This window comes from Lactuca saligna, chromosome 3 (genome assembly GCF_052625555.1).
Source record: "Lactuca saligna cultivar CGN05327 chromosome 3, ASM5262555v1, whole genome shotgun sequence".
In the NCBI taxonomy this organism is placed as follows: Eukaryota; Viridiplantae; Streptophyta; class Magnoliopsida; order Asterales; family Asteraceae; genus Lactuca; species Lactuca saligna.
Window position 1 is genome coordinate 190,499,974 of NC_136419.1, and position 72,089 is coordinate 190,572,062.

Sequence of the window (72,089 nt, forward strand, 5' to 3'; positions counted from 1 at the left end):
ATCGATCCTTCAATCAAGCCACTCGTTCAAGGTGAGTTCACACCCCTACGTTTTTCCGAGTTGTCATGTTTTAAGAGGGTAATACAAGAAAAAGTACAAGGAAACTTGTGCTCAAAAATATATTATTTTGTTTAAGTTAATAATATTTTCAATATGCTTTTAACATGGAAAACAGTTTTCAGCAAACAATTAAGAAACCAACTCGTAGAAACAGTTTTCAAAACTAGGGTAACGCACTTGTGAATCATGTAGTAAAATGTATTATTTTATAAAGGATTCATGCAAATCATAAATAGGATTTCCAGTATTATTACTTGTAACTTTGTTAGTCTAAGTTGGAGACACATCCTTGGTAACACTCCCACAAAATCAGAGTGTAGTACTAGCACTTCTAACCAGAATCTCTTGTAGGGAGAGTGTGACTGTTGTGTATAGATCTATACGAGACTAACTATCCCGCACCTCGCTGCTACCTACAGCGGGACCGATAGGTCTACGGGTGAGAAATTCATAAAGGATACTGGCCTCGATACGTCCCATATCAAGTTAATGTATGGTTATAAAGCTTGCAACCCAGATAACAGAGATTTACTCTTGTAATAATGAATCAAGTGAACTAACCTCAAAGTAATAACCGATTTGATTACTAGAGGGTATTAATAATACCTTCAGGAGTTAGTTCACCAAGTATTTTAAGTTTTATTTATGTAATAAGGCTAATATACTTCACTGGGAGTAACCAGGGTTTTTCAAGGAAACTACGTTTAACGATATAAGTATGGTAGATACTTGTACACTTCATTTTAGAACGGATAACCAACAACCTACTCTTAGTGAAAATATAGGATTTTCCCGGGATAACTCGGCATTTCATAATCGGATGGTTTAACAAGTAACTAACGAATGTTCATATTCATTCCATGACACCTTGGATTGTACATATCTTGTATGAATCTGGAAGTCATGGAAGGAATGAGTTCTCAAATACACTTTTCATAAGAAAATATAGGATTTTCTTGATGAACACTTTTCAAAAGGATCAAAGAAAACAATTTTCCACCAAAACTAAATGCTTATGAACTCACCGACTTTATGCTGATATTCTTTCAAACTACTTGTATTCTCAGGAAATCAGTAGACAAGTACTTCTTGGATTTAGAGGAGTCGGAGTAATAAGAGTCATGTTTTTATATTCTACATACTTTTAGTGTATTTAAAACAAGTTCCAAATTATTGTAAACACTTTTCATATATATATATATATATATATATATATATATATATATATATATATATATATATATATATATATATATATATATATATATATATTCATTGTAATGGTTGTGTTACTATGATTGCTATTGTACAATGGTAGTGATGCTAAACATGACGTCCTCTACCCCGGAACGATTCCACCGTTCCGGTTTTGGGGTGTGACATTGGCAGAATGAGAGAAGCACGTGGCGACAGGCGAAGCCAGGCAGGTGGCAGGTGCGAGGGCGAGACACGCGGTGGACAGCTGGCTTCGGATGCTACACGCATCAAACTTTCGATGCACACTTCAGAATTCTGTTGGATTGTGCATAGAATGAGTCACCTACTCGGACACGGGGCAAGCTGCTGGCGAGGGTGACGTGGTCGGACCCTGGCCATGCGAAATTTCTCGGTTCTCGTGATTTCTTGGGTTTTGTGTCCCGAACTTCAAAAATCCTTAACTTATGCATATGAGCTCCATTTTTGACGTTCTTTATATGCACGCGTAGGTGAAATTATGCTCTACAACTTTTGTTTAGACTCCGTTGGCTAATTTTGAATTTATTTTTATTATTATATTTTGAACATACCAGGAAATGAAAAGTCCGTTAAAAATTCATAACTTCTTCATTCGATGTCCATTTTCATCTGTCTTTTTACCGTTGTACTACTATTTACGAGACCTTCGATTCTCGTTCAGGTTACATCGGCTAAAAATCACTCGATCTTTATTTCGAGTTTTTAGCTGTCTACTACTATTCCAAAATTCAGCAAAATCATGACTTCCACATACGAAGTCAGATTTGGATATTCTTTTAATGAAAATTCTCGGTTTAACGAGGACTATGACTTTCATTTAGATCACTAAGGCTAAAAAGTAGTTTATCGAAAACTTAATTTTTACGCTAGTAGTGTTTGCCAGTTTTGTCACGGATCATTGATTGATCATAACTTCTTCGTTATAACTCAGATTTCGATGAGGTTTTCACCTAAATGTTTCTAGCAAGATTCTTTATAACTTAAAATAATAAAATTTGACTTATTTCAAATTTTATATTTTCGTTAAATTTCAATATTTGACATTTGATTAGAATCTCAAAAGACTATAAATATTTTCCGAGTGATTCTAAACATAGTTTTACTTCATTTCCAGTAAAAACCATTTGTTAGAACTCAACGCTCAACATCATATAATATTTCATACTATTATTTATTTTTAAACTACAAACATGATAACTGAATGTGTATGTTACAATATCTCAAAATTATAAGTTAAAATACAAATTAATTGAAATACATCACAACATTAAAGATATATATGTAGTAATAATCAAATATGTGTGTGTTAAATAAAAAATCATTAAGTATATTATGCATATTAATCACCGATTTGACCGAGTTTTACAACACCGCTTAGTTCAGTAAGGGGTTGATCGGAGAGTAATCGAGATTATTCAACTCGCCTCGGTAAGTGGACGAGTTGCGAGTACTCGGAGGAGTAATTGGACAACTCGGCGAGTTTTACAACACTGGCCCATATAACAAAAAAATTGTAATTTTAAGCCTATTGTTGTCAAAATTGGGTTGTGGGCTTGTGGCCCCTCCTGATTTCTCTAATAATCCTATTGTGGACCTTCTTGATTTCTCCAATAGTCCGATTTCTAAGCCAAAAAGTCAAGATAGAAGTCAAAATCCATTGTATCTAAACCTTCCGCCCTTATTGTCGCTACTCGCTAGCCCGCTCATTGTTGTTGCTGGACGCCTGCATCTTGCATCTTACCTGGACACCTGGTCTCACCATTCACCACCACAAAAGCTGTCTGCAGAAGACAATCCACCCTAGAAGACATCAAAGCGGGTGGATTTTATTTGGTTCATTTTACGGGTGACGGAAGACAATAAAGATGTTTGTGACCTTGTCTTGTTGTTTGGCAGAAAAATGCTATCGAAATAAGCTTGATTAAAGAGGTCGGGGTTGTCAAAAGAGAGAATGAGGTGTCGAAGGTTAAATAAGGAGTTCAATGACGTATAAAGAAGGTGATTAAACACTACTGTGAACGAATGGTATGACCAAACCGATTAAGGGGGTGATTGTTGGGTTAATCGACTTTTAGCAATAGGAAAGTTTCCTTTTTTATTACTCTTTTAAGTTTATTCCGACACGTTTTAGAGTCTAATTAGGTTTCAAATTTCAAATTATTAGTATAACTAGTCTTTTAAACTATAGTATAAAAGGCACATATGTTAGGAATTTCCCCTTCTCTTATTAATAAAGCTTGAACATCCAGCAAAGTAAATATCCGTTTTTTTTTTCTCTTCTCTTCCCTTGTTTTTATGTGTTGATTACATTTAATTATTCTTACAAAATACTCTTCTAGCCTACTTGAACTTGCTAATCCATTGAAGTGTTCAATATTTAAGCTTGCATTTGTAAATTGTCTGCCCATTACAAATAATATAACAACACCATAGTTTTGCAAAATCTCACAAAAAAACAAAGAAAATATCTTTGAGATAGATTACATTACATGACATAAGAGGAATAGGAAAATAAAAGATTCATCATGTAGTGCTAAATCAACAATCGATGTTTAATTGATCTAGATCTTGAAATGCAAAAGAGCAGAAGTACCATCAATTCCTTTTGCTCTATAGTAATCCACGTATTCTTTCGCTGTTGTGCCTCTATACTTGGCCGGATTATCTTTCGAAAGCAACTCCTTGATTGGTTCAATAACTTGCAAGGTCTCACTCATAAAGAATGATGCCACTGATACTCTTGGACCAACCTTGTTTGCCACCACCTTGTGTCGTGAACTCACAAACTTGTCATTTGTAACTAGCTAAATTATTCCATTGATTGCAAACAGTGCCGAATTAAAAAAAAAAGTAGGGTATGCAAGTAGTGGATGAGAATATATGTAATATTATTATAACTTTTTAGAGTCGCCAACTCACACATACTCTACACCTTTCATCCAGAACCCTCATCTTTGGTTGATGAGATCTTTCTGTTAATTCCTAATACGATAGGGCCAGAAGTTCTTTGGTATGAAATATTAATATTTAATGATAAATTTTTTCATAAAAAGATCAACACTTCATATAAAAAAGATTAATTTATGTAGTTGCATACCAATATTGCGACGATATTAAGCTTGAGATAGAGAGAAATGCATGCCTGTAAAAGATCTCCAACATTCACTACAAGAGCTCCTTGTGTAGGATGAACATCAGTCCATTGGTTTTGATATAAGATCTTAAAGCCACCAACATGATCTTGTAAAAGAATCGTGATGAAATCGTTGTCAGTGTGGTCCGGGTGCCTATGGTTAACTCTGGTTGTGGGCAAGGAGGATAGTAATGACCGAGGATAGCAAGCCCATCGCCACATCCCATGTCTAAAAGATGATTTGGGTTTAGCCCTAGAGCATCTGACATCAATGTCAATAGACAACTTGCGAGTCTAATCACTTGTCTTGAGTACTCCAATAAAATATCTCTACAGATAAATCCCAAGGTAACAAAAATATGGAATAGTTGGAACTTATAATCTGAATTTGAATTATCTGTAACCCTTTCAGTATCGGTTTACGTATTATCATGCTATGTTAAAATAATTATTTGTATAATATTAGGACAATCTTTTCCGAAATTAACAATTAAACTACAAATATTTCAGAATATTAGATTATCCATATATATTTGATGGTTAATATATTAGTTAACAAACAATGAAATAAAATCCAATACATTCGATTTTTTATGTTTTTAGGGGTGTTTGAAATACTTATTTAAAAGGATTACTATTTTTTTTTAACTTAGTTTATTAGCTAATACTAAGATGAAGTTTTTAAAAAGGTATTTATAAATTTTTGTTAGTTACTACGTTATAACTTAGCAAGAGCTTTTAATAAGTTGGTGATGACTAAACCAAAAAGATTTCACAATCAAAAATCATGCTCCCTTATCCAAATGTTGATTGCGAATTTGTGATCCATTACCCACCACTCATTAGTTTCACGAAACCATCTTTTTCACTGAAATAGATTGAAAAGCATACCTGCAAGGCGATGGCAACTCGTGGGTTGAGGAATATCAGGAGTTATGGTGCAAAAGAAAGAGTCTCGCCAGTTAGTCACCACTGCAGTGTACAAGTCAAAGTTGCTGTGGTGCACAAACTTATGTTTCCCGTTGCGATCCCTAGCGTACCACTGTTTCTTCACCTCACTATCCTGCTCAAAAAACCCTAAAACACCTTTTTTCATCTCCTCCAACATGCTATCAGGAATTCCATGATTCACAATCTGGAAGAAACCCAAGTCTCGAATGCATCCTTGACTTTCTCGATCACCTCTTTTCTCCGGATAGGATCTTCGTTGATTCCTTCCAGATCGATGGTCGGAAGACTAAGCTTGGAGTGTGAGGGTTGATTGGAGTTTAGGTTTTCAGGTGAGGGTAGATGGAACATCTGAGGGACCTCCGTTATTCCGGCGTCTACATGTCCTTTGACACTAGTTTTGGTTTCGTCAAAAGCTGTGAGCCAAGTTTTCCGGTCATACTCAGGTCAGGGCCGGTCCTGACGATAAGCAACTCGGGCGACCGCCTAGGGCCCACGTCTCTAGGGGCCCAAAAATTCTAAGCTATGTAGTGTGTGTGTGTGTGTATATATATATATATATATATATATAACTTATTGGCTAAATGATTTTTAGATCATAAAGTTTGTTCAAACTCGAACGAGCTCAAAAGATAAATCAATTTTGTTTGCTTGTTATCATTAATTGAACATGTTTATAATGAATAATAAATGATATTTTTTCGAATCTTTATTATATTCGTGTTTAAGGGGCTCTTTTTTTTTCGCCCCGGGCCCCATATACGTTTGGACCGGCCCTGACTCAGGTGTGCATGGAGACGTACCAACGAGGACTATCTTCTCAGTCTTGTATGGCTTCTACACTATCCCACTGGATATTATCTTCAATGTAAGATATTATTCACTTCACTGATAATCATGAGTATCATTATTTATGTCGTTTTATGTATATTGTTTTCATGATTGATCCTATATTATCGGTTGGCATTGTTATCTTTTGATATTATGTAAATTGAAAACTTATTGATATTTTTCCCAACATAAAATTTAATACAAATATTCTTATAAAAATTAATACAAATAATTCCTTTTGTCTAAAAGCTTTGATAATCATATGAAATCTCAAACATCCTATAAAGATCGATCAAAATATATGTAATCTGTATTTTGTGCAAACCAATATATATATATATATATATATATATATATATATATATATATATATATATATATATATTGGTTATTAGATTACAAACACACTCTTAATATTTTAGGATACGTTTTTGTAACATCATTTTTTGAAAAGTTTCTTATTTTCAGGATTGTGGACAATGAATGGATTAAGTAAAGGTATTGGGCTTCAATGGAATTAGGGTTTGACCTTATTATACGATGACAATGTTGGATAAGTGATTAAAACCTTGGTTTGTGTCTTGGAGTCAAAGGGTAAAATGAGAAAAATGATGTTTTAAACTTCTTTCATGAATTATGGTTTTTAGTTCAACATGTGTTAAGCCAAAATTAACTAGTTAAAAATTAGGGCTCATTACCTTTCCGTGGATATAAAGATCGTCAAAAACAGAGTTGAAACGAAGAAGTTATGACTGTTTGAAGTTAGAGTGAAATTGGATGAAAACTCATTCTCATGAGGAGAGAAGTAATTCTCATGATGTGAGAAGTGCTCACAAAGTGAGAATATATTCTCACTACATGAGAATTGTGCACCCAAAGCCCATGAAATTTTTAGGGTTTTCAAGGTATTTAAAGGTTAAGATTCATGTTTTAGGGTATTTTCTTAGCATCCATCATGCCTAGAACCTATTGGGAGAAATCCTAGCTTCCATTTTCAAGATTTGACCCTTCTCTCTCCTCTCTCTCATCTAATTTCTAGAGATTTTTGGTGGTTTTGAAGTAATGTTTTCATGAAAGATTGATCCTTAAAGCTTGTCAATTGGAGATCAAAACGTTCATCTACCTTTTAGACCTTTGTAAGTTATAAAGTTGTTAGATTTATTGCATTTCATTTTTGGATCTAAGTGTATTTGGTGTTTTGGTCCATTTTAATGAGTTTTGAGTGAGAGTTGGGAATAAAGTTTGCAACTTTATTACTCACGAAGGTCCCAAGAACATTGAATGTTTCAGATCTGGACTCCAACACCTTTGATCAAGTTTAGAATGTTTTCTTGGACCTCATGAACTAGGAAAGCTTTGATCTTTTGGCTTCCTTTTCAGGCATGCAAGTTATTTTTTCATTTAGGCCATTTTGGTGTATTAAAATTTAGATCTTGAAAGCTTGAGACATTATTATGGATAAAGTTGGAAATTTATTCATTTAAACATTATGTTAATTTAGATCTGAAGGTTCGAGACTTGGACTTAATGGATTTAGCAGAGAAAGATGCACCATTGGTCCTTTTAAGACTTACAGACAAGATATTGGTTTTTTGCACCATCCTAATGGATAAAGTTTGGAAGTTTATCAATTACGAAGCTATTTAGGAACTAGATTTGAGGTTATGGGCCTTGGTCTGTAGAGATTAAGCACTTAATGTAGATTTTGGCCTTCTGACCAGAAGTCACGACGTGACATATGACGTGTCACGACGTGATGATGTCCAGAATCACGATTGTTTGTATGCGTTCTCATGAAGTGACCAAGGAATGGCCATGGCGTGATGTTGACTTTGTCTAAGCTGACCATTAACCTTGTTGACTTTGAGCTTTGAATACGGTTTTAACCAAGTTTGACAATAGAGTAATTTTGGATGTTTTGAACAATAGTTTGAGACAAGGTCACTATTAGTTGTACAAGTGTAACATCTGGTTTTGAAGTACTTCCATTGTTGATTCTTATATTGAGATGTACAACGTTGTGGTCCCTATGTTCAAGAAAGTATGCAAAAGGAGCTCTAGTGGCATTTTGTAATAATAGGTCTTCTAAGTACACTATGTGTACGTGGTGTACGTTGGGCGTACATCACTGTATGTCGGGCGTACTTGCTTAATGAGGAAACCCTATTTTTTAGAGTTTGACTGGTATTTAAGCACTCTTATGGCCTTATTTCACCCATTTTAGCTACCTCCATCCCTCTATTTCATTTGTGCAACCCTAGAACCACCTTGAGGAGTCTTTTCAAGATCAGAAGTATGTTTTTGGTGCCTTAGAAGAATAAGGAAGGAAGCCATGCTCATCTTGAAGGAGTGGAACACTTGGATTTGGGATTTCTATTTCATTTGCAACCGTTATAAGATAAAAAGCTTTCAACTTTACCCCTATCTCATGGATATAGTCTTGGTTGTTTTATGGAGCTTTTTTGGTCTTAAAATATTAGATCTTTAATATGGCATGTTCTTGACCTTTGAGTTGTCCTTTTTGACCTTAGGAGGGGTCTTAAGTGATAAAAATGGGTTCCCAGTGGTTGGTTTTGCTTCATGCGTCTTGTAAAATGTCTTAATGTAAAATCTTATGTTAAGCACTTATTGGACATGTTAGGTTATAAAGTGATGGGTTTTGAGCAAAATATACAATCTTATGTGTGAATGCAACCCTAATTGAAGATCAACATTTTCTTTAATTGAACATACAATAATGTATAACGAAGTATAAACCCTAAATCTATGGATAATAATCAAAAATCAAATAAGAAGGGTTATGATTCATACCTTTAAGATTGTTATCATAAACAATCTTGAATCCTTGCTTGATAGACCTTTGGTAGTTAGCGCCAAAAGTGTCGTGCCTCTAATGGTTCACAAACACACGAAGCAAGAGGATGATTATGAGAGGAGGAGACAGGAGGTAAATTTCTATTTTTTGTTCTAGGGAATGATTGGCCAGAAATCCAAGTGTAGGGGTCTCTTTATATAGTGCACCGAGGATACTATGGATAACCCAAATCTGAATAAAATATCATTATTTCAAATATGGTAATTTTCTAGCTCCTTTGATTATCCACATATGATAAGAAATTCTAGATTATCTTATATATATATTTTAATAATTTCGTCCAACCTTCCCCTAGGAAGGTTCTATACCCTTTTTCTCAACTATTAAACAATTACACTTTTACTCACACTTTCAATTACTTCTTTTAATCCCAAAATTAATTCCAACTTAATTTTCGATTAAATACAAACCAATAATATAATTTATAATTAATTTATAATTTCCAAAATATATTAATAAATCATTTATTTCAACTTATTAATCAAATTAATAAATTCTTCCTCTTTCTCAATTAATCATCATGTCAAGTTGCTAGTATGAAGGCAACCCAAAAAGACTTTGCTACTATCAATTCAAGTACATACCAATTATAGTTATGGGCTTAGACACCTAATACAACAGTGTCCCACTTGGATAAGTCTAATAACTATATTATCAAGTGAAACTTCAGAAATTGACTAGCAAATTATAGCTACCAAAAGCTGTTGTCAATAATGTATCCTTAGATAAGTGATCAAATATTCATCCGTTCTTCAAGATATCGTATAGAAATGAGACACGAATTATAATCAATCTCTCTGTGCAATATATGTTTCCTGATTTTTGATATACGACGACTGATTCAAAGCATTAATTGAACACATCAATTCATTGCAGGCTTGGCCAATCGCTTTAAATGTCATCATCAAATCATCAAACAATTCAAAATCTTGAATCCCAAATTAAATACAATCCTTCAGTCACAAGCTGACTCTGGTGTGAAGCATTCGCTTTTTGGTATGGAGGTTGATGCGATGATCAAAGCAGCTGAAAGAAGATTGCTTGAGAAGATTGACTGCAATAATAAAAACAATGAGCTTCGGCTTAAAGCTCAAGGGAAAAAATTTTGATGGTGCCTTACAAGAACTGAAAAATGTTGCAATAGAACGACATGTTCTCTTTGTCCAAGATGTCAAGAAAGTAAGGGACGATGTAAACTTGAATGTCGAAGAATTGAAGCAAGAGATGACAAAAGAGCTTCAGCATCTAACTTCGCAAAATTTGATAGTGCAAGAGCGTGTTGATATTGTGGCAGAAGCACTTACAAAGATTGTTAAAGACTTTCAAGCAACTGCGATAACTATCGAAGCTAAGAGCAAACATGACAAGGAGTAGTTCGCTAAGCTCATTGAGTTGTTAGCTGAACTTAAAGCTATTGTGTCCAAGCCAACTTCACAAACAATTTTAACTCCTAAATTTCTTACATTGAAAGTCATTTCATTGGAGCAGGCAATTCAAAAGGCTTTGGCACCCATAACGAGTTTTACTTCGCTTTTGCCAAAGAATGCCCCACCTGCTTTCACAGGGGTGCAAGGGGGAGAAGTAAAAGGAAGTAAAGGGGAGGATGCCAAAGTTGTTGGGAAAGTGTATTCAACTCAACTGAAAACGACATTACCTGTGAATACCAGCTCAATTCCTTCAACATTGGTAACATCAAAACCAATTACAAAAGAAATTCCTAAAGGAATTAAAATTGGTTCGACAGATAAAGGAAGCTCTAGTGCGAAGACTGATACTTCAAATGTTGGGAAAGGAAAGGGTATTGCTTATGAAAAGTCGAAGGAGGAGAAGAAAGCTGAAATTGAAGCTGAAATAGAGAAACAGAGACATATTCAAAGCATACTGAGGCTAAGAGACAATGATCCACCAACAATGAACAAAGGAGATCGTGCAAAGTTATACTCTTTTGAATCAATTGAATCTAGAGTGTTGGGGAATCATATGTCTGCTTTTGAGAAAAAGCCAAGGAAAAGCTATGCAACTTCGAACTCTGACATGTGCCAACTAGACTTCCCAATCAATGAAATGATGTTTATTACTGCTCAGTACAAGGTCAGTGAAAGATTCAAAGATCCTGATGAGTACACATACTTAAAAATTAGATTTCATGCTGTGCTTGGGAAAGATCAAGATGAAGTGTGGTCTTTGGTAAAGATAAAAGGGTAACTGCTATCAAGAAAGATGTCATGTTCTAGAATCTACTTCAGAACTTTCGTTATTTTGTAGTTCGAGCAGACAACAAACCTTTTGATTTCTCAATTGCTGATTTTACCTTGATGAATCTCAATGATCTCATTCAAGTGGCCCTGATTCTGAAGGATATGGAAGAAAACCAACTATAGGAAACTGATTTGGATGTGTTCAGACTTGGTTTAGGGCATCTCAAGATATTCATAGATAATTACTATGATTGCTTGGCCTTAACTGATGAAGAAGTTGCGTCAGGAGTTGGAAGAAAGGTTAATGTTGCTATGGAACCTACGAAGCCACAACAGGAGTTGATGAAATATGTCGATGGTGATATTTTTCTCAAACCATTAGGCATGGTGTTCGCAGGGAAAGATACAAGGGGAAAAGCAAAGAGATTCTTCTTTCAAGTTGCAAAGATTGAAAGATATACAACTTTGCAATATACGAACTTTATTGTTCGTATGAATAACTGTACCAAGAATAATGATGGAGACAGGAAGGAGTCGAAGAAGATAATCTCTTGGTACTCAGAGATACGAAGGACAATGCACTCTGTTGCTCAAGTTCTCACAAATTGAGTGACTTCAACTGTTTACAAAGGGGGAGAATGTTGAGTCTTTTTGTTGTAAAAGTCGAAACTTTATCTTGTCTATTCCGCATGTTTATTTACTAAGTCATCTAATGTCGAAGCTTAAATGTCTAGACTTAGTATTTTTTGTACACTCATGTTTCCTATAAATAGGGACTGGGGATATAAGTAGAGATAGAGGTCATTTAGCTTATTGTAATCAGTATTGTATTCGAATTCTCTGTTCAATACAAAATTTGCTGATTAATATTTACATCTGGTGTTCATTTCATTCATTACTCATTCATCTAAATCATGAATGCTTTCTAAATCTCGATTACAATTCTCTTCACTTATGGCTCCTCCAAATTTCTCCGATAATCCCATTGTGGAACCAACTGATTTCTCCAATAGTCCGATTTTTGAACCACAAAGTCAAGATAGAAGTCAAAATCCACTGTATCTAAACCTTCCTCCCCCATTGTCGTTATTTGCTAGCCCGCTCATCGTTGTTGCTGGACGCCTGCATCTTACCTGGCACCACAACAACTGTCTGCAAACGATAGTCCACCCGTCGGTTACCGTAACTCAAAAAATCAGGAATGGAATGCTCTTGTTCTTTCTTTCAGTTCTTATCTTGTTATCCAGTTCTCTCGGTTTCATCTCTTCTTTGATTTCTAATTTTGATTTTATTGAATTGTTCCTGAGTGACTGAGTTAGGAATTAGCAAATTAGGAATGCCCATGTTCTTTGCTTCTTGTTGTGAATTGTAGGTTGAGTTAGGAATCAACTAATTTCAATTTCAGTTTCACTTTTCACAGTCTATTAAATGCATTGATGATTGTTAGTTTCTTAGTTGTTACAGATTTTAGTTCATTATGAAAGTTGATTCTGAGGCTTCAAGGGAAGTTGGAATGGCTTAAAAATGGGTTTAGGAGTGAAAAGTATGAAATTTGGTAACCTTAGCCGGTAGGATTCACACCCTCCTATTTATAGGTGCGAACCGAGGGTCTTTGGCCGAATGAGAGTAGCACGTGGCAGCAGCCGAAGCGACGCAGGTGGCGGGTGCGAGGGCGAGACACGCGGCGGAGAGCTGGCTTTGGACACTACACGCATCGGACTAGCGAGGCAGGCATTGGAATTCGGTTGGACCGCGCATCGGATGAGTTGCATACTTGGACACGGGGCAAGCTGCCAGTGAGGGTGACGTGACCGAACCTTGGCCATGCGAATTTTTTGTCGGTTCTTGTGATTTCTTGGATTTTGTGTCCCGAACTTCAAAAATCCATAACTTTCACATACAAGCTCCATTTTTTATGTTCCTTATGTGCACGCGTAGGTGAAATTATGCTCTACAACTTTTGTTTAGACTCTGTTGGCTAATTTTGAATTTATTTTTATTATTATATTTTTAACAGACCAGGACATGAAAAGTCGGTTAAAAATTCATAACTTCTTCATCCGATGTCCATTTTCGTCTTTCTTTTTACCGTTGTACTACTATTGACGAGGCCTTCGATTCTCGTTTAGGTTGCATCGGCTAAAAATCACTCGATCTTTATTTCGAGTTTTTAGTTGTCTACTGTTATTCCAAAATTTAGAAAAATCATAACTTCCTCGTACGAAGTCAGATTTGGATGTTCTTTTTATGAAAATTCTCGGTTTAACGAGGACTATGACTTTCATTTAGATCACTAAGGATAAAAAGTAGTTTATTGAAAACTCACTTTTTACGCTAATAGTGTTTGCCGGTTTTTTCGGGGATCTTTGATTGGTCATAATTTCTTCGTTATAACTCGGATTTCTATGAGGTTTTTGTCTAAATGTTTCTAACGAGATTCTTTACAACTTTCAATAATAAAATTTTATTTATTTCAAAATTTATATTTCGTTAAATTTCAATACTTGATATTTGATTGGAATCTCATAAGATTTTCAATATTTTCCGAGTGATTCTAAACATAGTTTTTCTTCATTTCTAGTAAAAACCATCAGTTAGAACTTAACACTCAATATCATATAATATTTGATAGTATTATTTATTTTTAAACTACAAACACGATAACTGAACGTGTATGTTATAATATGAAAATCATAAGTTAAAATACAAAGTAATTCAAATATAGAACAACATTAGATACATGTGAATACACAAATACAAAAAGCGTATAATGATCTCACTTTGTAAATAATTATTGAAAATTTAAGATATATATGTAGTAATAATCAGATATGTGTATGTTAAATAATAAATCATTAAGTATATTATACATATTAATCACCGATTTGACTGAGGTTTACAACACCGCTTAATTGAGTAAGGGGCCGATCGGAGAGCACTCGAGATTCTTCAACTCGCCTCGGTAAGGGGACGAGTAGCGAGTACTCGAAGGAGTAATCGGACAACCCAGGGAGTTTTACAACATTGGCACATATAACTCTAAAAATTGTAATTTTAATCCAACTATTGTGAAAATTGGGTTGTGGGCTGGTGTCCCCTTCTGATTTTTCCCATAATCTAATTGTGGACCTTCTTTCTTTCTCTAATAGTCCGGTTTTTTTAAACCACAAAGTCAAGATAGAAGTCAAAATCCATAGTATCTAAACCGCCTGCCCTTATTGTCGCTACTCGCTAGCCCGCTCGTCGTTGTTGTTAGACGTCTGCATCTTGCATCTTACTTGGACACCTGGTCTCACCATTCACCACCACAACAATTGTCTGCAGACGATAATCCACCCTCGAAGATGTCAAAGCGGGTGGCTTTTATTTAGTTCGTTTTACGGGTGACGGAAGACGATAAAGATGGTTGTGACCTTGTCTTCTTGTTTGGCGGAAAAGTGCTATCGGAATAAGCTTGATTAAATAGGTCGGGGTTGTTAAAAGAGAGAACAAGGTGTAGATGGTTAAAGAAGGAGTTCAATGACGTATCAAGAAGGTGATTAAACACTACTGTGAACGAATGGTATGACCAAACCGATTAAGGGGTGATTGTTGGGTTAATCAACTTTTAGCAATAGGAAAGTTTCCTTTTTATTACTCTTTTAAGTTTATTCTTGCATATATTTTGAGTCCAATTAGGTTTCAAATTTCAAATTATTAGTATAACGAGTCTTTTAAACTATAGTATAAATAGACACATATGTTAGGAATTTCCCCTTCTGTTATTAATAAAGCTTGAACATCCAACAAAGTTTGAAATATCCGGGTTTTTTTTTCTCTTCTCTTCGCTTGTTTTTACGTGTTGATTACATTTAGTTATTGTTACAAAATACTCTTCTAGCATACTTGAACTTGCTAATCCGTTGAAGTGTTCAATATTTAAGCTTGCATTTGTAAATTGTCTGCCCATTACAAATAATATAACAACACCACAGTTTTGCGAAACATCACACAAAAACAAAGAAAATATATTTGAGATAGATTACATTACATGACATAAGACGAACAAGAAAATAAAAGATTCATCATGTATTGCTAAATGAACAATTGATGTTTAATTGATCTAGATCTTAAAATGCAAAAGAGCAGAAGTGCCATCAATTCCTTTTGCTCTGTAGTAATCCACATATTCTTTCGCTGTTGTGCCTCTATACTTGGCTGGATTATCTTTCGAAAGCAACTCCCTGATTGGTTCAATAACTTGCAAGGTCTCACTCATAAAGAATGATGCCACTGATACTCTTGGACCAACCTTGTTTGCCACCACCTTGTGTCGTGAACTCACAAACTTGTCATTTGTAACTAGCTAAATTATTCCATTGATTGTAATCAGTGATGGATTAAAAAAAAAAGTAGGGTATGCAAGTAGCGGATGAGCATATATGTAATACTATTATAATTGAATAGAGTCGCCAACTCACACATACTCTACACCTTTCATCCGGACCCTCAATCTTTGGTTGATGGGATCTTTCTATTAATTCCTAATACGGTAGGGCCATAAGTGCTTTGGTATGAAATATTAATATTAAAGGAGAATTTTTTTTTTTTTCATAAAAAGACCGACACTTCATACAAAAAAGATTAATTGATGCAGTTGCATACGAATATCGCAACGATATTAAGCTTGAGATAGAGAGAAATGCATGCCTGTAAAAGATCTCCAGCATTCACTACAAGAGCTCCTTGTATAGGATGAACATTGGTCCATTGGTTTTGATACAAGATCTTAAAGCCACCGACATGATCTTGTAGAAGAATCGTGATGAAATCGTTGTCAGTGTGGTCCGGGGTGCCTATGGTTAACTCTGGTTGTGGGCAAGGAGGATAGTAATGGCCAAGGACAGCAAGCCCATCGCCACATCCTATGTCTAAAAGATGATTTTTGTTGAGCCCTAGAGCCTCTGACATCAATGTCAATAGACAACTTCCGAGTCTAATCACTTCTCTTGAGTACTCCAATAAAATATCTCTACAAATATATCCCAAGGTAACAAAAATATGGAATAGTTAGAACTTAGAATCTTAAATTGAATTATCTGTAACCTTTTCAGCATTGGTTTACGTGATTACACGCCATGTTAAAATAGTTAAGTGTATAATACTAGTACAAGCTTTGCCGAAATTAACAATTAGACTACAAATATTTCAGAATATTAGAATATCCATATTTGATGGTTAATATATTAGTTAGCAAACAATTAAATAAAATCCAGTACTGTCGAATTTTGATGTTAATTTGCAAGATTGTGTTGAAAACTAATGTGCCGCTTATAATTAAAATCCATTAGTAGTTTATTTTAAAAATGGAACGGTATATCATAATGTACAATCGCAAGCAATCGGCATGATTCTACTTCGTCTTTAATCTTGAAACTGTATTATGGAAGGAGATTAGGAAAGTTTCTTGTGGTTGGTGCGTTTTTTTTTTGTTGTGTGAATAGAAAGGTAGACGAGTGCAAAGAGTGTAGTGGATGTAATGAATGGGTTGGAGAAGGCATCTTCCACGTTCTATATTAAAAAAAAAAATCAAAATTTTTTTATCGAGTCTCGAGATTCGGTAGAACAAGGAGAAAATGTGTGCTAAGCAAAGGAAGATTATATAGTGGACGTTTATGATATTTTTGCACAGGTCAATCGTTTTAATCGCAATGAAAAGGCAATACCATCTACAGGTGAGGGTTTTAAGTTTTAACCCTTATGTGAATGTTGTGATGGGGTGAATCACAAACTTGTTCCACATGGAGGATAAAAAGAAAAATTAATATTGTTCATATTATCTCTTTTTGTATAAGATTCTTCTTGTGTGGCACTTGGTAACATTTGTGAAGTTCTTTCAGTTGAAAACTTGTATCAATTATGAAATAATGAAGGCTTCATTGATTTGGAGATTATAAATTACTTAGCTTCCACATATATAATGATATGATACCATATAAATACTTACAAATCCTTTAAAATGCATAATGCATGTATAACGTACTTTGTTATTTAATAGAAGTAGAACTAACGATTCGAAATGTTTCAAAGTTCAATTTTCGGTTCTTGGAGACGACGAGTTGATAACGATGAGTTGATGACTGTTTACTGTTTGTCGCCTCTAGTTTCTAAGTGTATCTTTTATTTTTATTTTAATTAAACCTATTATGTACCTTCGCCTACGTACACAACTTAACTAAAAGGGTGTTTTAGTGAGGTATAAGTTTGTATGTTTAGATATGAAATGAGTTTTCTATTTATTTAATTTCTAACCTTAAGATTGTACTCATTAGGCTCCAATATAGCCTAACCCAACAAATTAATACATTTTTACATGCTAAATAATAAGTTATTACTCTCTCCATCCCAAATTGATAGTCCATTTTTGATTTTTGAAGTTTTTTTTCTTCAACTTTGATCTTAAATATTTGTATTTGTGTTATATATTACTTGTAAAAACTTATAACAATGAAAAAACATTTAAAATACAATCCATTCATATATTTTGCATTAAGTATTATCTATCAAACACAAAAATATTTAAGATCAAAGTTTAAGAAAAAAGACTTCAAAAATTAAAAATAGATTATCAATTTGGAAACGGAGGTAATATTAAATTGAGAAAAGTAAGAATTTTTACAAGACTTTACTTTTTGTAATGATGATATTCTTTCATTTAGAATCATTCTTTTGATAACTATTGTTACACTCTAACTTTACACAATTGAAATATAAAACTTATTTTGAAAATGTTTTGTGAAAGGTATTTAAAATGGCATTGGGTTGTTCCACAATGTGAACAACATATCATAAGCGACATTAAGATGTTGAAGATGTCAGCTGACAATCTCGACAGTGAGGATCTAGTGAAAAAAGAAATTTGTGACAATATAAGCGAAATATATAATTTTTATTTTCATAAATTAATTAAAGAAACTTTTCTTTGGGTTTTTAATCATACCTTATATTTTTTATTTTCAATTATTATTAAAATTAAAATAAAAATTATATTTTATGGTTTTAGGGGTGTTTGAAAGTATTTAATTAAAATGATAACTATTTTTTAACTTATTACTTTATTAGCTAATACTAAGATGAAGTTTTTAAAAACATATTTAGAAATTTTTGTAAGTTACTAAGTTGTAACTTAGCAAGAGCTTTTAATAAGTTGGTGATGACTAAACCAAAAAGATTTGACAATCAAAAAACATGCTCCCTTATCCAAATGTTGATTGTGATCCATTACCCACCACTCATTAGTTTCACGACACCATCTTTTTCACTGAAATAGATTGAAAAGCATACCTGCAAGGCGATGGCAACTCGTCTGGTTGAGGAGTATCAGGAGCCATTGTGCAAAAGAAAGAGTCTCGCCAGTTAGTCACCGCTGCAGTGTACAAGTCAAAGTTGCTGTGGTGCACGAACTTACGCTTCCCGCTACGATCCCTAGTGTACCACTGTTTCTTCACCTCACTATCCTGCTCAAAAAACCCTAAAACACCTTTTTTCATCTCCTCCAACATGCTATCAGGAATTCCATGATTCACAATCTGGAAGAAACCCCAAGTCTCGAATGCATCCTTCACTTTCTCGATCACCTCCTTTCTCCGGATAGGATCTTCGTTGATTCCTTCCAGATCGATGGTCGGAAGACTAAGCTCTGAGTGTGAGGGTTGATTGGAGTTTAGGTTTTCAGGTGAGGGTAGATGGAACATCCGAGGGACCTCCGTTATTCCGGCATCTACAAGTCCTTTGACACCAGTTTTGGTTTGGTCAAAAGCTGTGAGCTCAGCTTTCCGGTCATACTCAGGTGTGCATGGAGACATACTAACGAGGGCCATCTTCTCAGTACTCTTGTGTGGCTTCTACACTATCCCACTGGATATTCAATATAAGATATTATTCACTGCATTGATAATCATTAGTATCATTTTTTATGTCGTTTTATGTATACTGTTTTCAGGATTTATCATCTATTGTCGGTTGGCATTGTTATTTTGGTATTCATAAAACTATTTTTTTTCCACTATAAATCGATAATTTCTTGGCTAAAAGTCATTTTGATGATAAAATGAAATCTCAAACATCCTTTAAAGGTTGATCAAAATATATGTAATCTGTATTTTGTGACAACTAATTTTTTTTTTTTTTTTTTTTTTTTTTTTTTTTTTTTTTTTTTTTAAATTGGTCACTAGATTACCAAGGAATTCTTAATATTTCAGAATACTTTTTTGTAACATTATTTTTCAAGAAGTTTTTTATTTTCGAGATTGTGGACAATGAATGAATTAAGTAAAGGTATTGGCTTCAAGGGAATGAGATTTAGACCTTATTGGATGATAACAATATTGGATAAGTGATTAAAGCTTTGGTTTTTTACCTGGAGTGGGAAAAATGATGTTTTAGACTTCTTTCATGACTTATGGTTTTTAGTTCAACATGTGTTAAGCCAAAATTAACTAGATAGAAATATGGGGCTCGTCAATACATTTCTATGGATATAAAGATAGCCGAAAACGGAGTTGAAATGAAGAAGTTATGAATATTTTAAGTTAGAGTGAAATTCGATGACAACTCGTTCTCACGAGGTGAGAAGTAATTCTCACGACGTGAGAAGTGCTCATAAAGTGAGAATATATCCTCATGACATGATAACTGTGCATCTCAAAGCCCATGAAAATTTACGGTTTTTAAGGTATTTAAAGGTAATTATTCATGTTTTAGGGTATTTTCTTAGTCTCCATCATATCTAGAACCTCTTGAAAGTTGATCCTTAAAGCATGGCAATTGGAGATCCAAACTTTCATCTACCTTTTAGACTTTTGTAAGTTATAAAGTTCTAAGATTTATTGCATTTCATTTGCGGATCTAAGTGTATTTGTTGTTTTGGTCCATGTTAATGAGTTTTGAGTGAGAGTTAGGAATAAAGTTTGCAACTTTATTACTCTCCAAGGTCCCAACATAATTGTATGTTTCTGATCTGGACTTCAACACCTTTTGATCATGTTTAGAATGTTTTCTTGGACCTCATGGACTAGGAAAGTTTTGATCTTTTGCCTTCCTTTTCAATCATGCAAGTTATTTTGGTCATTTAGGCCATTTTGGTGTATTAAAGTTTGGATCTTGAAAGCTTGAGACATTATTTTGGATAAAGTTAAAAACTTTATCCATCAAAACATTATGTTGATTCAGATTTGAAGGTTAGAGACTTTGACTTAATGGACTTAGCAAAGAAAGATGCACTCTTGGTCCTTTTGAGACTTGCAGACTAGATCTTGATTGTTTAGACCATCCTAATGGATAAATTTGGAAACTTTATCCATTATGAAGCTATTTAGGAAATAGATTTCAGGTTATGGGCCTTGGTTCAAAGAGATTAAGCACTTAATGTAGATTTTGGCCTTCTGACCAGAAGTCACGACGTGACATAGGATGTTTTATGACGTGACGGTGTCCAAAATCACGATTTCTTGTATGCGTTTTGACAAAGTAACCAAGGAATGGTCACGACATAACGCTGATTTTGTCTAAGCTGATCGTTGACCTTGTTGACTTTGACCTTTGAACATGGTTTTAACCAAGTTTGACCAAAGGGTATTTTGGATATTTTGAACAATAGTTTGAGAAAAGGTGAATGTTTTTTGTACAAGTGTAACATCTGGTTTTGAAGTACTTCCATTGTTGATTCTTATATTGAGGTGTATTGCGTTATGGTCCCTAAGTTCAAGAAAGTATGCAAAAGCAGCTCTAGTGGCATTGTTGTAATAATGGATCTTCTGAGTACACCATGCGTACGTGATGTACGATGAGTGTACTAGGGTGCTCCCTAGGGTTTGGCTGGTATTTAAGTACTCTTATGGCCTCATTTTACCCATTTTAGTTATCTTACCCTTTATTTTGTTTGTGAAACCATAGAACCACCTTGAGGAGCCTTTTCAAGCTTACAAGTATATTTTTGGTGCCTTAGAAGAAGAAGGAAGGAAGCCAAGCTCATCTTGAAGGAGTTGAACACTTGGATCTAGGATTTCTACTTCATTTGCAACCATTATAAGGTAAAAAGTTTGCAACTTTACCCCTATCTCATGGATTTGGTTTAGGTTGTTTTATGGAGATCTTTATGCCCCAAAATGTTAGATCTTGAATATGACATGTTCTTGACCTTTGAGTTGTCCTTTCAGACTCGACTATCTATAGGATTCAACATTATATATGATTAGCATGCACGAGCGGCTGTAGGGTTGGTGGAAGTTACATTATTCAATGCAGTTTATAACATGTCAGTGTGAGGAATGATTAGCCTCTCTTGAGAAAGTGAGTATAGGATGTATGCGTATCCTAGATGTTCGGGCCTAGTGGTCAGGAATTACTAATAATTTTATTAGTATGAATGTAATGTTTATGTATTTGTATGTATTTATCAGTTTGTTTGTGATGTGTATGTATCATTATGTAGGTGATGTGTGTATTATGTACAAGTTTTTTCTTGCTAATAGTTTTATATGTATGTGTGTATGTAATGTATATGTGTTGTAAAAAATGGGTCGATGTGACCGATTAATCGGTAATAATACTTTACTTGTTGTTGCGGTTAGTTACAGTTTGCACCCTTTTAGATTAAGTATACATGGCAATCTACTTTCGCTTTGTGAAGATAAATATGTAAAAAGAGCAAAATTTTGCATATTTGTAAAAACGAATTAATCTATAAAAGAAAAAAAAATCTTAAAATAAAAAAAATAAAAAAACGTTACATAAAAATGAAAACACACAAAGATTGAAAAAATAATTCTGGAAAGAAAAAAAAAAACTAATCTAGCTGTATATAAAACCATTAAGATTCAATAAAAAAAATTATTTGAAACTAACTTCTAGAGAAAATGGGAAAAAAGTTATCAAAGAAACCGTGATAGATTGTGAAAAGAGTCCTGCACAATATCCACAAAAGAATTCAAAATGCGATTCAAATTTGTAATAAAAAAATGGATGTAGCGAAGGATAAAAAAGGGAAAATCTTGGTCAAAAATGTAAAAAGAATATGCAAGGATAAAAAAAGAAAATGGATGTTGCAAAGGATAAAAAAGGGAAAATCTTGGTCAAAAATGTAAAAAGAAAATGCAGGGATAAAAAATTAGACCGAATGCCTCTTCTATAACTATGCATTTACAAATAACGTTGTAAAATACTTTCGACGCTAGCTAGTCGGTGTATTGAGTTAAATAAATTAATCGGTTAGACGATGATTAATCGGGGGCCCAAAATTGATAATTCGCTGAATTTTAAAGAATTAAATACGATTAATATCATTACAAAGTTCGTATATATTGCTAATATCATAACAAAATAGGTTAATATGATTAATACACTACAAGACACGTGAGCATTAGCGGCGACAATTGTCGCCGCTAACAGCTATGTATGTTTCCACTAAAGCCATTTGCGACGATCTGTCGCCGTTAAAAAGTTTTCATTGTAGCCTAACTACAAATGGTTTATATGTCGCCGCAAAAGATGTTGCCACATGATTAAAGGTGGTGGAAATAGACAGAATATAGAAAGCGATGGACGAAGGGGGTACATCTGCGTTAAGCTTTAGCGGCGACACTAGGGTTTTAGTTGCGATATCGTCTGCAGGAAAAAAGTATCACAATTTTTTAGCATTAGCGGCAACGTTGTCGCCACCATTGACGTCGCCGCTAATCGTTTTAGCGATCTTCGTTGCCGGCCGTTTGATTAGGTTCAGAATGATGGATAGTGTTATGCAATCTCTTTTAACATCGATCGTGGTTTTCGAAATTTACATGTCACCGCTAAAAGCATGCGGCGTAGCTATTGCGTTGATATCTTGTAGTGATACAATACTAATTATTACTTAAAAATTTTCTGCTAAGATAAAACTTCTTCAAAATGTTAATATTTCATAGTTTGCTATTAATTCCCTATATGTGTTGGGCAGAGATTAATCGCTAGGTGAATTCTATTCAATTGGGTAGCACTTAAGAACTAATTGAAGATTAATCGAAACCTAGTCTGAATTTTTAGTACAGATATGCCAAGAATACTTATATGATTAAAAACGGAAAACATTGTTTACGATGTAAGAAACGAGGTAAGATAATGTCGCCAATTGTTTATATTTATAATTTTTTGAGGAAATTATAAAAAACCTCTTAACATTTTTTATATTATAAAATAAACGGGCTAGTACTTTCAATCTATATTTTATTGATCATTTTTTCTCTCTTGTATAAGTTCAAGTTTTCGTCAAAGATGGTAAATATGTTGAGTAATCTGCTTTTAGCAGTTGGAAAGTTTCCTTTTTTATTAGTCTTAAATTTTACTCCTACATCTTTTAGAGTCCAATTTGGTTTTAAATTTTTAGTATAAGGAGTCTTTTAAACTATAGTAAATAGGCACATATGTTACAAATTTCCCCTTCGGTTTTTAATAAAGCTTGAACATCAAGCAAAGTTACAGATATCCGTTTTTTGCTTTTTCTTCCCTTGTTTTTACCTTGATTACACTTAGCTATTCTTACACTTGGTATCAGAGCGATTGTGTAACGCCCGAGTTTTCAGGGCTAAGCATTTTTGTCAATGTAATAGTCTAGGTCAACTATTGTAACTCTTTTTGAAGTAATAAATATACAATATTTGAGTATTATGTGAATTATGTGTGTTTATGTGTTTATTATTTAATTATAAATGTATAATTAATAAAGAATAAAAATGAGCGTCAAAATTAAAGTGTGAGATAATCCCGATATCTCTACATAAAGTTGTAGAATACGTCTCAAGGTTTCCGTACATATAAAGAATGCCGAAATCCGAGCTATAACGAAGAAGTTATGGCCCGCCGAAGTTTTACGGCAAAACCGGCACGGCACCGGGAGACATAAATAGTGAATTTACGATAGAAGACTTTTTAGCCTTATCAATCTAAACAAAAGTCGTAGAATATGTTAAACTAAGAACATCGATAAAAAGAACGCCCAAATCTGACTTCGTATGAAGAAGTTATGATTTTTCTAAGATTCGGCTTAGCAGTGCACGGCCTGAAACTCGAATTTTAGTTCGAGCGGTTTTTGGCTTACGCAACGTAAATGAGAGTTGAAGATCTCATTAATAGGAAATCAACGGTAAAAATACAGACAAAAACAGAGTCCGTATGTAGAAGTTATTAATTTTACGCAGACGTTTAACAGTATAATCTCCTTGTACTGTTAAATTTAAGATCGGTCGAGAATTAGCTGACGGTGTCAAAATGAAAGTTGTAGATCTTATTATTACCTACGCGTGATTATAAAGAACGTCAAAAACGGAGGTCGTATGTGAAAGTTACGGATTTTAGAAGTCGGAAGTGTGCTGTGCGAAAATGGGTGATGTGACACAATCTTGGCCATTGCTTTCTCCCCAAGGCTTGCCACCAGATGGTGACATGTGGCACCAAGTTCAGCCACATTTCACCCTATAAATACCACCTCTCCCACCCTCATTTTCTTCACACCTTTCCCATTCTTTCTTCTCTTTACTCTCTCTCTCTCTCTCTCTCTCTAGAACCTCTCTCTAGCCCCGAAATCCCCCGAAAAGCCTAGGGAACCTCCCTAGCACGAGGCGGAAGCCCCGGAGTGCTCGAAGGCTCCGAGAAGAAGAGCTTTTCGGCTCAGGAACGCTGCTCCAAGCAAATCCCGGTTTTCTATAAAACCCGCTGTAAGTGAGCTACGCCTATGCTATTTTTAATATAGCTTTTATTTAATTATAGTAACATTATTAGGAACTTATAATAAATACTTGGGCTATTATTATGGGTTATATAAGTATTTTTTGACGCTTATATAATAATAATAATAATAGCTAGACTATTAATTAGTCTCGACGAATAATAAACTAAACTCTAGTGGTAATAATACTAGGTTTCGTCGAAGAAAATTCTTTTTAAGAAGCGAAGCGCTGTCTGAGTTCGGAATCACCACCTTTTCAGGTGAGTGTATATTTACTTTCAACTTACACATAGATATGAAGTATTTAATATAAATTACGTGCTATTTGTGCATATTATCTGAATACTTGCTATCTATGCTGGATGAACGTTTTATACATGTTTTCAAAGATTTAAACTGTATATGTATTTTATATCTACAAAATGTGTTGGGTAAAACATGGGTAGATGTAATAGTTGCTGTGTGACAAAATAAAATAATGAGAGGCCTCGTTATAGATGTTATTGATGATCCAGTCATCTAGCGGAGTATAGATGACGACCACGGACTATTCTAGACAGTCCAGTGGAACACTAGCAGGCTCGCAACCTGTAGGTGTTTATTTGAACTGTGTGTTTATTTGAACTGTGTGCTCACCAGATGTACTCCATCCCCCACATGGTTGCCTATTAGGACATTTATTGCTGAGGAATCCCCTTAGTAGCAGTGTCCGTCCCGATGATGATCCTTAGGCTAGGTCCTTTATGATAGGTGTTTAGGGACGTAAAGTGAGGATAACGGGAACGGGTAATCGGGTTATTGTTGATTGATGAAATTAATAAACTATTTATTGTGGGTTGAAAACCCTATGTGCTCATCAGGCTCCCAAGCCTGACCCACTCAGTTTTATGTATTACAGGTAGTGGCGCTTGAGCATATATATGATGTTTGGACGAGGGATTACGGATATAGGCCTGTAGATATGAAATAATGTAGTAAGGCTTGTATTGTACTGTTTATGCTTTTGATCTGTACGAACATGACATCCCGAGTCTTTTAATGAAATACATTTCTATGGAAATGCTTTTGATAAATCTTTATCATATTATTGTTTTGGGACAAATTCCGCAACACTTTTATTTAAAATGTTACTCTGATTTTTAAACAAAGCATAAACAAACCGGTCTTTTCTGGCCGTGATTTTGGGGATGTCACAGTTGGTATCAGAGCATTAGTTTAAGCGAACTAGGAATTTGTAGGATTTCTAGACTTAAACTTAGAATGCTAAGCGATGATTGTGAGGTGTGAGCACTAGTTTATTTTAGGAATTATGCCTAAAATGCTTTTATGTGCTAAATGCTGTATGCATGATATGCTGTTATTTTGTTCGGATCTATGGTCTGTTGCCGACCGGATCTGGAAACCTTATGTGTTTAGGATTCTAAACGTACGTGTAACATCCCGAAATATCAAGAGTAGAGTTGAAGGGCTAAAAGAGTAAATTGGGAAAGAGCGACTCGGCGAGTCCATGTGTGGACTCGGCGAGTAGAGTCGCGACTTGGTCGCGTGTTAAGTGGCCGACTCGGCGAGTCAGTGTATTGGACTCGGCGAGTAGGCGCTGAGTGGAGAAAACCCTAATTCTCGGGGTTGAGCCTTATATAATGATCATTATGTCTTCCTCCCAGCCTCTTTATCACCCCTTGAGCCCCAGAAAACCCTAAATCGCAGAGAAGCATCATTTTTGAGTAGATTGGAGCTTGGAGAAGTAATGGTTGAAGGAATTTTGGGAAGATTGAAGGCTTGGAGCAAGGGGCTTTGCTTGGATTCGAATTGCATTGCAGTTGGGGCATCACTTAGAGGTAGTATCTCGTTTTTGACCTGTTGATTATGTTGTTTCTTCATTTTGGGGTTTGTGAGAAATTGTCTATGGATGAAATGGGAAGTCTAGAGGTTAGATCTGAGGTTGCTACCTCAGATCTGGAAGGGAGAAGAATCAGAGAGCACGAAAGTCCCTGTGTTGGAGTGTTTAGTGAAGCTTGCATGTCCCAAACCCTAGCCCCAATGTGCAAACGGCTTAGATCTCTTTGGATTCACGTAAAGTTTGCCACTTTACGTGATGGATGAGTGGTAGGAGGCTAGATCTATGTCTTGGAGCAGTTGCATGGCTTGGAATGCTTCGGAATGTATTCAGACCGGCGGTACTCGGCGAGTCACATGGGTGGACTCGACGAGTTGGATGAAGATGGCCTGGAACTCGGCGAGTTGTATGAACAACTCGGCGAGTAGGTTGAAGATAGCCGTAGACTCGGCGAGTCTGTTCTTGGACTCGACGAGTCTTGACGAAGAGTCCCAAATATTTCCTGGTTGAGTCGAGAATCGGTGAGTCAAGGGATGACTCGGTGAGTTGGGTGTGAGTGGACTCAGAGTTGTGGGACTCGGCGAGTCTCGTGGTGACTCGACGAGTTGAGTCGCGATATGGGGAAGTTCTGATTATGGGAACTCGACGAGTCACAGGGTTGACTCGGCGAGTAGAGTCAGTCAAGGGTTGACCTAGACTGAGGACTTTGATTTCCACCAAGGGTTGGCCGTTGAGTTTTAGGGTTTGGACAGCGATGTGGCCTTTGGGCCAAGAGAGAGGTAAAATAGTCTTTTACCCATAAGAGGGTGTTATGAGAGGATTTATTCTAGCCTCGAGAGTTATATTCATGAGAGTATTTGCCTTACGTGTTAGGCGGTGGCGAGTTCGAGATTCAAGTGTGGGGATATCTGCTTTCTGCTTGCCAGGTGAGTCTTCTCACTATACTTTACCTTGAGTAGGTAACTAGAGTTATGTGATTAGAGTATTTGTATGCTATATGTACGTGATGTGTTGTACTGCATTATTTCTATGTGATTTATGTTGTGCATGTTTATAGAGTTGGAACCGGAAGGTTCCCAGAGTTAGAACCTGAGGGTTCACAGAGTTTGGGTGCACGGACCCACAGAGTTATAGCCTCGAGTGGCTAATATGTGTTATGTGTGGTATTTTGGGGAACTCACTAAGCTTCGTGCTTACAGTGTTTTGTTTGATGTTTTACAGGTTTCTTTCAGTATCACGGGACGGCACCGGCTTGATTGTACACACCAGAGAAAGAGTCATATTTTGGAGGATCTTGGTTTTCTATGCAAGTGAAAATGGAGTTATGTTTTGTAAATCGACTATGAATAAGATTTTAAACAAGTGTTTCTAAGAGTAAAATGATTATTTTAAATGAAAAATTTGTCTTGAAAATTACGGTGTTACAAGTTGGTATCAGAGCCTTGGTTTGAGGGATTCGGATGCGCCTTCGGGTAAATCTGGACTCAAACTGAGGAAGTACGAAAAGTTTTTAAAGAAATAATTTTCTAAAAGTGAATAAGAGTTCAAAGAGAAAGCAAGAAGGACCAGTGTGTACAATCAGCCAGAGCCCGAACGGTGATTTCCCAAAATACCCTTATTTTTGTGTTATGAGATATGTATGATGCACTTTATGAGATATTATTGCATGCTAGAGACAGGCAAGGTATTTCATATGTTAGGACTAGAGTGGCCTGATTTGTGATGCCTTAGCCTAGGACTCATTGTTATATGTGTTATGTTTTAAGTATGTGATGAGTGAGAGTATCCAGTTAGAACCCATGAGGGGTAGAGTTACAGAGTTCGGTGGTACTTTCGAGGATGAGCTGAGAAGGTGGAGTTATCACAGAGAGGGAGTCCTATGTATCCTTCGATGCTCGAATGCTGCTTGCTTTGTGCTTTGTGGAACTCTCGATGATGGGAGTCAGCTACCAAGTGAATATGACGATATTCAGGAGGTAGATGGCTGGCATCATTAGGAGCTCTTCAGCAGCTGATAGCAAAGAAGTGGGAGGACGACGGAAGAGCCTAGGGAATAACCCTATCCAGATGAGTGCGCTTGTAGAATAGAGAGTTTCGCTGGGGAGCGAGCACGCGCGATGGGATTGGTGAAAGAGCAGGTCGAGCAGTTATTTAGAAGCTCTGGGATGGTCCGTGTGGAAAGTATGGGTAGATGTGGCAGGTAGTATGGGCCCGTACTACTGAAAGCAGAGGACCCATACTTGATACAGGGAGTATTCTGAAGGTTCTAAAGAGCAGATGGAGGAGTGATGTTATGGTTTGAGTACCATACATCGGAGCGGATCGAGGAGTGATGTTATGGTTCGGGTACCATACATCAGGGCAGGTTGAGGAGTGATGTTATGGTTCGGGTACCATACATCAGAGCAGATTGAGGAGCGATGTTATGGTTTGCGTACCATACATCGGAGCGGATCAAGGAGTGATGTTATGGTTTGGGTAACATACATCAGGGCAGATTGAGGAGTGATGTTATGGTTCGGGTACCATACATCAGAGCAGATTGAGGAGCGATGTCATGGTTTGCGTACCATACATCAGAGCGGATCGAGGAGTGATGTTATGGTTCGGGTACCATACATCAGGGCGGATCGAGGAGTGATGTTATGGTTTGGGTACCATACATCAGGGCAGATTGAGGAGTGATGTTATGGTTCGGGTACCATACATCAGAGCAGATTGAGGAGTGATGTTATGGTCCGGGTAGCATACCTCGGAGCGAATTGGGGAGTGATGTCATGGTTAGGGTACCATACATCGGGGCATATTGAGAAGAGATGTCGTGGAAGGAGTACCATGGTTCGTAGTGAATGATGTTTGTGGTTCTCCGGTTATTCGGTCACGAGTAAGTTCGAAGAGGCGTCCCTTGAGAGGGAGATCGAGAGTCCCTCAGAGTATTCTAGTAAGGAGTCAGTGGAAGGGAGAATTTCGATCTGAGTTGAGTGATCAGTCGATAAAGGAGATGTCACCTCCTATGATCGGGGAGGTACTAATTATGTAAGTGTGAGAATATGAGAAGCATGATGTTTTGGTTTTGGGTTTAGGGGTAAACCCTGCAGGTCATCATTGATGATGATTTCCCCCAGAGTATCAGGTAACATGTGTACCGCGAGGTAGTGATCTATCATGAGCAGATAGTCAGTTGGGACTAAGATAGTCGAGGGCCACGCTATACCTAATTGAGTATAGTCGGGTGTATGGTAGTGGTATCAGTGGGGAGTTCAGTCGAGTTTAGCGGTGCAGAGAGTTTTCTATCCATGGGGTGTTGAATATGGGAGTGGGTCCTTGTTCGTGGGGTGATCCCGGTGTTGGAGCGTTGGTTGATGAGTTGAGGTGAGGGGTACGGTGATTTTATGGTTCAGTCTATGAGCCAGGGATGTTATTGAGCAGTTGATTTGTTGGTACTAGATTGGTAAGATATTTGGAACGACTAGAGGCAGACGTGACGAGAAGTTCTTGAGGAGTTCATCAGAGGTTCAGAGTATATGAAGTCGATTCATTTCCGTAAGGGGGATTATCGGGCGTTGTGTAGCACTTTCCGGGGGCAGGTGCGATTTTGCTGGAGAATATAATTATGGAATAGTTGTGTGCTATTTGGTGACGGTTTGAACCCTAAGTGGGGGAGAACCGAGTGCCGTATGTAAGAAAGCAGAGATTTGTCAGGTGCAGTTATAAGTGGAGTATAGAGATATGCAGTAAGAAATCATGAGACCAGAGATGTCGGTGATCGAGGAAAGGGGTCGGAGTGAGTTAATGCGGGAAGTACTTCTTTGAGAAGGATGAATGTCTCCACGACAGGTGGTTATTAGTCAGGAATCTGGTATTGGTTAGTGTTGGGGCAAGTAGATAAAGAATGATTGGGCAGCCAACTCCCGGGTCGGTATGCGTATCCTTGTTTGGGTTTTGAGTGGCGGGAAAAAGGGTTTCGGAGAATTATCAGCATATTTCGTAGTGTTAGCGTTTCTTCGTATTGCAGTTGGGAAATTGAATACACCGAAGTTGCAACTTGGGAAAAATGAAGATCTAGTTATGGGGTTCAGCGGGAATGTATTATTGCATCTATATGGTGCTTGGGGCAGGAAACCTGTGGTTGTGGCAGGATCTTGTGATGATCGGTGGGGGTGTTCCGAGGTATCCGGGTATTGATATCTTTATTTCGAAGTTATTCGTGAATCTTGAGTTGAGACGACTTGTGGTATATCAGGTATCTATGGAACTAGTGATAGCCCTTCGAGTATGGGCATCCAGGGAGATTACTTGGGAGAGTGGATCTTCGCAAGGGTGGGCATCTGTTATGACGATTGCCTCCAGAGTCTGTGATGAATATTCGAGACGAGTATGGGTAGCCGCCTATGATAGTCTGTGGAGCACGAGCTAGTGGAGTCAGAGGGTGTTGTGATACTGCGGGGAGCCGTAGTACTCACTAGTCAGAGGGTGTTGTGATACTGCGGAGAGCCGTAGTACTCACTAGTCAGAGGGTGTTGTGATACTGTGGAGAGCCGTAGTACTCACTAGTCAGAGGGTGTTGTGATACCGCGGGGAGTCGTAGTGCTCACTAGATGGCAAGAGAGTGTGATGATGGAATGTTCTCCGATCAGTGTATCATGTGGAAGAGTTTTGGGCTTGAGTAGCCCTAGTATTGAGTTTTTGGAGCCTGGATGTTGGACCGGGGGCGAGACTGGGGTCCCCGTCTCTGTCGGGGAATGTGGTGAGATGGCAAGGGATATGCGCAGCAGAAACCAGAGATCAGAGTGGAGACGATCCTCGGTTGGATTGTACTTTCTTGCATAAGGAAAAGAGAATTTCGTGACTTGCGTGTCACGGGGCTGGGATAGTGGTCACGGGGAGGAAGTTAGTGGGATATTTGGATCATGATTTGGGTGACCTTTGGAGGCTCAGCTGTGGAGTCAAAAGCTGACCTGGTGCTCAGTCTCGAAGAGGGATATGTGATGAGCTAGAGCTTATCCTGATGATATCGGAGGACACCTCAAAGGGAGTGAACGATTCAAACGCTCAAAGACATGCTTCGGGCATGTGTATTAGATTTCGGAGGGTGTTGCGGCACGTATTTATCCTTGGTTGAGTTATCCTATTTCAACAGCCATCATTAGTGCATTGGTATGCCACCCTTTGTGCTGTTGTATGGGAGGAAGTGTTGGATCCTCATTTACTGGGGAAAGTGTTGATTCGCGGAAGTGAAAGTTGTAGTGAGAATGGATGATTTGGAGTATGGTGGTCGAACACTGTGTCTGTGACAGTGGTATGGAATGACATCATGATGGGATGTCTGCTGAGGACGCGGAAGGATTCCGCGGGTGTAGAGCCAAGAGTCTCAGGATGGATGTAGGGATGGAGTCTGGGACTCCCAACTTGATTCTGATCGAGGGCTGTGTGCGTAGTGGTGGTTTCTCCTGGGGATGTTAGAGACGTCATCATTGTGACGGGTTTTCCTAACCCGAGAGTGCGAAGGTTGGTGCGGCATGGGTGTGTGATTGCAAGAAGAGGACTCATGGGAGTTGCTCTGGGATTTAAGAGTGGGTCTTTCCGTCGTCACGGATTGGATAGAGAGGGATTCGAATCGGGGATCCGATGGTTCATGTCTTCTAACCCTTATGGGTCGAGTGATTGTTGAGATTTGGGGCAGTGATACTTCATGGGTAATTCTCGGATCGATGTGTGTGGTTATCAGAGGGTGCATCCGGTGCCCGGTTCGAGACAATGGTCAGGACACCGTAAGGAAAGGGAAAGTGTGTTCGAGTTTCGATGGGTATGCCTTGTGAGATCTGGTCCGATTAAGGCCAGGTGGCACGTTGTGGGAGTAATTCTGGAGTTGAGTTACTGTAGGCTTCGAGGTCGAAGCCTACTTTAAGTGGGGGAGAATTGTAACATCCCGAAATATCAAGAGTAGAGTTGAAGGGCTAAAAGAGTAAATTGGGAAAGAGCGACTCGGCGAGTCCATGTGTGGACTCGGCGAGTAGAGTCGCGACTTGGTCGCGTGTTAAGTGCCCGACTCGGCGAGTCAGTGTATTGGACTCGGCGAGTAGGCGCTGAGTGGAGAAAACCCTAATTCTCGGGGTTGAGCCTTATATAATGATCATTATGTCTTCCTCCCAGCCTCTTTATCACCCCTTGAGCCCCAGAAAACCCTAAATCGTGGAGAAGCACCATTTTTGAGTAGATTGGAGCTTGGAGAAGTAATGGTTGAAGGAATTTTGGGAAGATTGAAGGCTTGGAGCAAGGGGCTTTGCTTGGATTCGAATTGCATTGCAGTTGGGGCATCACTTAGAGGTAGTATCTCGTTTTTGACCTGTTGATTATGTTGTTTCTTCATTTTGGGGTTTGTGAGAAATTGTCTATGGATGAAATGGGAAGTCTAGAGGTTAGATCTGAGGTTGCTACCTCAGATCTGGAAGGGAGAAGAAGCAGAGAGCACGAAAGTCCCTGTGTTGGAGTGTTTAGTGAAGCTTGCATGTCCCAAACCCTAGCCCCAATGTGCAAACGGCTTAGATCTCTTTGGATTCACGTAAAGTTTGCCACTTTACGTGATGGATGAGTGGTAGGAGGCAAGATCTATGTCTTGGAGCAGTTGCATGGCCTGGAATGCTTCAGAATGTATTCAGACCGGCGGTACTCGGCGAGTCACATGGGTGGACTCGACGAGTTGGATGAAGATGGCCTGGAACTCGGCGAGTTGTATGAACAACTCGGCGAGTAGGTTGAAGATAGCCGTAGACTCGGCAAGTCTGTTCTTGGACTCGACGAGTCTTGACGAAGAGTCCCAAATATTTCCTGGTTGAGTCGAGAATCGGTGAGTCAAGGGATGACTCGGTGAGTTGGGTGTGAGTGGACTCAGAGTTGTGGGACTCGGCGAGTCTCGTGGTGACTCGACGAGTTGAGTCGCGATATGGGGAAGTTCTGATTATGGGAACTCGACGAGTCACAGGGTTGACTCGGCGAGTAGAGTCAGTCAAGGGTTAACCTAGACTGAGGACTTTGATTTCGACCAAGGGTTGGCCGTTGAGTTTTAGGGTTTGGACAGCGATGTGGCCTTTGGGCCAAGAGAGAGGTAAAATAGTCTTTTACCCATAAGAGGGTGTTATGAGAGGATTTATTCTAGCCTCGAGAGTTATATTCATGAGAGTATTTGCCTTACGTGTTAGGCGGTGGCGAGTTCGAGATTCAAGTGTGGGGATATCTGCTTTCTGCTTGCCAGGTGAGTCTTCTCACTATACTTTACCTTGAGTAGGTAACCAGAGTTATGTGATTAGAGTATTTGTATGTTATATGTACGTGATGTGTTGTACTGCATTATTTCTATGTGATTTATGTTGTGCATGTTTATAGAGTTGGAACCGGAAGGTTCCCAGAGTTAGAACCTGAGGGTTCACAGAGTTTGGGTGCACGGACCCACAGAGTTATAGCCTCGAGTGGCTAATATGTGTTATGTGTGGTATTTTGGGGAACTCACTAAGTTTCGTGCTTACAGTGTTTTGTTTGATGTTTTACAGGTTTCTTTCAGTATCACGGGACGGCACCGGCTTGATTGTACACACCAGAGAAAGAGTCATATTTTGGAGGATCTTGGTTTTCTATGCAAGTGAAAATGGAGTTATGTTTTGTAAATCGACTATGAATAAGATTTTAAACAAGTGTTTCTAAGAGTAAAATGATTATTTTAAATGAAAAATTTGTCTTGAAAGTTACGGTGTTACAGTACGACTACGCTATTAGAACTAGCATGTAAACGTTTCGGAGTGATAAGGACGATTTAAAACGACACTCCTAAATAAAGATCTGAATTCGCCTTATTCGGTGTATAGATCAAGATGGTAAGGACCCGTAGCGGAAACGTGAATGCAAATGGGAACCGAAACCAATCCCCCGTGATCGAGCAAATACCAGTTTTGGAAGCCGCTGCCGGACCAATAACGATGGCCGGAGTGCAAGCGATGATCCAGGCAATGTTGGATCGTCAAATGGAGGAAACTAGGCGTTTGCTCCAGCAAAATCGAGAGGAAGCAACTATTCAAATCGAACAGCCCGAGTTGAACGAAGGGAAGACTGAGGAAGGAGACTACAGTGGAACCGTTGGTCAAGCCAACCCACCAATAGTTCAACAAAACAACCAAGGTGACGAAGTCGAGAGGAATGGATGCAAGTACAAGGATTTTTTGACTTGCAAGCCATCAACTTTCACGGGAAAAGAGGATCCAATCGGGGTCATGGATTGGATCTCGGAGATGGAGTTAGCTTTCATGACGTGCGGTTGCAGAGGAAAGCTACAAACCACATTTGCAGTACGTCAGTTTCGAGGAGGCGCTGTACGTTGGTGGAATACCTTGGGGAAGACTTTAAGCCCCAACAAGCCCCTGCAACTGACATGGGCAGAATTTCTGGTGCAATTCAAAAGAAAATACTGCTCGGCTCAAAACCTGCTAGAGTTAGAGAACCAGTGTCTAACCCTGAAGAAGGGAAGCATGTCAATCGATGAATACACGAACAACTTCACAGAAAAGATGGAGTTTGCCTTGCGTCTTGTTCCGGATGAGCTGACGAAAATTGATAAGTACGCAAAGGGAATTCCATGGGAATACGCGGTGCCAGTACGTCAGGCACCTACTTTGGAGGCAGCTATCTGGGCTGCCAAGTCTGTGGAGGACATGATTAAGGGAAGAGCTGCCAGCAAAATCGAGGTTGGCGAGAAGAGGAAATTTGAAGGGTCTGCTAAACCCAACAAAAAGAAGAGCAAGTTCGGTTCAAAAAAATTCGGGGGAGGAAACGAATTTAAATGGTGCGAGAAGTGCAAGAAGAAGCACTCGGGAAAATGTGGCGATGAAGTAACCTGCTACAAGTGTGGGAAAACAGGGCACTATGCCAATGAGTGCACCACCAACAAGAAGGTGTGCTACGAGTGTCGTGAAGAAGGGCATATTGCTAAGGATTGCCCAAGGAAGAAAGATGCGGGAAGGCCCAACATACCACCAAAGCCAAAGGCGAGAGCCTTTCAGATGACGCTCGAGGCTGCGAAGGAGGCAGCAAACGTCGCTTCAGGTACCTTTCTTGTAAATGGTTTGCCTGCAAATATACTATTTGATTCCGGAGCCAATTACTCCTTTGTGTCGCATAAATTTAGTGCGAAATTAGCATTACCTGTAGAAAAACTAGATAATGCCCTGATTGTAGAAGTTGCCAGTGGCAAATTCGTACCTGTTAGTAATCGTATTAGGAACATCGTCATTGACCTAAACGGAAACGAATTCCATGAGGAACTATTACCCATAGAGTTAAACGGTTTCGACATCGTTTTGGGTATGGATTGGCTTAGCGCCAACGATGTCGAGATATTATGCCGAAAGAAGATAGTTAGGATAAACCCACCCGGAAAGGAATCATTTATGGTGTACGGGGACAAACGCAGAGTAAATTCTGGAATCATCTCCCTGATGAAAGCCAGGAAATGTTTGTCCAAAGGATGTGCATCATACTTGGCATTCGTAATCGATGCTAAGAAGGAAAAGAAAGAGGTGCAGAATATACCGGTTGTGTGCGATTATCCGGAAGTCTTTCCCGAAGATCTTCCCGGATTACCACCTGATAGGCAAGTAGAATTTCGTATAGACTTATTACCAGGAACAACACCGATAGCAAAGGCACCTTACCGATTAGCACCGACGGAGATGAAGGAGCTCATGACGCAACTTCAGGAGCTGTTGGACAACGGTTTCATTCGACCTAGTTCATCACCCTGGGGAGCTCCGGTGTTATTCGTGAAGAAAAAGGACGGAAGCATGAGGATGTGCATAGACTACCGAGAGCTGAATAAGGCAACGGTGAAGAACAAGTATCCATTGCCAAGGATTGATGATCTATTCGATCAACTGCAAGGTTCGAGCTACTTCTCAAAGATCGATCTTAGGTCAGGATATTATCAGCTGAAGGTGAGAGAGCAGGATATTGAGAAGACTGCATTCAGAACAAGATATGGACACTATGAGTTCTTGGTTATGTCATTCGGACTAACCAATGCTCCCGCAGCATTCATGGATTTGATGAATAGGGTTTGTAAACCATTCCTCGATAAATCTGTGATAGTGTTCATCGACGACATTCTCATTTACTCGAAAAGCCAGGAGGAGCATGGCAAGCATCTACGAGAAGTGTTGGAGGTGTTAAAGAAGGAGAAGCTTTTTGCAAAGTTCTCCAAATGCGACTTTTGGATACGGGAAGTCCAATTCTTGGGTCATGTTGTTAACCAGGAAGGAATAATGGTTGACCCCGCCAAGATCGAGGCTGTAATGAAGTGGGAACGTCTGAAGAATCCCACGGAGATTCGAAGCTTTCTAGGATTAGCCGGATATTACCGACGATTTATCCAAGGCTTTTCTTCGATAGCTGCTCCATTAACAGCTTTGACCCATAAAGGAGCTACGTATACATGGTGTGAGAAACACGATGAGGCGTTCGAGAAGCTAAAGAAGAAGTTATGTGAAGCACCGATACTTTCTCTACCCGATGGAGTCGAAGATTTCGCAGTTTATAGTGATGCATCTGGAGTCGGGTTAGGTTGTGTTCTGACCCAAAGAGAAAAGGTGATAGCATACGCATCTCGACAATTGAAAGAGCACGAAAAGAACTACCCCACTCATGATCTGGAGTTGGCAGCGGTAGTATTCGCCTTAAAGATATGGAGGCATTACCTCTACGGCACGAAGTGCAAGCTCTTCACTGATCATAAGAGTCTCCAGTATCTCTTTAATCAGAAGGAGTTGAACATGAGGCAACGACGCTGGCTAGAACTTCTCAAGGACTACGACTGTGAGATACTTTACCACCCAGGTAAAGCAAATATTGTTGCTGATGCTCTCAGTCGGAAAGTCAATCTTGAAAGAAAAAGGCCAAGAGCGTTAAGAATTGAAGTCGTCTCGACGATTGTGGAAAGTATCAGGAAAGCTCAAGAAGAAGCCTTAGAAAAGAATGACCGAAAGGAAGAACGTTTGGGAAAAACGTTAGTGTTCGGTACGAACAGTCGAGGACTTAAGGTATTCCAAGATCGAATTTGGGTACCTAAGACGGGAGGAATAAGAGATCTTCTAATGGAAGAAGCACACAAGACCATGTACTCGATTCATCCCGGTAGCACTAAAATGTATAGGGACCTAAAGCCCTACTACTGGTGGCCGACGATGAAGCTCGATGTTGCAAAGTATGTGGCTGAGTGTGTAACATGCGCGAGGGTTAAGGCACAACATCAGAAACCGTATGGGAGTTTAGAACCTTTACCTGTACCCATGGGTAAATGGGAAGACATCACCATGGATTTTGTGACTAAACTGCCCAGAACGAAGAACGGACACGACATGATTTGGGTAGTCGTGGATCGTTTCACCAAGAGTGCACACTTCATAGCAGCCAACGAGAAGTGGTCTATGGATAAGCTCGCAAATGCTTACATGAAGGAAATTGTAAGACTTCACGGTGTCCCTCTTACGATTGTATCAGATCGTGATAGTCGTTTCACGTCGAGGTTTTGGAGGAGTCTACAAGAGGAGTTGGGTACAAAGTTGTGTTTGAGTACTGCTTACCATCCGCAAACTGATGGTCAGAGCGAAAGAACGATTCAGACGTTGGAAGATATGCTGAGAGCATGTACCCTCGAATTCCAAGGGAATTGGGACGAACACTTACCTCTAGTAGAATTTTCCTACAACAATAGTTTTCACTCGAGCATCAAGATGGCACCTTATCAAGCCTTGTATGGACAGAAGTGTCGTACGCCGTCTTGTTGGCTTGAAGCCGGAGAGAAGCAGTTTATGGGCCCCGAGATAGTCCATGAGACTGCTGAGAAATTGAAGGTGATTCGGGAAAGAATGTTAGCAGCTCAGGATCGTCAGAAGAGCTATGCTGACAAGAAAAGACGACCGATAACCTTCGAAGTTGGGGATTCCGTTTTACTTAAAGTCTCACCGTGGAAGAGACTTATACGATTTGGGAAACGAGGAAAGTTGAGTCCAAGGTTTATTGGACCGTTCAAAGTTCTTCAGAAGATTGGGAACCAAGCTTACAAGCTGGAATTGCCCGAAGAACTCAATGGTATTCATAACACCTTCCATGTGTGTTATTTGAGGAAATTCATGGGAGATGTTCCCGACATAATTCCAATCTCGGAATTAAGGATGGATGAGAATAAAAGGCTGATCGAAGAGCCTGAGGCAATTATTGACCGTAAGACTAAGAAGTTACGACGCAAGATGGTCAACTTGGTGCTAGTCCGATGGAAACATTCGAATGGGCCGAATCTCACTTGGGAAACAGAGGATGACATGATGAGTCGCTATCCGCATCTGTTTGCTGATGCATGATTCCGGGACGGAATCATCCTAAGGGGGAGAGAATTGTAACGCCCGGGTTTTCAGGGCTAAGCATTTTTGTCAATGTAATAGTCTAGGTCAACTATTGTAACTCTTTTTGAAGTAATAAATATAAAATATTTGAGTATTATGTGAATTATGTGTGTTTATGTGTTTATTATTTAATTATAAATGTATAATTAATAAAGAATAAAAATGAGCGTCAAAATTAAAGTGTGAGATAATCCCGATATCTCTACATAAAGTTGTAGAATACGTCTCAAGGTTTCCGTACATATAAAGAATGCCGAAATCCGAGCTATAACGAAGAAGTTATGGCCCGCCGAAGTTTTACGGCAAAACCGGCACGGCACCGGGAGACGTAAATAGTGAATTTACGATAGAAGACTTTTTAGCCTTATCAATCTAAACAAAAGTCGTAGAATATGTTAAACTAAGAACATCGATAAAAAGAACGCCCAAATCTGACTTCGTATGAAGAAGTTATGATTTTTCTAAGATTCGGCTTAGCAGTGCACGGCCTGAAACTCGAATTTTAGTTCGAGCGGTTTTTGGCTTACGCAACGTAAATGAGAGTTGAAGATCTCATTAATAGGAAATCAACGGTAAAAATACAGACAAAAACAGAGTCCGTATGTAGAAGTTATTAATTTTACGCAGACGTTTAACAGTATAATCTCCTTGTACTGTTAAATTTAAGATCGGTCGAGAATTAGCTGACGGTGTCAAAATGAAAGTTGTAGATCTTATTATTACCTACGCGTGAATATAAAGAACGTCAAAAACGGAGGTCGTATGTGAAAGTTACGGATTTTAGAAGTCGGAAGTGTGCTGTGCGAAAATGGGTGATGTGGCACAATCTTGGCCATTGCTTTCTCCCCAAGGCTTGCCACCAGATGGTGACATGTGGCACCAAGTTCAGCCACATTTCACCCTATAAATACCACCTCTCCCACCCTCATTTTCTTCACACCTTTCCCATTCTTTCTTCTCTTTACTCTCTCTCTCTCTCTCTAGAACCTCTCTCTAGCCCCGAAATCCCCCGAAAAGCCTAGGGAACCTCCCTAGCACGAGGCGGAAGCCCCGGAGTGCTCGAAGGCTCCGAGAAGAAGAGCTTTTCGGCTCGGGAACGCTGCTCCAAGCAAAGCCCGGTTTTCTATAAAACCCGCTGTAAGTGAGCTACGCCTACACTATTTTTAATATAGCTTTTATTTAATTATAGTAACGTTATTAGGAACTTATAATAAATACTTGGGCTATTATTATGGGTTATATAAGTATTTTTTGACGCTTATATAATAATAATAATAATAGCTAGACTATTAATTAGTCTCGACGAATAATAAACTAAACTCTAGTGGTAATAATACTAGGTTTCGTCGAAGAAAATTCTTTTTAAGAAGCGAGGCGCTGTCTGAGTTCGGAATGACCACCTTTTCAGGTGAGTGCATATTTACTTTCAACTTACACATAGATATGAAGTATTTAATATAAATTACGTGCTATTTGTGCATATTATCTGAATACTTGCTATCTATGCTGGATGAACGTTTTATACATGTTTTCAAAGATTTAAACTGTATATGTATTTTATATCTACAAAATGTGTTGGGTAAAACATGGGTAGATGTAATAGTTGCTGTGTGATAAAATAAAATAATGAGAGGCCTCGTTATAGATGTTATTGATGATCCAGTCATCTAGCGGAGTATAGATGACGACCACGGACTATTCTAGACAGTCCAGTGGAACACTAGCAGGCTCGCAACCTGTAGGTGTTTATTTGAACTGTGTGTTTATTTGAACTGTGTGCTCACCAGATGTACTCCATCCCCCACATGGTTGCCTATTAGGACATTTATTGCTGAGGAATCCCCTTAGTAGCAGTGTCCGTCCCGATGATGATCCTTAGGCTAGGTCCCTTATGATAGGTGTTTAGGGACGTAAAGTGAGGATAACGGGAACGGGTGATCGGGTTATTGTTGATTGATGAAATTAATAATCTATTTATTGTGGGTTGAAAACCCTATGTGCTCATCAGGCTCCCAAGCCTGACCCACTCAGTTTTATGTATTACAGGTAGTGACGCTTGAGCATATATATGATGTTTGGACGAGGGATTACGGATATAGGCCTGTAGATATGAAATAATGTAGTAAGGCTTGTATTGTACTGTTTATGCTTTTGATCTGTACGAACATGACATCCCGAGTCTTTTAATGAAATACATTTCTATGGAAATGCTTTTGATAAAGCTTTATCATATTATTGTTTTGGGACAAATTCCGCAACACTTTTATTTAAAATGTTACTCTGATTTTTAAACAAAGCATAAACAAACCGGTCTTTTCTGGCCGTGATTTTGGGGATGTCACAGATTGAAGATGTCCGGTTTAAGAGTCGGTTTCAAGAAAAGTATAGCCTTTTTACCAAAAGCCAGACGCAATGGGAATTGGGTTATGTTGAAGGGGTGTGTTTCGGTTTTGAACGCAAGCAGCCCCGATTTCTGTTGATTGTGCGTGTTCTAAGGTAGCGAGAGACTAACCGAAGGCGCTAGATAGACGTTAGGGGTGCATCTTGTATAGGGCTAGGAGGGGCTGTTCCCCCTCCCTCTCCTTAAATTTTGGTTAGAGATAGCCCATATATCTAATTTTAAGCCTGCTACTCTTAAAACTTGGTTGTGGGCTTATGGCCCTTCCTAATTTCTCCGATAATCCGCTTGTGGAACCTACTGTTTTCTCCAATAGTCCGATTTTTTAACCACAAAGTCAAGATAGAAGTCAAAATCCACTATATCTAAACCTTCCTCCCCCGTTGTAGTTATTTGCTAGCCCGCTCATCGTTTTTGTTGGATGCTTGCATCTTACCTGGCACCACAGCAACTGTCTGCAAATGACAGTCCACCCGCCGGTTACCGCAACACAAAAATCAGGTATGGAATGCTCCTGTTCTTTCTTTCCGTTCTTCTCTTGTTATCCTGTTCTCTCGGTTTCATCTCTTCTTTGATTTCTAATTTTGTATTTATTGAATTGTTCCTGAGTGTCTGAGTTAGGAATTAGCCAATTAGGAATGCTCATGTTCTTTGCTTCTTGTTGTGAATTGTAGGTTGAGTTAGGAATAAACTAATTTCAATTTTAGTTTCACTTTTCACAATCTATTAAATGCATTGATGATTGTTAGTTTCTTAGTTGTTACACATTTTAGTTCATTATGAAAATTGATCTCGAGGCTTTGGGGAAATTGGAATGGCTTAAAAATGGGTTTATGAGTGAAAAATATGAAATTTGGTAACGTTAGCCAGTAGGATTTGCACCCTCGTATTTATAGGTGTGAACCCAGGGTCTTCAGCTATGACAACTCGGAACTTACTCATTGTACATTTAGTCAATTAAATTAATGTTAAACTTGTTTTGTTAACTTCCAGCGCTATTTAAGGGTTCATTTAAGTGTTCTAAGCTTGGGTACAGTCAAGGTTGAGGTTAGGAATGAGTCAGCAAGGCGTATAGTAGAATAATCGGGATATACACTCCTTTGGGAGGAGTGTACGACCGTACACATGGGTGTGCGGCCGTACACCCACCTCCTGGCATCACACCGACTCTTATATAAAGGGTAAACCCCTTTCCTTTCATTCCTTTCACTTCTTGGCCGCACACTACATCATTCTCTCAAGCTTCTTCAACCGTGAACCCTCCAAAACTTCAAGAACGTGAGTAATTCATCCTCTAACTTGATATCCATGAAATACCACTCTATCTAAGCCTTAAGTGTGCAATACCCATCATGTTCTTCGTGTTTGGAAGTGAGTTCGGTTGTGCACACCCTTTAAGGTGGCCGCACACTCTTAAAACACCCTCCAAAGTGAGAGTTTGACTTCCATACTCGAGATAGAGATGACCCTAGCCTTAATGCACCTTGGAATTGACATTTTGGACAACTTCATGTGGGGTGTACGACCGCACACACCTTGGTACAGCAGCACACACCCTTGTGCGGCAACACACTCCTTGTGTGCGGCAACACAATCCAGTATGCAACCACACACACACACCCTGGGACCACATACCCACTTCTAGGACCCTTAACTTGCACTACAATAGAGTATAGACCTAGAACACTTCATGGATGCAAGTATGTACCTTGAAAACACCACAAAGGCACCTATCATCATGAGTGTACATCCACACACCCCTTGGTCCGCAAACCCATGGCCACACACACCTTTCAGGTGGGCATACACCTCCCTCATGCAATCCTCTAAGGTCCTAACACTTAGTGCAAGTAGTTCCAAGTCCCTAGAGTGGTTCTCCATCACATCTAATAGTGAAATACCCTCATTTGACTCATTTATGTGTCATTACGTGTTATTTAGGATCAAATTGTGTTCAATGCTTCACTTGAACATCCAGCTTTTTGTATCGATCCTTCAATCAAACCACTCGCTCAATGTGAGTTCTTCCCCTACGATTTTCTGAGTTTTCATGTTTTCAGAGGGGGGGGGGGGGGGATACAAGCAAAAGTACAAGGAAACTTGTGCTCAAAATATATTATTTTGTTTAAGTTAATAATATTTTCAGTATGCTTTTAACATGGAAAACAGTTTTTACCAAACGATTAAGAAATCAACTCGTAGAAACAGTTTTCAAAACTAGGGTAACGAACGTATGAATCATGTAGTAAAATGTATTATTTTATAAAGGATTCATGCAAATCATAAATAGGATTTCCAGTATTATTACTTGTAAATTTCTTAGTCTAAGTTGGAGACATGTCCTTGGTAACACTCCCACAGAATCAGAGTGTAGGACTAGCACTTGTAACTAGAATCTCTTGTAGGGAGAGCGTGACTGTTTTGTATAGATCTATACGAGACTAACTATCCCGCACCTCGCTGCTAGCTATAGTGGGACCGGCAGGTCTACGAGTGAAAAACTAATAAAGGATACTGGCCCCGATATGTCCCATATCAAGTTAATGTATGGTTATAAAAGTCGCAACCCAGATAGCAGAGATTTACTCTTGTAATAATGAATCAAGTGAACTAACCTCAAAGTAATAACCGATTTGATTACTAGAGCGTATTAATAATACCTTCAGGATTTAGTTCACCATGTATTTATTAGTTTTATTTATGTAATAAGGATAATATACTTCGCTGGGAGTAACCAGGGTTTTTCAAGGAAACTACGTTTAACGATATAAGTATGGTAGATACTTGTACACTTCATTTTAAGAACGGATAACCATCAACCTACTTTTAGGGAAAATATAGGATTTTCTCTGGATAACTCGACCTTTCATAAACAGATTGTTTAACAAGTAACTAACGGATGTTCATATTCATTCCATGACACCTAGGATTGTTTATCATCAGGATGAGATATATCTTGTTTCATATATCTAAAGGACTTACCATCATCTGCTTCCTGATTGTTTCTAGAAAAAGATGCCTCCGCTACCAAGACCCATCAGAAGAAACGACGACACACCACCACCACCGCACCCCTCAGTTCGACCCCGTCATGTTCCAGAAAGCAGTTACAACCGCTGTGACTGCAGCAATGGCACAAGTGAACCCTGGTGGGGCTGGAGGTGGAACCGACCCACAACGGCAAGACGGAAGTTAGGGACATCAAAAGGAGTGTTCCTACAAGGACTTCATGACCGCAAAACCCAAGTCCTTTGATGGAAATGGAGGTGTTATTGCTCTGAATCGATGCTTCGAGAAGATCGAATCCATCTTCGAAATTTGCGCCTGTCCTGAAGAAAACAAGGTGAAGTTCGCTGCTTGCACCTTTCACCTTGTAACGCCCGGGTTTTCAGGGCTAAGAATTTTTGTCAATGTAATAGTCTAGGTCAACTATTGTAACTCTTTTTGAAGTAATAAATATGAAATATTTGAGTATTATGTGAATTATGTGTGTTTATGTGTTTATTATTTAATTATAAATGTATAATTAATAAAGAATAAAAATGAGCATCAAAATTAAAGTGTGAGATAATCCCGATATCTCTACATAAAGTTGTAGAATATGTCTCAAGGTTTCCGTGCATATAAAGAATGCCAAAATCCGAGCTATAAAGAAGAAGTTATGGCCCGCCGAAGTTTTACGACAAAACCGGCACGACACCGGGAAACGTAAATAGTGAATTTACGATAGAAGACTTTTTAGCCTTAGCAATCTAAACAAAAGTCGTAGAATATGTTAAACTAAGAACATCGATAAAAAGAACGCCCAAATCTGACTTCGTATGAAGAAGTTATGATTTTTCTAAGATTCGGCTTAGCAGTGCACGACCTGAAACTCGAATTTTAGTTCGAGCGGTTTTTGGCTTACGCAACGTAAATGAGAGTTGGAGATCTCATTAATAGGAAATCAACGGTAAAAAGATAGACAAAAACAGAGTCCGTATGCAGAAGTTATTAATTTTACGCAGACGTTTAACAGTATAATCTCCTTGTACTGTTAAATTTAAGATCGGTCGAGAATTAGCTGACGGTGTCAAAATGAAAGTTGTAGATCCTATTATTACCTACGCGTGGATATAAAGAACGTCAAAAACGGAGGTCGTATGTGAAAGTTACGGATTTTAGAAGTCGGAAGTGTGCTGTGCGAAAATGGGTGATGTGGCACAATCTTGGCCATTGCTTTCTCCCCAAGGCTTGCCACCAGATGGTGACATGTGGCACCAAGTTCAGCCACATTTCACCCTATAAATACCACCTCTCCCACCCTCATTTTCTTCACACCTTTCCCATTCTTTCTTCTCTTTACTCTCTCTCTCTCTCTAGAACCTCTCTCTAGCCCCGAAATCCCCCGAAAAGCCTAGGGAACCTCCCTAGCACGAGGCGGAAGCCCCGGAGTGCTCGAAGGCTCTGAGAAGAAGAGCTTTTCGGCTCAGGAACGCTGCTCCAAGCAAAGCCCGGTTTTCTATAAAACCCGCTGTAAGTGAGCTACGCCTACGCTATTTTTAATATAACTTTTATTTAATTATAGTAACGTTATTAGGAACTTATAATTAATACTTGGGCTATTATTATGGGTTATATAAGTATTTTTTTGACGCTTATATAATAATAATAATAATAGCTAGACTATTAATTAGTCTCGACGAATAATAAACTAAACTCTAGTGGTAATAATACTAGGTTTCGTCGAAGAAAAATTCTTTTTAAGAAGCGAAGCGCTGTCTGAGTTCGGAATCACCACCTTTTCCGGTGAGTGCATAGTTACCTTCAACTTACACATATATATGAAGTATTTTATATAAATTACGTGCTATGTGTGCATATTATCTGAATACTTTCTATCTATGCTAGATGAACGTTGTTATACATGTTTTCAATGATTTAAACTGTATATGTATTTTATATCTACGAAAATGTTGGGGTAAAACATGGGTAGATGTAATAGGTGATGTGTGATAAAATGATGAGAGGCCTCGATGTTGTTGTTGTTGATCCAGTCATCTAGCGGAGTATAGATGACGACCACGGACTCTTCTAGACAGTCCAGTGGAACACTAGCAGGCTCGCAACCTGTAGGTGTTGTGAACGATGTGTTCACCGGTGTACTCCATCCCCCACATGATTGCCTATTAGGACATTTATTGCTGAGGAATCCCCTTAGCAGTAGTGTTCGTCCCGATGATGATCCTTAGGCTAGGTCCCTTATGATAGGTGTTTAGGGACGTAAAGTGAGGATAACGGGAACGGGTGATCGGGTTATTGTTGATTGATGAAATTAATAAACTTATTTATTATGGGTTGAAAACCCTATGTGCTCACCAGGCTCCCAAGCCTGACCCACTCAGTTTTATGCATTACAGGTAGTGGCGCATGAGCATAGGTGTGATGTTTTGGACGAGGGATTACGGATATAGGCCTGTAGATATGAAATAATGTAGTAAGGCTTATATTGTACTGTTTATACTTTTGATCTGTACGAACATGACATCCCGAGTCTTTTAATGAAATACATTTCTATGGAAATGCTTTTGATAAATCTTTATCATATTATTGTTTTGGGACAAATTCCGCAACCCTTTTATTAAAAGATAACTCTGATTTTGAAATAAAGTATAAACAAAACCGGTCTTTTCTGGCCGTGATTTTGGGGATGTCACAGTTGGTATCAGAGCATTAGTTTAAGCGAACTAGGAATTTGTAGGATTTCTAGACTTAAACTTAGAATGCTAAGCGATGATTGTGGGGTGTGAGCACTAGCTTATTTTAGGAATTGTGCCTAAAATGCTTTTATGTGCTAAATGTTTTATGCATGATATGCTGTTATTTTGTTCGGGATCTATGGTCTGTTGCCGACCGGATCTGGAACCTTATGTGTTTAGGATTCTAAACGTACGACTACGATATTAGAATTAGCATGTAAACGTTTCGGAGTGATAAGGACGATTTAAAACGTCTCTCCTAAATAAAGATCTAAATCCACCTTATTCGGTATATAGATCAAGATGGTAAGGACCCGTAGCGGAAACGTAAACGCAAATGGGAACGGACACCAACCCCCCGTGATCGAGCAAATACCAGTTGTGGAAGCCGCTGCCGGACCAATAACGATGGCCGGAGTGCAAGCGATGATCCAGGCAATGTTGGATCGTCAAATGGAGGAAACCAGGCGTTTGCTCCAGCAAAATCGAGAGGAAGCGACTATTCAGCTCGAACAGCCCGAGTTGAACGAAGGGCAGACTGAAGAAGGAAACTACAGTGGGACTATTGGTCAAGCCAACCCACCGATAGTTAGGCAAAACCACCAGGATGGAGGAAATGATGGACGTGGATGCAAATACAAGGATTTCATGGCATCCGAGCCACCGAGTCTATCCGGAAGCCCGACGCCGGTGGAAGTCATGAACTGGATCTCTGAGATGGAGACAATGTTTGAGAGTTGCGAGTGTAGCAATAGGCAGAAGACTGCTCTTGCAGTTCCTCTATTGAAATCTGGAGTACTAAGCTGGTGGAAGCTATTAGCTGATTCAATGCCCAAAGGTGAAGCAAGCAAAATGTCGTGGGAGGATTTTCTGGTACAGTTGAAGATGCAATACTGCTCTGAGCAGGATCTTCTGGAGATCAGCAACGAATTCCAGAATATGAAGAAGGGAAGAATGAGCGTTACTGAATACGCTGCAAGCTTTACTGAGAAAATGAAGCTTGTTCCTCACCTCGTCCCAACTGAACTCTCCAAGGTTAACAAATTTGCCCTCGGATTACCAGCGGACTTCGGCCCAATGGTCAAGCAAACTACCACTTTGAAAGCTGCCATCTGGGCTGCTAAGAATGTGGAGACCCAGATACGAGAAAAGGGTCTGGAGAGAGCGGAAGTGGGAGAGAAACGGAAATTTGACGGATCCTCGAGGTCCGGTAAGAAAGGTAGATTCTCGAAGTCTAGTTCGAGAGGAGGAGGATCAGAAGCAAAGTGGTGTGACAAGTGCAAGAAGAAGCACTCTGGGAAGTGTGATGGAGGGGTCACTTGTTACAAATGCGGAAAGCCTGGGCACTATGCCAACGAATGCACTCTTAACCAGAAGGCCTGTTATGGGTGTAATGAAGAAGGGCACATTTTGAAGGACTGCCCGAAGAAGAAGGAGGCAGGAAGACCCAACATACCACCAAAGCCGAAGGCGAGAGCCTTCCAGATGACGCTCGAGGCTGCAAAGGAGGCAGCAGACGTCGCTTCAGGTACCTTTCTTGTAAATGGTTTACCTGCAAATATACTATTTGATTCCGGAGCCAATTACTCCTTTGTATCGCATAAATTTGGTGGAAGATTAGCATTGCCTGTAGAAAAACTAGATAATGCCCTGATTGTAGAAGTTGCCAGTGGCAAATTCGTACCTGTTAGTAATCGTATTAGGAACATCGTCATTAACCTAAACGGAAACGAATTCCATGAGGAACTATTACCCATAGAGTTAAACGGTTTCGACATCGTTTTGGGTATGGATTGGCTTAGCGCCAACGATGCCGAGATATTATGCCGAAAGAAGATAGTTAGGATAAACCCACCCGGAAAGGAATCATTTATGGTGTACGGGGACAAACGCAGAGTGAATTCTGGAATCATCTCCTTGATGAAAGCCAGAAAATGTTTGTCCAAAGGATGTGCATCATACTTGGCATTCGTAATCGATGCTAAGAAGGAAAAGAAAGAGGTGCAGAATATACCGGTTGTGTGCGATTATCCGGAAGTCTTTCCCGAAGATCTTCCCGGATTACCACCTGATAGGCAAGTAGAATTTCGTATAGACTTATTACCAGGAACAACACCGATAGCAAAGGAACCTTACCGATTAGCACCGACGGAGATGAAGGAGCTCATGATGCAACTTCAGGAGCTGTTGGATAGCGGTTTCATTCGACCTAGTTCATCACCCTGGGGAGCTCCGGTGTTATTCGTGAAGAAGAAGGACGGAAGCATGAGGATGTGCATAGACTACCGAGAGTTGAATAAGGCAACGGTGAAGAACAAGTATCCATTACCGAGGATTGATGATCTATTCGATCAGCTGCAAGGTTCGAGCTACTTCTCAAAGATCGATCTTAGGTCGGGATATCATCAGCTGAAGGTGAGAGAGCAGGATATTGAGAAGACTGCATTCAGAACAAGATATGGACACTACGAGTTCTTGGTTATGTCGTTCGGACTAACCAATGCTCCCGCAGCATTCATGGATTTGATGAATAGGGTTTGTAAACCATTCCTCGATAAATCTGTGATAGTGTTCATCGACGACATTCTCATTTACTCGAAAATCCAGGAGGAGCATGGCAAGAATCTACGAGAAGTGTTGGAGGTGTTAAAGAAGGAGAAGCTTTTTGCAAAGTTCTCCAAATGCGACTTTTGGATACGGGAAGTCCAATTCTTGGGTCATGTTGTTAACCAAGAAGGAATAATGGTTGACCCTGCCAAGATCGAAGCTGTAATGAAGTGCGAACGTCCGAAGAATCCCACGGAGATTCGAAGCTTTCTAGGATTAGCCGGATATTACCGACGATTTATCCAAGGCTTTTCTTTGATAGCTGCTCCATTAACAGCTTTGACCCATAAAGGAGCTACGTATACATGGAGTGAGAAACATGATGAGGCGTTCGAGAAGCTAAAGAAGAAGTTATGTGAAGCGCCGATACTTTCTCTACCCGATGGAGTCGAAGATTTCGCACTTTATAGTGATGCATCTGGAGTCGGGTTAGGTTGTGTTCTGACCCAAAGAGAAAAGGTGATAGCATACGCATCTGGACAATTGAAAGAGCACGAAAAGAACTACCCCACTCATGATCTGGAGTTGGCAGCGGTAGTATTCGCCTTAAAGATATGGAGGCATTACCTCTACGACACGAAGTGCAAGCTCTTCACTGATCATAAGAGTCTCCAGTATCTCTTTAATCAGAAGGAGTTGAACATGAGGCAACGATGCTGGCTAGAACTTCTCAAGGACTACGACTGTGAGATACTTTACCACCCAGGTAAAGCAAATATTGTTGCTGATGCTCTCAGTCGGAAAGTCAATCTTGAAAGAAGAAGGCCGAGAGCGTTAAGAATTGAAGTCGTCTCGACGATTGTGGAAAGTATCAGGAAAGCTCAAGAAGAAGCCTTAGAAAAGAATGACCGAAAGGAAGAACGTTTGGGAAAAACGTTAGTGTTCGGTACGAACAGTCGAGGACTGAAGGTATTCCAAGATCGAATTTGGGTACCTAAGACGGGAGGAATAAGAGATCTTCTAATGGAAGAAGCACACAAGACCATGTACTCGATTCATCCCGGTAGCACTAAAATGTATAGGGACCTAAAACCCTACTACTGGTGGCCGACGATGAAGCTCGATGTTGCGAAGTATGTGGCTGAGTGCGTAATATGTGCGAGGGTTAAGGCACAACATCAAAAACCGTATGGGAGTTTAGAACCCTTACCTGTACCCATGGGTAAATGGGAAGACATCACCATGGATTTTGTGACTAAACTGCCCAGAACGAAGAATGGTCACGACATGATTTGGGTAGTCGTGGATCGTTTCACCAAGAGTGCACACTTCATAGCCGCCAACGAGAAGTGGTCTATGGATAAGCTCGCAAATGCTTACGTGAAGGAAATTGTAAGACTTCACGGTGTCCCTCTTACGATTGTGTCAGATCGTGATACTCGTTTCACGTCAAGGTTATGGAGGAGTCTACAAGAGGAGTTGGGTACAAAGTTGTGTTTGAGTACTGCTTACCATCCGCAAACTGATGGTCAGAGTGAAAGAACGATTCAGACGTTGGAAGATATGCTGAGAGCATGTACCCTCGAATTCCAAGGGAATTGGGACGAGCACTTACCTCTGGTAGAATTTTCCTACAACAATAGTTTTCACTCAAGCATCAAGATGGCTCCTTATCAAGCCTTGTATGGGCAGAAGTGTCGTACGCCGTCTTGTTGGCTTGAAGCCGGAGAGAAGCAGTTTATGGGCCCCGAGATAGTCCATGAGACTGCTGAGAAATTGAAGGTGATTAGGGAAAGAATGTTAGCAGCTCAGGATCGTCAGAAGAGCTATGCCGACAAGAAAAGACGACCGATAACCTTCGAAGTTGGGGATTCCGTTTTACTTAAAGTCTCACCGTGGAAGGGACTTATACGATTTGGGAAACGAGGAAAGTTGAGTCCAAGGTTTATTGGACCATTCAAAGTTCTTCAGAGGATTGGGAACCAAGCTTACAAGCTGGAATTGCCCGAAGAACTCAATGGTATTCATAACACCTTCCATGTGTGTTATTTGAGGAAATTCATGGGAGATGTTCCCGACATAATTCCAATCTCGGAATTAAGGATGGATGAGAATAAAAGGCTGATCGAAGAGCCTGAGGCAATTATTGACCGTAAGACTAAGAAGTTACGACGCAAGATGGTCGACTTGGTGCTAGTCCGATGGAAACATTCGAATGGGCCGAATATCACTTGGGAAACAGAGGATGACATGATGAGTCGCTATCCACATCTGTTTGCTGATGCATGATTCCGGGACGGAATCATCCTAAGGGGGTGAGAATTGTAACGCCCGGGTTTTCAGGGCTAAGCATTTTTGTCAATGTAATAGTCTAGGTCAACTATTGTAACTCTTTTTGAAGTAATAAATATGAAATATTTGAGTATTATGTGAATTATGTGTGTTTATGTGTTTATTATTTAATTATAAATGTATAATTAATAAAGAATAAAAATGAGCGTCAAAATTAAAGTGTGAGATAATCCCGATATCTCTACATAAAGTTGTAGAATATGTCTCAAGGTTTCCGTGCATATAAAGAATGCCGAAATCCGAGCTATAAAGAAGAAGTTATGGCCCGCCGAAGTTTTACGACAAAACCGGCACGACACCGGGAAACGTAAATAGTGAATTTATGATAGAAGACTTTTTAGCCTTATCAATCTAAACAAAAGTCGTAGAATATGTTAAACTAAGAACATCGATAAAAAGAACGCCCAAATCTGACTTCGTATGAAGAAGTTATGATTTTTCTAAGATTCGGCTTAGCAGTGCACGGCCTGAAACTCGAATTTTAGTTCGAGCGGTTTTTGGTTTACGCAACGTAAATGAGAGTTGAAGATCTCATTAATAGGAAATCAACGGTAAAAAGACAGACAAAAACAGAGTCCGTATGCAGAAGTTATTAATTTTACGCAGACGTTTAACAGTATAATCTCCTTGTACTGTTAAATTTAAGATCGGTCGAGAATTAGCTGACGGTGTCAAAATGAAAGTTGTAGATCCTATTATTACCTACGCGTGGATATAAAGAACGTCAAAAACGGAGGTCGTATGTGAAAGTTACGGATTTTAGAAGTCGGAAGTGTGCTGTGCGAAAATGGGTGATGTGGCACAATCTTGGCCATTGCTTTCTCCCCAAGGCTTGCCACCAGATGGTGACATGTGGCACCAAGTTCAGCCACATTTCACCCTATAAATACCACCTCTCCCACCCTCATTTTCTTCACACCTTTCCCATTCTTTCTTCTCTTTACTCTCTCTCTCTCTCTAGAACCTCTCTCTAGCCCCGAAATCCCCCGAAAAGCCTAGGGAACCTCCCTAGCACGAGGCGGAAGCCCCGGAGTGCTCGAAGGCTCTGAGAAGAAGAGCTTTTCGGCTCAGGAACGCTGCTCCAAGCAAAGCCCGGTTTTCTATAAAACCCGCTGTAAGTGAGCTACGCCTACGCTATTTTTAATATAACTTTTATTTAATTATAGTAACGTTATTAGGAACTTATAATTAATACTTGGGCTATTATTATGGGTTATATAAGTATTTTTTTGACGCTTATATAATAATAATAATAATAGCTAGACTATTAATTAGTCTCGACGAATAATAAACTAAACTCTAGTGGTAATAATACTAGGTTTCGTCGAAGAAAAATTCTTTTTAAGAAGCGAAGCGCTGTCTGAGTTCGGAATCACCACCTTTTCCGGTGAGTGCATAGTTACCTTCAACTTACACATAGATATGAAGTATTTTATATAAATTACGTGCTATGTGTGCATATTATCTGAATACTTTCTATCTATGCTAGATGAACGTTGTTATACATGTTTTCAATGATTTAAACTGTATATGTATTTTATATCTACGAAAATGTTGGGGTAAAACATGGGTAGATGTAATAGGTGATGTGTGATAAAATGATGAGAGGCCTCGATGTTGTTTTTGTTGATCCAGTCATCTAGCGGAGTATAGATGACGACCACGGACTCTTCTAGACAGTCCAGTGGAACACTAGCAGGCTCGCAACCTGTAGGTGTTGTGAACGATGTGTTCACCGGTGTACTCCATCCCCCACATGATTGCCTATTAGGACATTTATTGCTGAGGAATCCCCTTAGCAGTAGTGTTCGTCCCGATGATGATCCTTAGGCTAGGTCCCTTATGATAGGTGTTTAGGGACGTAAAGTGAGGATAACGGGAACGGGTGATCGGGTTATTGTTGATTGATGAAATTAATAAACTTATTTATTGTGGGTTGAAAACCCTATGTGCTCACCAGGCTCCCAAGCCTGACCCACTCAGTTTTATGCATTACAGGTAGTGGCGCATGAGCATAGGTGTGATGTTTTGGACGAGGGATTACGGATATAGGCCTGTAGATATGAAATAATGTAGTAAGGCTTATATTGTACTGTTTATACTTTTGATCTGTACGAACATGACATCCCGAGTCTTTTAATGAAATACATTTCTATGGAAATGCTTTTGATAAATCTTTATCATATTATTGTTTTGGGACAAATTCCGCAACCCTTTTATTAAAAGATAACTCTGATTTTGAAATAAAGTATAAACAAAACCGGTCTTTTCTGGCCGTGATTTTGGGGATGTCACACACCTACAGAGCTTTGACCTGGTGGAATGTTCAAGTCAAAACCCTAACCCTGCCAATGGCTAATGACATGGGTTGGGAAAGACTGAAGGAACTCATGCTTACGGAATACTGCCCAAGGGGAGAGGTGCAAAAGTTGGAGCACGAACTTTGGAACCTGAAGATGAAGGGTTTCGACATCGCTGCCTACACTGCTAGATTCTGTGATCTAGCTCTCCTCTGTCCGGGAATGGCCACCCCGGAAAGAAAGAAAATAAAGAGGTACATTTGGGGACTGACACAACCAACCAATGGAAATGTCTTGGCTGCTCGGCCAGTTACATTTGATAGCGCCAAGTGTCTGACGCAGACTCTGATCGATCATGGAGTCGATCTTGATGACATGACAACTGTTCCTGAACCATAGAAGGAGGGTAGTGGGAAGAAGAAATTTTGCAACAAGCGCAAGGTCCAATCCTCTCAGGAGCCCTCCAAGAAACAACAAATAGTGGCAGTCCACACTGCTACTACTCCTACTACTACTCTTGCTGCAGTCCCCGTTAATCCAACGAACCCCGATCGCTATTCTGGAAAACTACCTCTATGCAGCAAGTGTAATTACCATCATCAGGGATAGTGCCGAGAGATGTCATGCACTAGCTGTGGCAAGAAGGGACACACAACTCAATTTTGCAAAGGACCGGTCCAACCAACCAATCAGGCTCCTAGAGCGGGTTCCGGTCAAGCCTGTTATGGCTGTGGAGAGGTTGGCAACTTCAAGAGAGATTGTTCCAAGGCAACAACAGGTGGCAATACAGGAAGGGTACTGGCAATGTGCCAGGAGTAAGCGGTCGCTGATCCTACCATTGTGACGGGTATGTTCCTCCTTGACAACTCTTATGCATGCATTCTTTTCGATTCTGGTGTGGTGAGGAGTTTTGTTAGTCATGCATTCAAACATATAATCAAATGTAAATCCCAACCTTTAACCGAAACATTCACCGTCTAGATGGATAATGGAAAGAAAGAGAGCACTAGCGATATATTCATAGGCTGTACTCTTACCCTAAACGTTCATTCCTTTCTCATCGATCTTATGCCAGTCTCCATATAAAGTTTCGATGTCATTATCGACATGGATTGGTTAAGCCCCAATCATGCTGATATCCTTTGCTTCGAGAAAGATATCCATCTTAATCTTCCCTCAAGTGAAGCCTTCATGATTTACGGGGATAAACTCAGTTCGAACCTTCGTATCATTTCATGCATCAAGTCTCAGAAGTATCTATGGAAGGAACTCCTTGCATTCCTAGCTCATGTTGTGGATCAAAGACAAATAGTTAAAGACCTTGAGAGCATCCCCGAAGTCTGCAACTACCCTGATGTATTTCCCGAAGATCTCCCAGGAATTCCTCCCGAGCGTGAAGTCGAGTTTCGCATCGACTTAATCCCTGCAGCTACTCCTGTAGCTAAGTCTCCATATCATTTGGCGCCATCAGAAATGCAAGAATTATCCAGTCAGCTCAATGAGTTGATCCGCAAAGGATTCATAAGACCGAGTTCCTCACCCTGGGGAGCCTCGATCTTATTTGTAAGGAAGAAAGATGGATCTTTCCGGATGTGCATCGACTACCGAGAACTAAACAAGTTGACCATCAAGAACCGTTATCCCCTACCCAGAATCAACGACCTCTTCGATCAACTTCAGGGAGCCAGTTACTTCTCGAAGAGAGATCTAAGATCAGGGTACCATCAATTACGAGTTAACGAGAATAATGTGCCCAAGACAACATTCTGAACTTGCTACAGACACTACGAGTTTGTAGTAATTCCCTTTGCTCTGACCAACGCACCGACAGTATTCATGGACCTGATGAATCGGGTGTGCCGCCCATTCCTAAACAAGTTTGTGATCATGCTCATTGGCGACATACTTGTCTACTCACGGAGCGAGGATGATCATAAGCAGCACTTGAGGAAGGTTCTAGAAACACTAAGTACGGAGAAACTATATGCAAAATTCTCAGAGTGTGAGTTTTGGATCAAGAAGGTAACTTTCCTTTGTCACATGGTTAGAAAGGAAGGCATACACGTGGACCCTTCCAAGATCAAAGCGATTGAGAATTGGTCAACACCAAAGACACCCACAAAAACCCGCCAATTCTTGGGTCTCGCTGGCTATTATCGCAGATTTATCCAAAACTTCTCCAAAATCGCTAAGGCTTTAACCACCCTGACACAGAATGGTGTAACCTTTAGTTGGGGAGAAAAGCAAGACACTGTATTCCAAACATTGAAGCAGGCCCTATGCAACGCAACTCTCTTGTCACTGCCCGAAGGGATGGAAGACTTCATGGTCTACTGTGATACATCCAGTCAGGGCCTAGGCTGTGTGCTCATGCAGCGAGGAATAGTTATCGCCTATGCCTTGAGATAGTTGAAAACACACGGAGTCAATTAAACAACTGACGATCTAGAGTTGGGAGAAGTGGTCTCTGTGTTAAAGAGCTGGAGGCACTATCTCTATGGAACCAAGTGCACTGTCTTCACCGACCATAAGAGCTTGCAGCATATCTTTGATCAGAAAGAGTTAAACATGAGACAACAATGATGGGTAGAGCTACTCAATGATTACGAGTGCAAAATACACTACCATCCCGACAAGGCCAATGTCGTAGTAGATGCCCTCAGCCATAAGGAGTATTCGGGTCGTAGAGTGAAGGCATTGACGATGACCATCCATTCTCGATTATCCACACACATCCGAGAGGCTCAGCTAGAAGCCTTAAAGCTAGAGAACATGTCGGATGAAGCCCTGCAAGGAATGGAAAAGAACTTAGAGGTCAAGGAAGACGGAGTTTACTATTTCATGGACCGTATTTGGACCCCAAAGTATGTTGGTTACAGAGAAGTTGTCATGAACGAAGCCCAAAAGACAAGATACTTCGTTCACCCTTGTTCAGATAAAATGTATCTGGATCTCAAACAACTCTATTGGTGGCCAAACGTGAAAGCAAAAATTGCTACATTCGTAGGCAAGTGTTTGACTTGTGCCAAGGTGAAAGTAGAATATAACAGAAGCCCCCAGGTTTGCTTCAACAGCCGGAAATACCTGAGTGGAAGTGGGAAATGATTACAATGGATTTTATGACTAAGTTACCTAGATCTCCGAGTAGGCATGACGCCATTTGGGTAATTGTTGATCAGTTGACAAAATCCAACCACTTCCTGGCAATCAAAGAAAACTTCAATATGAAGAGACTCAAACGAATATATCTTCGAGACATAGTTCGCCTTCATGGTGTACCTGTACCCATTATCTCTGATCGAGATAGCAGGTTTACATCGAAGTTCTGGCAATTACTACAGGAGGCTCCTGGAACTAAGTTCGATATGACCACGACTTCTCATCCACAGATAGATGGACAGAGTGAGAGAACGATCCAGACATTGGAGGATATGTTCAGAGCCTGCATCATCGACTTCGGCACGTCATGGGACACTCATCTTCCCTTGGTTGAGTTTTCCTACAACAACAAGTAGCATACCAGCATCAAGGTTGCGCCATTTAAAGCCATCTATGGTCTTAAGTGCAGATCCCCTATGTGCTGGGCTGAAGTGGGTGACACGCAGCTAGCCAAGGGTCAAGTCCCTAACAGCGCTCTCACTGGTCCTAATATCATCCGAGGTACAAATGAAAAGATCGTACAAATCCGGGAATGACTAAAAGCCTCAAGAGATAGACAAAAGAGCTACGCCTATAAGAGACAAGAACCCTTGGAATTCCAGGTTGGTGATCATTTCCTTTTGAAGGTCTCACCATGGAAAGGTATGATACATTTCAGAAAACGTGGAAAACTTAACCCAAGGTACATTGGACCCTTCGAGATCCTTTCTAGGATCGGTCTCGTAGCATATAAACTCCAGTTACTGCGAGAACTCAGCAACGTCATCTCGTCTTCCACGTGTCGAACCTAAAGAAGTGTCTGTCCGACGAGACACTTGTGATTCCTCTCGACGAGATCGCACTAGATGAGGGTCTGCAATTTGTGGAAGAACCTGTCGAAATCATGGACCGGGAAGTCAAATGTACGAAGTAGAGTCGTATCCCGATAGTGAAGGTCCGCTAGAACGCCAAGCGGGGATCCGAATTCACTTGGGAGCGTGAGGATTCAATGAAGCTGAAGTATCCTCATCTATTTCCAAGTTAATGATTTGTACTATACTCTTGAATTTCGGGACGCATTTCCCTCTAACGGGGAGATGATGTGACAAACTCGAACTTACTCATTGTACATCTAGTCAATTTTATCAATGTTAAACTTGTTCTGTTAACTTCTAGCGTTGTTTAAGTGTTCATTTAAGTGTTCTAAGGTTGGGTACAGTCAAGGTTGAGGTTATGAATTAGTCAGCAAGGCATATAGTGTTGGGTTATGAGCATTCTAACACTCCTAAGTGTACATGCAACCCTAAATACCTTGGATCTATGTTTTCTCTATTATACATGCAAATATGAACATCCAAGGTATTATCCTAATCTAGCATACAAAACTATCAATATAACAAGATAGAATACATACCTCTTTGATGTAGAATGTCTTCATGAAGCTTGAGTGCCTAGTGCCCCAAGTGTGACACCTCAAATGGTTCACACATCACCAAATACACTTGGAATAACTTGAGAGAATTCTACACTTCATAAAATCGGCTAGCCCTCTCTAGAATAATCTAGTGACCGATTTTGATCAAGAATAAGATGCTTATATAGTTATACAATTAGGTTAAACCCTAATTGACATGACTTTTTCATTTCCTTGGATCCATGGGTTCAAATACACCATGGAGCATCCATGGAGCATCATATGGGTTTTGGCCCAACTAGATAATCCATGGATCATTAACCCACTATATAAGTATGGATGATTTGCACAATCAACCCATATATTTAATTAGTCTTCTTTTGATCACTTAATTAATCCTAGACTAATTCTTGATCAATACTAATTAAATAATCTTATTATTCTTATTATTAATATACTAGAACTTATAATATATTAATAACCATAAGTGTCTTATTTCTCTCATCATAGTCTATCCAAGTGCATGATGCCATGCAACCCAAATGGACCATGCCGGGTCGGGTCAAGTCTTACCAATTATAGTTATGGACTTAGACATTAATCCAACAGTCTCCCACTTGGATAAGTCTAAAACTATTATTGTGTATGACTTCAGGAACCAACTGGCAATCGTAGCTCTCAAAAGCTTCTGTCAAACTCTGACCTTGTAGATGAACTCTGATCTTTGTCAATGACTTGTCCATTAGATAAGGGATCATATATTCCTCCATTCTAGATATCATATGGACTGAGACATGGATTATAATCATTCTCTCTGTCCATTTGTTGTTTCCCGATTTTCGATTTATGACGACTGACTAATTGAACAAATCAAATCAGTCTTGGCCCGGCCGAGCACTTCCATTTGTCATCATCAAATCATCGAGGGGCCCACAGATATCGCTTTTATCCCGAAGGTAAAAGGAATGGATAAACTTCGACTCATATGGCTTGTTCTACTACTTATTGAATCATACACAAAGACACGTTTTATAACATCGAGTTACCAATGCGTTTCGAGTAATCAATGTACAACCAACTCATAGTAACAACTCATATCTCTAGGTTTGAAGAATATAAGATATTATCGTCTCATGATCACTCGTGATAAAATCCATGAAGTGATTCCAATGAGCGCGGGTTGAATCCAATACTCAGAACTTATGAGCACTCATGAGTGTTGTAGCCCATTGTCCAACAACTTAGACCTCTACAAGCCAACCCATGACAGTCTTAATTCATATCTACTTCCAACATATGACCGACTGTGGATGGTTTGAATAACTTAGTCATTCCGAAAGAATAACCTAGTTTATTTGGGAAGTCAAAACATGCAAAGTGAAACACAATAATAATTGAATCCAATATGGTCTCAGAACTTATGAATATAAATAAAACACCTTTTATTTATCACCATATGATTACACATTATTCATTGTATACTGTTTCAGCTATCAACATTATTCTTGAATTTAAAACAATAGTTGTCCCATGCTCCAAGCATGCACACTATGTTTTCTAAACACTAGTCATGCCATACACCAAGTATGCATACTATGTTTGTCTATGATCTTTACTTTGTGAAGTAGATCAATTGAACATAACTTCAATGATTCTCTTTTCACACTCCCAAATCCTTACTGTAAATGCAAGAATTCCAAATTCATGCCATTTACTGAAATCTGTTAGATTCTAAACTTATATGCATTGATCCTCTTGTAACGATTATGCACAAATTCACAAAGACTTGGAAACAATCATTACAAAGCATTCCAAAGGAGATCAACTCCTTGGAACCATCCTTCTTGCATTAAGTTTCCTTAATCTTACACAGATTGAAAATTCTAACTTTGAAACATTTCCAGATTCCATTTCGACTATCACTTCTGAACAAGAGTTGCCTCCTTACAGATTATGTCAATATGGTCCTTCCAGAATTATCACTATACTTCTAACTGTCCTTGAGCAACCAATCTTTGGTAAACCTTAGATTGTCCTCGACAATTGTTTAATCCTTTTAGTCATATCCAGTTCTAAACCTTTTCCCTTCTTAATGCCCTAGGCATTTGGAAAATTTTAGAAAGAATGAATATAGCACATATAATCGATCCTATATCTGAAGCATATGGGACACGATTCATGAATATAGCACATGTAATCGATCCTATATCTAAAGCATATGGGACACGATTCATGATGTCTCACATAAAGACTAAACCAGTCTTTTGCTATAACATTTCCATTTCTATTTGCCAAGTTCTCATAATTCATATTATGAAAAGGGATGCCGTAATCATAGTCGAATTTTAGAACGCAAATAATGGAACCATATACAGAATTTCCTTATGTTGAGCCATTCCAACATGAAATTCATATATATCCTTGACTAAATGATTAAAACCTCACGATCTAGGCTTATAGATTTGAGATAAAGTATAATTTCCTCTCCCTTAATTATAGCAAAACAACTCTTTCCCAGTTGAAACTTTTGTTTTCTATAATTAACATTGCTAGCTTGCAATACTTATCGTAATTATCATGCTCCCACTAACATGATGATTATTAGCATAACACTTATGCTCCCACTAGCTTTGACATGTACTCAGAAATCAGCTGGACTTCTAGAAATCAATACTTTATTGATTTACCAAAGTTCAGATTTCTGATACTAGATTGTTTTGATAAGACTTTATCAAAAACATACACCTTCCCTTAGATAGCACACTTGTGTGTCTAAACAATTATGAAGAGGGATGCCGTAATCATAATGGTTAGACCTTTTTTGCTACTTCTCACAAGTCCAGGTTAGTGTGCCGGTAAACCACACACGCTCCACTAACGACTTTGAGAATGCAAAATATCACATTTGCTATCTAGATAAATTCTACTTAGTGAAACTGTTTCCTCACCATCATTTTCATGAATCGGAGAGAAACTTTATGACACTTAGATTTAAGGGTGTATGTGTTCTTATCCATGTGAATTGTCATAACCATAGTCACAAGACAAAAATCCAAACTCATATGGATTGAACTCAATCTTAATTTCTTGTCACCTGGCAGCTCAAGGGCCTGCCATTGCTTCCAAGTTGTTGTGCAACCAATTGAGAACTCTAAGAACTCATATGCAAAGCCAACTTTGATTGGAATGGGCACAGAATATGTCAACATGATAGGTTATAAACCTCAAGTCGTGTGCTAGTGAAGAACTTCAGGTTTCATTCTTGATTAGTTCTTGAGAATTTCAAGACCTTTAAGACTCCCACTGTCCTCTTGACCTATAAGACTCCCTTGTCAAACATCCAAGAGATAGTGTGGATTCTAACCAAGAAAAACACTTCACACAATTGGCCTAAGTTGGTCTTTGTTTTATCCAAAACATCACAACTTACCAATTTCAAATGTACAAGAGTAGAAAACTTTTACTCTTACATTTGATAAGTGTATTTAAACCTTCTTTAAGACATGTCACTCATATTACAATCTTGGAGTATGACTCTAAGACTTGTATTGGAACGAAGTATGACTCATCTTCTTGATTTAACCATTTCAACAATTTCAAGATCCCTTCTTCTTAGTCATAAGAATGCACTAAGACTTCCTTAGAGAACAAATTTTGATATGGTTTCTTAATCATTAAGATGATCACAAAGCTGATACTAAAGTACTCTCCCATCTTTTCAGATTGAGAAACTTTTATCCTTTTGCCTAATTTGATTCTTCTTATCCGCTCTGCTATGCATTGAAACCTTTTCCAATGTCTCAGAGTTACACTTAAGCTTGTAAGTATAATCATATTTACTGAGCTTTAGTAAACTATGACGAATAGCCTTACATCTTTTGTGGTGGACTTAATCAGTGCACATGACTATGTACTCGATCCCTTAGTCCATTACTTGACTCACACATCCATGTGAACAAGTAATTAGTCTTAATTCTTCCAATACTTGGAAGTTCTCATTCATCATGCTATACAACTTGCATGATTCCAAGTTCCGGTCCATCTGAAACTTGGGTGATGAGAATCTTTCCTTATTTGGTAAATTTAGACATTACCACAAATGAAGGAATCAATTTCATATTTCCACTCTTGCTATTAATGGAATCATATAAACAACAATTTTTCCTCAAATGCCATTGTAAGGATATTTTTAAAATAAATAAAATCAAAATTTTTCTTTTATTTTTCAAACTATGCGGAAAAACTTATCCTTACAATCCATATGAAAACTTGTTGTTATCTATTCCTTAGCAATATCTCATAACTCCTAAGAAGTAGCTCAAGAATCCGATTTTCAAACTACGCGATAGAAATCCATCTATGCGATCAGATTCAGCATATTCTTTCTTTAAGTTCCTTTACTTTTCTTTGATTCTTAAAACATTACCATGTGACCCAGTCACATCATGTATTAGGAATCTCAGAATAGAAACTTAACAGAGTTATATTAGTGGACTTTACCTGAAATAGAGTCAAACTTATTGACTTTAACATCCTTAGGTAAATTTGGCAGCTTCGCAAATAATGACCCTTTCTTTGGCAATATAAACATATGGACCCTTTGATAATTGTACACGGGACTATTACAGACTTAGCCTTTTCTCTTTACCATTTGGTCAACCTAGTTGACTATGGTCAATCGCTTTCCTTGGGAAGAGAATGCTTTTTCTGTATATCCAGTGTCACCATTGTCAATGTCCATAAAGTTTCAGGAAGTTGATCTTAGCAAATAGATAAGATCATTAAGGGTCTTGTCATAGTCTGTTTCATAGGTGTTCCAAAAGAACTCACTATGTGACTTAGAAGGTAGTTGAACCACCAACTTTCTCAAGACTTTGACACCCAACTCTCCCGGCTTGTCACTATGTGACTACATCTCCAAGATGTGATCACACCTAGACCTTGCCTTGCGAATAGGGCTTGAGTGACCTTAAACTTTTCAAGAACTTGTGGGTTAGGGAGAATAATTGGAGGAGGTGAAAGAAGTATGATTTCCATGGGACATCATCTTCATTTAGGAAAGCTTGTTTCAAGAGATTTGGGAGGATCATAAATGTCTAAACCAGACATCTTTTTGGGAGATATTCAAGATAGTTGATCTTAAAGTCCTTAATATGACACCCAATATGAAATATTAAGGCTAGGACCCAACAGACTATTTTATAACTTAGAAGAGGTATGTCGTAATCCAAGCTATAAAACAATTTGAAGGTAGGTGAATGACGATTCACCAATTTCCACCAAGATAAACAAAATGTATTATTAGGTTTTAATTGGATTTGAAACTCCTAGATCTTTTGAGATTCATTGAACTGTTCAATGGCATGTTTCAATCTCGAGTGTGCCCTTTAGGTTTTGTGACTGGGATGCCGAGGATCACAAAACAAGGTGTGAAGTAACCATGCAAATTACTTGGTACCCTTAAGTGTTTACCCCTCAATCGATGTGCCGGTTAACCGCACACGCTCCATCGATACTATGATAAACATTAAGTTACCCTTTGCCTACCTTGTTAAATACAAGTTAGTGTGCCGGTTAACCACACACGCTCCACTAACCGACTTAAACAAAGTGCAAAGTGTAATTTCATGGATTAGCACCTTATTCACATTTTCCTAAGTAACTAAGATTGGGTATTATTTAGAGTTTAGTTACTTAGTATTTATCATTAATACTTTTAATGAAGGGAGAATTATAGTCATGTCAAACCCATTCGGCTAACGACCCTCCACCAGTCAAGCAAGCAGTGGGTGAGAGTGGACACCCATTAAGTTGCCATTTTATAGGCAACAACCTTATACCCACCTTATAGACCGGCTTCGTGAATGAGGCGTACTAGCGGTAAGACCGACTTTACTCTTATACATGTATATATTATTAACTTATAATATTATAAAGTATAAGGGTTGAATTTTAACTTTTAAAATTCTAAGGGCTAACTTGGAATTAAAGTATTCATAAGAGAAAACTTTACAAATTCCAAAACTTAAGGGCAAGTTTTGAAACTATTCAAAACTAATTAATTCCATAACTTATGTGTTTAAAGTAGTTTTAATCCAAAAACTCTTCAAGTTCCATAACTTGAGGACAAATTATGGAAGACTTTAAACTAATAAAGAATTAACTTTTTCTTTATTTTATAACTTATGAAATTAATTATGGTTACATTATTTTTTTTTTTATATTTATTTAATGAAGAGACTCTTGATCCTCCATAACTTGAGGACAAATTATGGAGTCATGACTCCAATTAATTAAAACTAGACTCTTCATTTTTGTAACCTTTGCCAACTTTATGAGTTTTATGAGTCTTTAATGTGACTCTTCATGTAACTTGAGGATAAGTTACACAAACACATTTTATACTCAACTCTTAGATTAAAATGGATTGAAAACAACTATTTCATTCAACTTTTCTATTAATCTAAGAAACTCATAAGAACAAGATAATTCAAATCAAACTTTTTCATGTAATTAGTCTAACCTTTAAATTAATACAAAACATGAATCTATTGACAATTATCTTTGAAAATGGATTAGCATGAACATTACCACATTAAAAAAAAAACATGTTTATAAGTTCAAAACAACTTAGGGTAATGTTCCTAGTCCATTTCTAGCCAAAAACCTCGAAAGTATGCTGTCTGGGGTCCAACTCGTCGAGTGCATGAACACAACTCGGCGAGTTGGATGCATTTTGCCTTGGACTCGTCGAGTCCCTTCATGGACTCGGCGAGTCTGCTGGGTAGACAGCACCAATTTCGATTTTTCAGCTTCTATTGCAGGTATAACAAGAAAACAAGCCTAGGCTCTGATACCACTGTTGGGTTATGAGCATTCTAACACTCCTAAGTGTACATGCAACCCTAAATACCTTGGATCTATGTTTTCTCTATTATACATGCAAATATGAACATCCAAGGTATTATCCTAATCTAGCATACAAAACTATCAATATAACAAGATAGAATACATACCTCTTTGATGTAGAATATCTTCATGAAGCTTGAGTGCCTAGTGCCCCAAGTGTGACACCTCAAATGGTTCACACAACACCAAATACACTTGGAATAACTTGAGAGAATTCTACACTTCATAAAATCGGCTAGCCCTCTCTAGAATAATCTAGTGACCGATTTTGATCAAGAATAAGATGCTTATATAGTTATACAATTAGGGTAAACCCTAATTGACATGACTTTTCATTTCCTTGGATCCATGGGTTCAAATACACCATGGAGCATCCATGGATCATCATATGGGTTTTGGCCCAACTAGATAATCCATGGAGCATTAGCCCACTATATAAGTATGGATGATTTGCACAATCAACCCATATATTTAATTAGTCTTCTTTTGATCACTTAATTAATCCTAGATTAATTCTTGATCAATACTAATTAAATAATCTTATTATTCTTATTATTAATATACTAGAACTTATAATATATTAATAACCATAAGTGTCTTATTTCTCTCATCATAGTCTATCCAAGTGCATGATGCCATGCAACCCAAATGGACCATGCCGGGTCGGGTCAAGTCTTACCAATTATAGTTATGGACTTAGACATTAATCCAACATATAGTAGCAAAACCGGGCCATACACTCCTTTGGGAGGATTGTATGGCCGTACACATGGGTGTGCGGCCATACACCCACCTCCTGGCAGCACACCCACTCTTATATAAAGGGTAGACCCCTTTTCTTTCATTCCTTTCACTCCTTGGCTGCACACTACTCCATTCTCTCAAGCTTCTTCAACCGTGAACCCTCCAAAGCTTTAAGAACGTGAGTAATTCATCCTCTAACTTGATATCCATGAAATACCACTCTATATAAGCCTTAAGTGTGCAATACCCATGATGTTCTTCGTGTTTGGAAGTGAATGCGGTTGCACACCCCCTTTAAGGTGGCCGCACACTCTTAAAAACCCTCCAAAGTGAGAGTTTGACTTCTATACTCGAGATAGACATGACCCTAGCCTTAATGCACCTTGGAATTGACATTTTGGACATCTTCATGTGGGGTGTATGACTGCACACACCTATGTACAACTGAAAACACACTTGTGCAGCACCACACTCCTTGTGTGCGGCAGTACACTCCCGTGTGCGACCCCACACACACCTTAGGACCACAAACCCACTTCTATGGCCCTTAACTTGCACTACAATAGAATATAGACCTAGAACACTTCATAGATGCAAGTACGGACCTTGAAAACACCACAAAGTCACCCCTTATCATGAGTGTATGGCCCCGCACCGCTTGGGCCGCACACTTATGGCCGCACACACCTTTAAGGTGGCCATACACCTCACTCATACAATCCTTTAAGGTCCTAACACTTAGTGCAAGTAGTTCCAAGTCCCTAGAGTGGTGCTCCATCACATCTAGTAGTGAAATACCCTCATTTGACTCATTTATGTGTCATTACGTGTTATTTAGGATCAAATTGTGTTCAACGGTTCACTTGAACATCCAACTTTCCATATCGATCCTTCAATCAAGCCACTCGTTTAAGCTGAGTTCACACCCTACGTTTTTCCAAGTTTTCATGTTTTCAGGGGGTAATACAAGAAAAAGTACAAGGAAACTTGTGCTCAAAATATATTATTTTGTTTAAGTTAATAATATTTTCAATATCCTTTTAACATGGAAAACAATTTTTAGCAAACAATTAAGAAACCAACACGTAGAAACAGTTTTCAAAACTAGGGTAACGCACTTGTGAATCATGGAGTAAAATGTATTATTTTATTAAGGACTCATGCAAATCATAAACAGGATTTCCAGTATTATTACTTGTAAGTTTGTTAGTTAAAGTTGGAGACACGTCCTTGGTAACAATCCCACAAAATCAGAGTGTAGGACCAGCACTTGTAACCAGAATCTCTTGTAGGGAGAGTGTGACTGTTGTGTATAGATCTATACGAGACTAACTATCCCACACGTCGCTGCTAGCTACAGTGGGACCGACAGGTCTACGGGTGACAAACTCATAAAGGATACTGGCCTCGATACGTCCCATATCAAGTTAATGTATGGTTATAAAACTCGCAACCCAGATAGCAAAGATTTACTCTTGTAATAATGAATCAAGTGAGCTAACCTCAAAGTAATAACCGATTTGATTACTAGAGGGTATTAATAATACCTTCAGGATTTAGTTCACCATGTATTTTTAGTTTTATTTATGTAATAAGGCTAATATACTTCACTGGGAGTAACCAAGGTTTTTCAAGGAACCTACGTTTAACAATATAAGTATGGTAGATACTTGTACACTTCATTTTAGAACGGATAACCAACAACCTACTTTTAGTGAAAATATAGGATTTTCCCGGGATAACTCGACATTTCATAATCGGATGGTTTAACAAGTAACTAACGAATGTTCATATTCATTCCATGACACCTTGGATTGTACATATCTTGTATGAATCTGGAAGTCATGGAAGGAATGAGTTCTCAAACACACTTTTAATAAGAAAATATAGGATTTTCTTGATGAACACTTTTCAAAAGGATCAAAGAAAACAATTTTCCACCAAAACTAAATGCTTATGAACTCACCGGCTTTATGTTGATATTCTTTCAAACTACTTGTATTCTCAGGAAATCAGTAGACAAGTACTTCTTGGATTAAGAGGAGTCGGAGTAATAAGAGTCATGTTTTTATATTCTACATACTTTTAGTGTATTTAAAACAAGTTCCAAATTATTGTAAACAATTTTCATATATATATATATATATATATATATATATATATATATATATATATATATATATATATATATATATATATATTCATTGTAATGGTTGTGTTACTATGATTGCGATTGTACAATGGTTGTGATGGTAAACATGACGTCCTCCACCCCGGAACGATTCCGCCGTTCCGGTTTCGGGGTATGACATTGGCAGAATGAGAGAAGCACGTGGCGACAGGCGAAGCCAGGCAGGTGGCAGGTGCGAGGGCGAGACACGCGGTGGACAGCTGGCTTCGGATGCTACACGCATCAGACTTTCGAGGCACGCTTCAGAATTCTGTTGGATTGTGCATAGAATGAGTCACCTACTCAGACACGGGGCAAGCTGCTGGCGAGGGTGACGTGGCTGGACCCTGGCCATGCGAAATTTCTCGGTTCTCGTGATTTCTCGGATTTTGTGTCCCGAACTTCAAAAATCCTCAACTTATGCATATGAGCTCCATTTTTGACGTTCTTTATATGAACGCGTAGGTGAAATTATGCTCTACAACTTTTGTTTAGACTCCGTTGGCTAATTTTGAATTTATTTTTATTATTATATTTTGAACAGACCAGGACATGAAAAGTCCGTTAAAAATTCATAACTTCTTCATTCGATGTCCGTTTTCGTCTTTCTTTTTACCGTTGTACTACTATTTACAAGACCTTCGATTCTCGTTCAGGTTACATTGGCTAAAAATCACTCGATCTTTATTTCGAGTTTTTAGTTGTCTACTACTATTCCAAAATTCAGAAAAATCATGACTTCCTCATGCGAAGTCAGATTTGGATGTTCTTTTTATGAAAATTATCGGTTTAACCAGGACTATGACTTTCATTTAAATCACTAAGGCTAAAAAGTAGTTTATCGAAAACTTAATTTTTACGCTAATAGTGTTTGCCGGTTATGTCGTAGATCTTTGATTGATCATAACTTCTTCGTTATAACTCAGATTTCGATGAGGTTTTCACCTAAATGTTTCTAGCAAGATTCTTTACAACTTACAATAATAAAATTTTACTTAATTCAAATTTTATATTTTCGTTAAATTTCAATATTTGACATTTGATTGGAATCTCATAAGACTTTCAATATTTTCCGAGTGATTCTAAACATAGTTTTACTTCATTTCTAGTAAAAACCATTTGTTAGAACTCAACGCTCAATATTATATAATATTTCATACTATTATTTATTTTTAAACTACAAACACGATAACTGAACGTGTATGTTACAATATGTCAAAATTATAAGTTAAAATACAAATTAATTGAAATATATAACAACATTAGATGCATATGAATACAAAATAAAAAAAATAAAAAATAAAAAAAAAACGCATAATGGTCTCACTTTGTAAATAATTGTTGAAAATTAAAGAGATATATATATATATATATATATATATATATATATATATATATATATATATATGTAGTAATAATCAGATCTGTGTGTGTTAAATAATAAATCATTAAGTATATTATACATATTAATCACCGATTTGACCGAGTTTTACAACATCATTAAGTAAGTGGACGAGTTGTGAGTACTCGGAGGAGTAATTGGACAACTCGGCGAGTTTTACAACACTGGCCCATATAACTAAAAAAATTGTACTTTTAAGCCCACTGTTGTCAAAATTGAGTTGTGGGCTTGTGGCCCCTCCTGATTTCTCCACTAATCCTATTGTGGACCTTCTTGATTTCTCCAGTAGTCCGATTTCTAAGCCAAAAAGTCAAGATAGAAGTCAAAATCCATTGTATCTAAACCTTCCGCCCTTATTGTCGCTACTCGCTAGCTCGCTCATCGTTGTTGTTGGACGCCTGCATCTTGCATCTTACCTGGACACCTTGTCTCACCATTCACCACCACAAAAACTGTATGCAGACAATAATCGACCCTAGAAGACATCAAAGCGGGTGGATTTTATTTGGTTCATTTTACGGGTGACGGAAGACAATAAAGATTCTTGTGAACTTGTCTTGTTGTTTGGCAGAAAAATGCTATCGGAATAAGCTTGATTAAAGAGGTCGGGGTTGTCAAAAGAGAGAACGAGGTGTCGAAGGTTAAATAAGGAGTTCAATGACGTATAAAGAAGGTGATTAAACACTACTATGAATGAATGGTATGACCAAACCGATTAAGGGGGGTGATTGTTGGGTTAATCGACTTTTAGCAATAGGAAAGTTTCCTTTTTTATTACTCTTTTAAGTTTATTCCGGCACGTTTTAGAGTCTAATTAGGTTTCAAATTTCAAATTATTAGTATAACGAGTCTTTTAAACTATAGTATAAAAGGCACATATGTTAGGAATATCCCCTTCTCTTATTAATAAAGCTTAAACATCCAGCAAAGTAAATATCCGTTTTTTTTTTTCTCTTCTCTTCCCTTGTTTTTATGTGTTGATTACATTTAATTATTCTTACAAAATACTCTTCTAGCCTACTTGAACTTGCTAATCCTTTGAAGTGTTCAATATTTAAGCTTGCATTTGTAAATTGTTTGCCCATTACAAATAATATAACAACACCATAGTTTTGCAAAATATCACACAAAAACAAAGAAAATATCTTTAAGATAGATTACATTACATGACATAAGAGGAACAGGAAAATAAAAGATTCATCATGTAGTGCTAAATCAACAATTGATGGTTAATTGATCTAGATCTTGAAATGCAAAAGAGCAGAAGTACCATCAATTCCTTTTGCTCTGTAGTAATCCACATATTCTTTCGCTGTTGTGCCTCTATACTTGGCCGAATTATCTTTCGAAAGCAACTCCTTGATTGGTTCAATAACTTGCAAGGTCTCACTCATAAAGAATGATGCCACTGATACTCTTGGACCAACCTTGTTTGCCACCACCTTGTGTCGTGAACTCACAAACTTGTCATTTGTAACTAGCTAAATTATTCCATTGATTGTAATCAGTGCCGAATTAAAAAAAAAAAAAAAGTAGGGTATGCAAGTAGTGGATGAGCATATATGTAATATTATTATAACTTCTTAGAATCGCCAAGTCACACATACTCTACACCTTTCATCCAGAACCCTCATCTTTGGTTGATGAGATCTTTCTGTTAATTCCTAATACGATAGGGCCAGAA

The 72,089-nt window shown here is 38.6% G+C and overlaps 2 protein-coding genes, 3 long non-coding RNA genes and 1 pseudogene across 8 annotated transcripts in view; 3 read left to right on the forward strand and 3 right to left on the reverse strand.

Annotated features, from left to right (window-relative positions):
• Positions 1-3,857: 3,857 nt before the first annotated feature.
• On the reverse strand, positions 3,858-5,824 carry LOC145036275 (1-aminocyclopropane-1-carboxylate oxidase homolog 1 pseudogene; annotated as a pseudogene). Its single transcript, XR_013678435.1, has 3 exons — positions 5,321-5,824; positions 4,394-4,759; positions 3,858-4,100 (listed from the first exon to the last, which is right to left on the reverse strand). The product of XR_013678435.1 is annotated as a 1-aminocyclopropane-1-carboxylate oxidase homolog 1 pseudogene (transcript).
• Positions 5,825-15,274: 9,450 nt separating this feature from the next.
• LOC145037658 (1-aminocyclopropane-1-carboxylate oxidase homolog 1-like) lies at positions 15,275-19,233 on the reverse strand. 2 transcript variants are annotated; one of them, XM_078986353.1, is made up of 3 exons: positions 18,605-19,233; positions 15,971-16,292; positions 15,275-15,626 (listed from the first exon to the last, which is right to left on the reverse strand). In XM_078986353.1, exons 1-3 carry the CDS (start codon positions 19,138-19,140, stop codon positions 15,384-15,386), a joined length of 1,101 nt encoding a protein of 366 aa, XP_078842479.1. In that variant the 5' UTR covers positions 19,141-19,233; the 3' UTR covers positions 15,275-15,383. The 2 variants fall into 2 exon arrangements, with proteins under 2 accessions (XP_078842479.1, XP_078842480.1); XM_078986354.1 differs by having other exon boundaries at positions 15,459-15,622; positions 18,605-19,230.
• A 238-nt stretch (positions 19,234-19,471) lies between these two features.
• Positions 19,472-21,731, forward strand: LOC145037659 (uncharacterized). The gene is made up of 2 exons (XR_013678930.1): positions 19,472-21,351; positions 21,478-21,731. It is a non-coding gene; the product is annotated as an uncharacterized LOC145037659 (long non-coding RNA).
• Positions 21,732-46,027: 24,296 nt separating this feature from the next.
• LOC145034087 (uncharacterized) lies at positions 46,028-47,224 on the forward strand. Its single transcript, XR_013677877.1, has 3 exons — positions 46,028-46,206; positions 46,411-46,479; positions 47,091-47,224. It is a non-coding gene; the product is annotated as an uncharacterized LOC145034087 (long non-coding RNA).
• Positions 47,225-53,263: 6,039 nt separating this feature from the next.
• Positions 53,264-54,460, forward strand: LOC145034088 (uncharacterized). The gene is made up of 3 exons (XR_013677878.1): positions 53,264-53,442; positions 53,647-53,715; positions 54,327-54,460. It is a non-coding gene; the product is annotated as an uncharacterized LOC145034088 (long non-coding RNA).
• A 16,982-nt stretch (positions 54,461-71,442) lies between these two features.
• LOC145037660 (1-aminocyclopropane-1-carboxylate oxidase homolog 1-like) overlaps positions 71,443-72,089 on the reverse strand; it is a 2,312-nt gene continuing 1,665 nt past the window's right edge. For both annotated transcript variants that reach the window (XM_078986355.1, XM_078986356.1), the window contains exon 3: positions 71,443-71,886. In XM_078986355.1, coding sequence (XP_078842481.1) covers positions 71,644-71,886 — 243 coding nt within the window. In that variant the 3' untranslated portion in view covers positions 71,443-71,643. The remainder of the gene's footprint in view (positions 71,887-72,089) is intronic.

Coding starts and splice junctions, on each gene's coding strand:
- LOC145037658 (XM_078986353.1), bottom strand. CDS start 19,140: ATGGCCCTCGTTAGTATGTCTCCATGCACACCTGAGTATGACCGGAAA. Junction 16,293..18,604: donor GAGTTGCCATCGCCTTGCAG/GTATGCTTTTCA, acceptor ATATATTTGTAG/AGATATTTTATTGGAGTACT. Junction 15,627..15,970: donor ATGCTGGAGATCTTTTACAG/GCATGCATTTCT, acceptor GGAATAATTTAG/CTAGTTACAAATGACAAGTT.